Consider the following 72089-nt stretch of genomic DNA (forward strand, 5'->3'; position numbering starts at 1 on the left):
AAAGGAGGGAATTGATTACAATGAAGTGTTTTCTCCAGTTGTAAAACATTCCTCCATTAGAATTATGTTGGCTTTGGTAGCACAATTGGATTTGGAACTAGTTCAGATGGATGTAAAAACTGCGTTTTTACATGGAAACTTGGAGGAGGAAATCTACATGACTCAGCCAGAAGGATTCAAAGTTGCTGGAAAAGAAAATATGGTGTGCAAACTTGAAAAATCGTTGTACGGATTGAAACAATCTTCTAGACAATGGTACAAGCGATTTGACGAGTTTATGTTGCGGCAAGGGTACAAGAGAAGCAAATACGATCATTGTGTGTATTTGCACAAGCTTAAAGATGGTTCCTTTGTATATCTTCTCCTATATGTTGATGATATGTTGATAGCTTCCAAGAATTTGGAAGAAATTGATAAGTTGAAGATTCAACTGAAGAAGGAGTTCGAGATGAAGGATTTGGGTGAGGCAAAGAAAATTCTTGGCATGGAGATAATTAGAGATAGACGTTCAAAGAAACTCTGTTTATCTCAAAAGGAATATTTGAAGAGAGTACTTCAACGTTTTGGCATAGATGACAAGACTAAGCCAGTTAGTACTCCACTTGCTTCCCATTTTAAGCTAAGTACTACTATGTCGCCAATGGATGAAGTTGAACGAAAGTATATGTCAAAGGTACCATACGCAAATGTTGTTGGTAGCTTGATGTATGCAATGGTTTGCACAAGGCCTGACATTTCACAAGCTGTTGGAGTTATTAGCAGATATATGCACAATCCAGGGAAGGAGCATTGGCAAGCTGTGAAGTGGATTCTACGGTATATTCATAATACTGTAGATGTCGGGTTAGTTTTTGAGCAGGAAGACAATCAGTCTGTAGTTGGATATTGTGACTCAGATTTTGCGGGTGATATGGACAAACGAAGATCAACTACTGGTTATGTGTTTACTTTTGCAAAGGCACCAGTTAGTTGGAAGTCTACTTTGCAGTCAACAGTTGCTTTGTCTACAACAGAGGCAGAATACATGGCTATTACAGATGCTGTGAAAGAGGCAATTTGGCTTCAAGGATTGCTAAAGGAGCTTGGTGTTGAACAAAAAGGTATCACAATTTTTTGTGATAGTCAAAGTGCTATTCAATTAGCGAAGAACCAAGTTTATCATGCAAGGACGAAGCACATTGATGTTCGGTATCATTTCGTACGCGAAATCATAGAAGAAGGTGGAGTCACGGTGAAGAAAATTCATACTACAGAGAATCCTGCTGATATGCTGACAAAGGTGGTGACTGCGGTCAAGTTTCAACATTGTTTGGATTTGATCAACATTGTTGAACACTGAAGATTGAAGATGAAGACACAACCAAAATTTGTTATTGAGAGAGAATTGAAAATGTGGAATTTTGCCAAGGTGGAGATTTGTTGAAGTTTGGCAAAATGCCAAAGTCCCACATTGGTTGGGAGTTAAGTTTGGGGGGATTTTTCCCCTATAAAAGAAGGCCTAATGTTTAGGATTGAGACACACCTCTCATTTGCCTTCTCATCTGTTTAAGGCATTTGTATCTTCTCTCTTTAGTATTATTTCACTTGTATTTTTGGAGTGGAATAAAATATTGGTTGTGTCCGAGGAGTAGGCAAAATTAGCCGAACCTCGTAAATTCTGGTGTTCCCTTTATTATTGTTTTATTGTCTTATTTATTATTTGGTGGCTGTCATAATTTTTGGTATAGTAGTTGTGACTTATTCACACTATATACATTTGGCTTCCGCAACACAGATAACCACATGAAATCATCCTACCTAATGTCAAATTTAACCTTAAAATTGCATTTAGACCAATAAATCATTTAGCAACCAATTAATAATAAATGCAAGTGAAACAGAGATCGACTACACTGAAAATGATCGATTATCAAACAGAATTGAAGCTTACCTTTATGAAATCGCACCCAACTTATTTCTAATTCGGTATTGGGAGTGTGAGAGAAACAGAGACTTTACCTGGTAAACAGAAAGAGCTAGAAAATGGGGAGGAAAACTAACCAAGGGATGGATTTAGGATTTAAGTAATACGAGTGCAATATACAAGGCTGTATTTTTATAATTATGGGTTAAAAACTACTACTACTATTTAATTTAATGTATCCGCCTTTGGAGGATCTATATTTTCGGTAATCCGACAGATAAATTTATATAGTTGGGTATAAAAGCTGAATGACAGAATAATTAGAAGAGAGAAGTGGAAATCCCAAACTCCTACATTCTATTGTATAGGCTAAAATAACGATAAATGCAAATAAAAATGAAATTTTGAATCAAATCATTGTTGCCAATTCTTTTGTTCTTTTCGCCTTTTCTTTTGAGAGCTAATTATAGGGATAATCATTTAACAACCCAACAAAATTTTTCGTTGTGCCCTTGTAAAGAAGAAATATTCAAACATTTCTAGTATAATACTTTTTGAGCTAGTATATTTGACTTAACCCTATGTTGGTTTGAATTAAATTAACTGATTATCACAACAATTAAATCAATTTAATAATCAATATCAATGTTCGGCCAAGGTACAAAAAATTATATTTAACATTTAACAGTACATACATGTTACTAGTACTTCAAATCGATCAAATAATTTAACATTTATAAAAACATTACTATATATTAGAACTAGGTATTGATAGCCCGTGCCAATAGGGGCCCAATGGCCTAGAAACTAAAACTCTCTGTTTTCACATAAAATTGCAGATATAAAAATTGACGCATGGAAATGACCACCAAATCGGATAAAGAGGACAGCATATATTAATTGTTGGATATTATTTACATACGTAAATGAACAAAATGTCGACTCTTGAATGTTGCGCGATTCCGCGGTTGTAAAGTGATACATTCTCTACCTCCATGAGGGTACTATTCCTATATTGTAGGCATATTTATTTTTTTGTTCTTATAATAACGGTATCGAGTGAATATCTATCGCTCCCAGTCCATCAAGCATCAAGCAGCATATGGAAGTTTGAAACTATGCGGCCTTCTTGCTACCTTTCTTTTATTTTGTACTTCTCTTTTTCCAAGTTGGCATCTTCCTATAAAGTTACAGTCTGTTAAGCTCTTGGCTTCTAGACATGCAAAATGTCTCTCATATTGTGAAAATAAGAAAATATGAACAGATGGAATCTTACTAAATCTTCATCATGATGCATTCTCACACTCTGATAAGCATCAGATTATATTTAATAATCTCAATTCAATGGTGATCAAATGGATAACAGTTTAGAAAGCAATATAAATAGTGTTACAGACTTACAGTAACTATATATTTAGGAAATAGTATACTCAATTTCTTTTTTCTTATTTTGGTCCTTCTCATAGCAGATTTTTCTATGTGCATTTGGCATAAAATTATCTTGCAGAGGTATAAAAGTGCAAAGAGCTAAATTCAGATCTCACATTTGCACACAAATAAACATCTAGATTGAAGAGAGATTCTCATTTAAAGCTCTGTCATCATTGATAAGTTTTCGGTTGTGGTCCTCACGGCCATTAAAAGATGTTAAAAACTGAGGGTCAATGTTTTATCTTGGTTATTTTCTCTGTTTCCCCTATGTTTTCTTTCAAAAATTGATCTTTACTAAAGGGAAAAAGGAAGAAGAAAAGCGGAAACTGGGCCAGCTAAATGCTACAAACTGATGCAGAAACAACTGAAGCCTCAAATAAAGTTAGATAAACGGGTATATTTACTTTTATGCATGTGTGGTTTTACTTTAAAACTCTCATCGCTCCGCTACCATTTTATATGTCCTCCAACCAAATGTGGCGACTAAGATCGTTACTTGTTGTAACATCCTCTTGAATCACTAAAAGAAAATACTTATTTTTCGTCGTTAGAGAGAATAAACAGATGCACAGATTCAGGCACACTATAACTCTACAATTTTCCATCTATTCACTCTGATTCTCTCTTTGGCTGCTCTCTTCATTTTTTTCTTGCTTCAGTACTTCCAGTGAGTTTTTAAATTCTTGTGGTTTTTGTTTTCTCCACTTTCTATGCTCAGAATTCTTTCATAAATTTTGTTTTTCCTATATTTGAATTATTTTCAGCTCCTTGAACAGTGTATATTTAATTACAGAGAGTACCAAAAGCTACAACAACGACGACATATCCAGTGAGGGAGGGTAGTGTATACACAGATATTACCTCTACCTAGTGAATGTAAAAAGGCTATTTCCTACTGATACCTGCAATGCAAATATGATTTGTTTAACACTAGAAATTAAAGCACTTGCAAACATATATAAATTGAGACGTCATTGTGTAATAAGTACGTTAAAATCATCATGTAAATTTCACATGATTAGTGTAAACACAATGTGCAAATGTGTGTGCAAGTATTTACTAACATTATCAACAACCTATGAGACACAACAGAGATATTAAGTTTTAGATTCACTTTCAACTAAATCAAAATTTGGGTAGAATTTTTTAAACAAAAGCCAGTTAAGAGTTTGGAATGTTTCTGAGTTTTTAACTTAATCATAATATGTCCACTTCCTCTTCTAAATGACATCGCAAATACGAAATAGCAAAGTAGAGGCGTATCATTAAATAATCAGAATTTGAAAATACATACCAAAATTTGCTAAAATGCTCTGAAGCCACATGGATTCAAGCTGTTCACATTAGAAGTCGGCAGGATCATCTAAACTAAATTAGAATATTTGCAGTAACTTCTCTAGCGAGAGGATCAAAACACAGTTATCAAGTGATCAACTGAACTTATACACCTAATCTGAAAAAATCATGAAGTTTTTTTATGATTCAAAATGGACAGCCTCAAATGACTGAGTTTATACACTATAACAATTAACAATCTATCGAAGTCATGCTAAAATGGCTAAAATTCTTCTTTCAAGTGTCTATTTAAAGAAAAAATTAGGAACTAATCTTGTATCATTTTTTTTTTTTGGCAATCCGTTAGGCAAGCGCCTAGGGCTAGTTTTTTATTAACAAGAGAAAAGAAAAATACAACAATTAGGAAAAATACAAATAAGGGGGACAATAGCACCGGTATTGTTACCTATATGCCTTGGCTATATAATCACTCCTCTGCGCCTCACATTGCCTTATGATGGCAGCCTCATGTAGAGGATTCATGGGGTAGCTGCCGGCAAAGTCTCACGAGGGCATATAATCTCATAGCCTTGAGGGTATTTTCCAAAGGCATAGGACCAAGGCAACACTAACCGGGCTAAACCTTACCTTACTATTCCTATTGAGGCTTTAAGTAGCCTCACCTACTAGCATGCATGTAAAAAATAAGAGCTGGAAATTACCAAATATTCAATGATCATCACAGAGTTTATAACATACTCTGTGATGATATTACAAATGAGAATACTAATATAATGGTAGAATAAAATGATGAAGGAATTAAAATGTTGTCCCTTCTTGTCCGAACTTGTAATTTCTTCAATTTGTAACTCTTTTTCATCACAATCCCAATTCTTCAAGATGTATTCAAAATTCATGATTTCGTTTTTGAACGATTGAACTTTGTAGATGTAGTTGGGGCGGCCTTCTTTTGTTTGACAACTCTCATTGGGAGTCGCCTAACATTTAAAAAATCACTAACCTTGTCGTCCCAACTATTTTTCCTTGTATGAGATTTCCTATTTTTTCCGTTATGCATAGGTGACAAATCACCTTTTCTTGCTGCCTCTGCCCTGCATTGATTTAGAATATCATCTTCTTCACCTTCTTCATATGTATCTCTGCCCACAAGCACCTGATTTTGCAAGTCTTGAACATGTTCTTGAATTACCACACTGTTTCCATCCTGTCTATTAACCAACACTGCCTTGTTTTTGTGTTGTAATATGCTTTGCATTTTGTTCCTGCTATAATTCACTCGACCAGTGCTTAAAGCAGTAAGATTTAATGAGCTAGCAGGCTTTGAGCTTACCATTGCATCCAATAGCTTTCTTTCCGCTGGTGTAATAGTAGTAGTGGTTGTCATAATTTGTTGTTTCCCAGAAATTGTTGTTACTGTTGATGTGCAATCAGCAGTAGGTTTAATAACTGGATCATTTTGATTAAGCTGCTGCTCCATTGCATCGAAGATTGGATTATCTGTTACAATATGCTGCTGCCCAGATTTTATTGTAGCAGCTATTTGATCAGTTTCAGCTGGGACTAACTGCTTTGTATGTGTTGTTGCAGTTCGCTTCAAGCTTCCATTTGGAGAATTTCTGGGCAAAAATATTGGAGCGTTGATGTTCAATTTGCTCCTATGACTTGCTGCTGGTCCCTCATCATATTTTTCCATTGCTAGACAGTCAAGATCTTCACCTGCACTCTCTTGATCGACCTCCTGATCAGCTTCTTCAGATGAAAACCCTGCATGACCATCACCCCAACCCTCGTATTCGTCATCCTCTTCACGTTGTTGTAACCAAAATTTAGATTTGATCACTTTTGCTTGGATAAATTCATCATTGTTTCCAGTTGACAGAAAAATCTGCCCAGCTTCACCTTCAAAGTCGTCGTAGGTTTCAACTGATTGTGATGGAACATCAAATACAGAGGTATTTAATGTGACCAAAGAACCATTAGTTGCATGGTTCTTGGCATTGGTTGCTCGAGCATTAGCTGCAGCTTGCAAAGCACCAGTACCAACCTTGTCCTTGCCAAATTATGCAGATACCTCACCTCGATCAACAGCATCCTTTGGGCCTGATACTTGCGGAACATTAGACTGTTTCTGCTGTGTATTAACCTGTCCAGTAACTGAAGGGGACTTAGAAGCGGTCCTGAATTGACCAAAACCTTCAACACATTCTATTGCTGCTTTGTCCACTGGTTTAACAGGTGCAACAGCAGTTCCCTGAGCCAGAGTCCCCTGCTCAAATCCCTGCTCCCTTTCAGCTTGAGCATTTGGAAATTTAGCCTCTACATTGACAATCTGCTTTTCATGATCAGTAGCATCTTGCAATGCCCCTGTCACAGTTTCCATTTCGTTAGCTTGACCATTAACAACCTTTGATCCTGTTCGATTATCATCAGAAATTCCTTCAGCAGATTTCTGTTGGCCAGCATTAGCCTTATTTAATTCTCCATTAGCTGTTTCAGTCACATTACAGTTGCCAACTTCTTTTGCAACATCGTCCACCGACTGGCCAGATCTTTTGGCATTAAGGAAGTCCCTGGCATCTCTTTTTAATTTATCAACACTGGACATGTCATCGACCAAATTTTCGGCGTCGTCGATCTTATTCTTTAAAAGCAGTCGACACATTTCCTCTATGTGGCCTTGTCGTTTACAATAGATACAATAACCCGGGAGGTTATCATATATTACTTCTTGAAACACCTCGACAATCTTTCCAGATGCATTATCAACATACTGCAAACGTATACGCGTTGGCAGTTTGTCTAAGAGATCGAGAATAACCTTAACTCTAGCAGTGCTAGGTCGAGATTTCACCTGTGTTGCTTTGTCGATAGCGATTGGTTTACCCACTGCATTAGCTATTGACAACAGTGATTGTCGAGCAAATAATTCTGGAGACAAGTTTGGTAATGAAATCCAAACTGCAGCCTTTGATGTTTCTTCCTTAGGATTGTATCCAACTGTCCAAGGGAAGACCCTATACTGATGTTGTTCGCCACTGTGCGAAAAAGAATTTACTGCTCGGGCTAGTGCGTTGACAAAATCCTCTGGTTGATCCAATCTTAACAGTAGTTGACGTGGGGCAAGATGACCAATCAAGCAATGGCCTTTTATGCTTAGTATTTTTGGCAGTAAGCTTCTTAGAACCTGCAAATCTGGCGCTCTTGGAGATAACTTCAGCACAACTGCTTGATGCAATCCTTCTTCAACAGCAAAAGTTTGTCTTTCCTCCATTGTGAATTGAATTGTAGGTTCCCCATGAACAATTTGGACAGGTTTTAAGACCAGTTTTGTGGAGATTGAAGCAGAATTATTTGTAAGTAATTGAGAGGCGTAAGTTTGTTGAATCTTGTTGTTGGGTATATGCTCACTACGATTTGGATTGGGCTCTCCCATAGCTGGAAGCTGGGGAGAGACGATGGCAGCCATGGCTGCTCAAAACACAAATCCTGCGATCTACAGTAAACTTCACATTAATTCATGAAGATTTTCAAGGCTCCATTGGCGTGAAGAAGCAGATGAATTTAATAAAATTTCTGCGCGCTACAGTAATCGCGAAATGAAAATTAAGATATGGAAAAACTGGCTATTGATTTGAGGATGAAACCAACTGGGGATTGTTCGCAAAGAGAAGGGGGTTCTTTTGAGACCAATTTGGTGAATTTCCACTGCCGGAATATGGATTTATGGCCGGTGAACTGTTGCGTCGCTACTGTTCATCGCAGCTAGAGAGAGAAAGAAATTCAATGCTTTGTACAGAACGGTTTTTTTCATGTTCCTTGAGCCAATCTTGTATCATTCAAGAGGGCAACCACATCTTCATTATAAACTTGAATTTAATGCATTTAGCACATTCATATGAGGAATATGCGAACTGATTTCTCCAAGGCAATGAACATAATCATACTCACAATTAATTAAATCACTCTTTCTAAATCAGTAGCGGAAAATAATCATTAAACACATCACATAATCGAACTCTCAAGAAGCTGGAACTGTATAGAATACTTAGAGCCCAATTGACTATACTATCCACTTAATGATTTCTAACATGAATTAAACTACTTCAAGGGTAGAATTTGTATTAATGCAAGCCTTTGATTTTAGCGGTCCTTAAATATCGTATTATCAATCAAAATATGGTCCAAAGATAAAATCACTATTTGATAGGGTTTCTTCCTAAACCTATGAATTTTATAGGACCTTGACCCCAAGAACAAAAGACTTAGAGGCAGAGTTAAAACTTATAGCAGCAAGAAGAGAGAGTAAAATCTAAGTACAAAAGAGAAAAATTTTATCACAACGTTGAAGTTTTGTATCTGATGAAATAAAGACAGTGAATGCTTACACACTACAGCAAACAGTAATCCTCCTTTCATAATCCTATGAAAGGAACGAAGACCAGGAATGAGAAATTGATGACAAGGGTAGAGTTACTGCAGAAAAAGAATAACGGGAATCAAACTGAAGAAGATTACCTGAGCTAAAACCCAATAATTGAAGCCTTTATGTAGATGGTGCAAAAACTCGAATCTCGTTCCTGTTATTCAGACACAGATAAACAAAATCAGCAGTAGTTTACCGTGACAAAGCCATGAAAGAGCAGAACAGAGGAGATGAAATTGAAGAAAAGGAACACTGGAAGAGAACCGAAGAAGATAAAGAACTCCAAACTTTATTAAGCAATGTAAGGCTATACCCAAAATTTTCTTCTTCTTAAGTAGGCTTATCAGCCAGATCGGTGCTAGTATCGGGCTGAGATAGAGAAGCATTTAGGCTCTAAAAAAGAGAAGATCAACAATGGAAACTATTAAGCTTCTGGTAAAAGGGAAAAAAGAGAGATAAAGGGAGATACAAAAGATGAAATTTGAGGTTGAAAATGAATGGATTCTACAACCATTGAATAGCAAAACTAAAATGGATGGAGAGAACTCAAAAGGAAAAGAATTAAGGAAAAAGAACATATGTGCAAAATTAATTGCAGAAAGAACAAAAACAACAGATCTTGAGAGCAAGAAGAAGACGGTAGAAACATAAGGTATACTCTTTGAATTGAAAAAAGCAAGTTGTCAGACAGCTGTAATGAAATCAAATTCACACGTAGGGTTTGTGGAAACTTCTAGCGACACGTATATAAGGAGATACTTTTTTTTGATAAGGTGAAGATTTTATTAAAAACAGTATCAAGCTGATACCGTAAAAATACAAGGATACTGCTGGCTTAAAAACATTAAAATCCTAAGCGTTCTAGCATGTCCAGCATATCATGAAAATTCATAACATTTCCATCTTTCCAATAGTACAAATAATGTAAACAACTGTATTTTACATATTGCAGCTGCTCCTTCTTGCCTTCAAAACACCTATTATTTCTTTCTTTCCATATCGTCCAAGCTATGCTAAGAGGAATATCTCTCCAAAACTTCTTTAAGGATGCTTCTGGACATGCAGGTTCCCAACACTCTAATATATTCCTGAATTTCTTAGGACTTGCCCAAAGGATGCCAAAGTTAGCCGTGAACATGGACCACACCTGCCAAGTAAATTCACAATGCAAAAAAAGATGGCCCACGGATTCACAAGCTTTCTCACACAAGTAACACCTGCTGCACATTATCCAACCCCTTCTCATCAAATTTTCTTGAGTCAGACATGCTTCATGTGCTACTAGCCAACCAAAACATGCTACTTTTGTTGGGACTGTAGTCTTCCAAACCATCTTCCAAGGCCACTTTTGTGCTTGCACCGGCTGGGTAGCATTTAGTATTTTGTAGAGTGAACTAACAGTAAAAAAACCTTTTTACTAGCTTTCCAGAGTAGGCTGTCTTCTTTTTCTGGCGATAACACCACTGATTGTATCTTCTCAATAAATATATCAACCTCATGCATTTCTCTGTCGAAGAGATTCCTTCTAAACTGGAAGTCCCAACCTGTATCAGTAAATATATCAACTAAGAGGATTTTTGGATTATTGGCCAATCTGTACAGGTTGGGAAATTGAATTTTCAGCAGACCAGAACCATCCCAATTATCTTCCCAAAGTCTGATTTTTTCCCGTTGCCCACCCTCAAGCCAACATACATGTTAAATTTCTCCCATAGGTTACAAATCTGTCTCCAAACAGCTACCCCATACGGAGTTTTTACTTTTTTAGGTGCAAAGAAACCCTCTTTTCCATATATCACCTCCACCACTGCTTTCCAGGGAGCTTTTATCCCATCGTTTAACCTCCATAGCCATTTGCATAGCAAGTTTTGATTGTGAGCTCTAAGATTTCTAACTCCCAGACCCCCTTCTTTCTTATGTTTTGTCACAATGCTCCACTTTACTAAATGATATTTTCTCCTTTCTGTATCACCTTCCCACAAAAATTTCTTCCTAATTTTATCAATTTTCTTCTCCCCACTAGCTGGTATAGGAATTAGAGACATTAGATAGGTTGGTATTCCATTAAGAACACTGTTTACTATTGTCAATCTGCCCCCAAGTGATAAGTATTGCTGCTTCCAAGGAGCCAACTTTTTTTCACACTTGTCAATTACACCATTCCACACTGATTTGTCCTTGAATTTGCACCAAAAGGCAATCCCAAATAGGTAGTAGGAAACTTTTCAACCTTGCAACCCATGATATCAGTTAACGTATTAATATCACTGTCAACATTCAAAGAAAACATTGAACTCTTGGCCAGGTTTATTTTTAATCCCGTCACAGCTTCAAATGCCAGCAGAACCACCCTCAAGTGCAACACTTGATTTCTATCAGCCTCACACATCAACAAGGTATCATCAGCATAAAGACTATGAGAAATTTCTATACTATTTCTTGAATGACCCTTCATTTTAAAGCCTTTTATCCATCCACTTCTCACAGCAGTTTTAATCATCTGACTCAACACCTCCATTACTAGAAGAAACAAGTAGGAAGACAGAGGGTCTCCTTGCCTTAAACCTCTTCGAGAACTAAAATAACCTACTGGACTACCATTGATTAGTATTGAGAACTTTGTAGCGGAGACACAAAATTTTATCCATTGAATCCACTTACCCCCAAAATTCATCTTTTCCAGCAACTTCAGCAGACAAGGCCAATTGACATGATCATAGGCTTTTTCTAAGTCCAATTTGAACACCACACCAGGCAATTTTCTTTTCCAGTAGTAGTCTATACATTCATTTGCCAACAGTGATGCATCTGCAATTTGTCTACCTTTCAAAAAGGCATTCTGATTCTCAGAGACCAACTTGTTAATCACCAACTTCACTCTCTCAGTAAGGACTTTAGCTATCAACTTGTATATACTCCCAAGCAAACTAATAGGTCTGAATTCCTTGATGTTGGCAGCCCCTTTCTTCTTTGGCATCAAAGCAATGAAGGTTGAGTTAAAATTTCTGACAAATTCTCCTTCTCTGTGAAACACCTCAAATGTCTTCAGAACATCTTCTTTCACAATATGCCAGCATCTTTTGAAGAAACACATATTAAAGCCATCTGGACCAGGAGCCTTATCCCCTTCTACCATTTTAACTACTCTTGTTAACTCTATTTCATCAAAAGGTCTCTCCAACCACTCTTTCTCTTGGTCACTGATGCTAGCAAGTTCCGAACAATTCCATGAAGGTCTCCGGCTCTCTTTTTCTGAAAAAAGATCTTTATAGAACTCAAGTATGTGGTTTCTAATCAAATTTTTGTCATCTGTGAAGTCCCCATCTATTTCTAGCTTATCAATCCAATTATATCTCCTATTTGAATTTGCTATTTTGTGAAAAAATTTGGTGTTCTTATCCCCTTGCTTAATCCATAAAAATCTGGATTTTTGCCTCCACTGTATCTCTTCTACCTTAGCTATGTGATGCAACTCATTTATTCATGCATTTTTAGCAGGTTCTTCTACCTCTGTGTTACTATCATGATTATCATTTTGTTGCTCCATCTCCAATTGATGCAAGATCTGGTCTTTTCTTGTTCCCAGGTGCCCAAAAGTTTCTTTGTTCCACTTCTTTAAATCTTCTTTTAACTTTCTAAGCTTTTTTGCTAGAACCACATCTGGTCTTCCTTGAAAATCATACGAATTCCACCATTTCTCCACCGTGCTTATAAAATTAACATGTTCAAACCACATATTTTCGAACTTGAAATACCCTTTACTTCTCTCCCATTCCCCACACTCCAATAGTATTGGACAATGGTCTGATTCCACCCTAGGTAGCACGGTTTGTTTAATAGCTTTGAAGGAATTATCCTATTGACTTGAAATTAAAATCTATCTATTCTTGAGGCTGAATGTTTATTATTGCCTCTGAACCATGTGTACTGCCCACCATGTAAAGGAAGATCAATTAGCTCCATATCATCAATGAACCTTGAGAAATCTCTCATAGCCCTAGTATTTTTTGCCCTTCCAGTTCTTTCATCCTCAAACCTTGTGATATTAAAATCGCCTCCAACTACCCAAGGCCAATCTTCTAAACCTGCAACTGCCCCAAGTTCTTTCCATAGTTCTTTCCTCCTCTTTCTATCACAAGGCCCATATACCCCAGAGAAAGAAAATTTAAAATCAGAATTTTATCTTCCAAAAAAACACTTGCTGAATACTCCCCCACCAATTTCTCATTACAACTCCATCTCCTTTTATCCCACATAAGTAAGATTCCACCACTATTTCCTCTTGCTTTAAGCTCTAACCAGTCTGTCCATCTACCTCCCCCAGCCTGCCTCATCAAAGAACAATTGCACTGCTTTAGTTTTGTCTCGCTCAAACAAACAATATCAGTGTTCCACTTTTTTATCAGTGACTTCACTAGCATCCTTTTTTCTGCCTCGTTCAACCCTCTGACATTCCAGCATAAGATTTTAATCTTCATCTTCTATTTGTAATGGCCTTCCTTCCTCGATCTCTGCTTTCTGGCTCATCCCCATAATTAACCCCAAAATTCTTCAAACCCTCTATTTCCCGTTGATTCCTCTTATGTGGAGATGGGCTTTTGTTTTGTGGCTTAGGTCTTGCTAATCTACTCCTTTCAATTCTCATGAGAAGGTTCAGCAAGTCATTCTCCTGAACATCCGCCTTGACACCCAATTGACGACATAACTTTAGCATGTTCGATTTCACCCAGCGAGAAGCATCAATGAAGTTTAGTCTCTCCTGGATATTGCATGGGCCATTTTCGTACCATGGAAGCATTAATATCTGAGAAGGAGAATCAACTGCATGTATATTTTCCACTTCATTATATGGAATTTTACCCTCATCAAAAAAATTAATTACAGGACTAGAAGACTCTTGAACAATCATCTCCAAGTTTGGCTCTATTGGATGTACATTTGTTGTTGCACTCCCCTCTATGTTTTCTGTCATCTCTTCAAAAAATTCTTGACAACTGCTGCACTCTGCTGGTACAATTGCAAATTGTACATATATTCACTTTATAAGACATATATTCACTTTTCCTCAAGAGCGGGGATCAGGAAGACATATATTCACTTTATAAGAGCAACTGGGTCGGGTCTCCTGTTCTTTCTGATTAATAATCAGTCCTGTCTGAACACTTGGACTTAGTACACTCAATGGGCTTGTATTAATAGGGCCCACAGATAATTCAGATGCACCACCTATTTTAACTGGACCCTCCTTTTGTCCAACATCTCCTATTTTATGATCATTTCCAGGATTGGGCTTCTCAATGGGCCTGTAAATCTGAGCAACTTTTTTGGGCCTCTGTATTTTATCAATATATGAGCCTTTTCCTTAAAAATCCTTTTTCATATTATGACTTAGAACAACATGTTCGCTATCAGACTTCTTCATATTTATTCGAGGGTTTGCTCTACGAGGATCTCCATTTATTCTTTGGTCCCTTTGCAAATTTCCAACATCTCGCTTATTATGCCAGCTGTCACGTTTGCCACGCGTGCCTACTATTAATGAAAATTCTCCATTGGGAACCTGCGGCTTCTTCTGCTGCCATAATTGCGCTGCCTGTTCATATTCCCAGTCTCGCCGACGATCTCCAACAATTTTCCGATCAATTTTTTCAACCCAAGCACACTAAATCATCCACTACTAATTCTATATTTGCTGGTACTCTGACATCTGAATATCGAACACAGATTCTGGCCCATCTCATGTGCTTTCTTTCTCTGATATCTTCATCCATTTCAATGAATCCACCCAGCTTCTCCCCTATAGTTCAAAAGATATTATCTGACCATAGATGGGTTGGGAAGCCCAGAACTTTAATCCAGATGTAATTGGGGCACCAATTTTTTCGATGACACAGACTCACCGGCGACCACCATTCCAAATGTAGTTTGCAGTGATTAAGAGACCATCCACCCATTTTAATTTTTTCAGCTTCCTTTCTTGAAGGAAATTCAAATAAAAAGAGGACTCTATTTAACTCTTTAACTTTAACCCCTGCCGAAATCTTCCATGATTTTTCAGCCCACCTTAAGACCTCACTCTTACTGGGAATGGTCGAGTTTACACTCCCAAAATACCCAACCACGCATCTTTGCAGATACTCCACCCTAGACTTCGAGGAACTTTTGTCAATGACGATCACATTCTGTTCTTTTCTGACACATTCTACTACTTTAACTCCATCCTTGGGCCAGCTTTTGATTTCAGCAATCTCTGCATAGCTTTCATTCTTTTGCGGCACCTGATTGCAATTTTTGTTTTGGCTTACTTCTTTCTCCAAAAACTTTATCATCTTCTCAGCAACATCAGCCCATCCTGCATCAACGTCAATTTCTGGAATGATTATGGTTGACTTCTTCTTTCCTTTTTGTGAAACTATTCTGATATATATTCCATACACATTAAAATTTTGAAAGATAGAGTACAAATACAACTGATCCTCAATCTTCCACTTTCTAACAATATTTCCTTTCCCAATTGAAGCAAGTTTAAGGTATTTGCAAACCTCCAGAAGATTGATCCTATCAACAGTTAATCTGTTAACAAAATTCCTCCTTCTCTCAATAATCTCGTACCAATTGTCTCCATTTCCCCTAATTTCAAAAGATTTACCTCCCACAAAAAAGAAAGCATTCCTTGCCATGACGACTCAATCAGCTTTATAACAATCACCTTTCTCGTCGCCGTATAGCTAGGCTTAAGTTACTCAGTGATTGCAATAAGACTGAAAAAAGGGAAAGAAACTAATGGCAAGAGAAAAGTAGAAAAGAAAGAAAGAATGTATAAGGAGATACTTAAAAAGACTAAAACGCCCTAAAATAAAAGTTAATGACTTTAAACAACCATGTCAAAAAACTTGCTCTTCTATAATCTACTAGGTAGTGATAGCCCGTGCCAGCACGGGCCCAATATTGTAAAAGCCGAAATAGTTATTTCTATTTGTATTGCTTGAATGCATGATTCAATAAAATCGTAAAAAGAATAAGTACATGCGTTGAAGACAACATTACATATATGTTGCTTCATTTATCTACGTGCGTTTAGGAACAAAATATTTGCTCATATTGTATGGTTACCAAATGAATATTTTATTCACACCCATGGTAATACTGTCTACACATGCTATGTTGACAAACGGTCATGATGTTGGTAAGCACCTTTCTTGTATTGCCTGAAGAAACTCTGGTACCTAAATAGATAAGATGTGAGCAACTAAGCAAAGAGTAAGAGAATTGAAGTAGTTGATTGCAATTGACATGCCATTTTAGAAAATTATTTGTTATATACATCCATGTTTGTGCTTCATTACAGGTTCCAACAATGCAGTAGACTCGGCTTCACCATGCTTCAAAAAGATTAACTTCAGCTTGCCTTGGAAAGGCCTAAAATTCTGCTTGCTTAGGAAAGGCCTAAAATTCTGCTTGCTTAGGAAAGGCTAGCATTTGTACTTTTAGCCCTAATTGATTGCATTAAGAGAAACAAAAACTAACAGAACATTTTCCAACTTAAAAGAAGAAGAGAAAAGCATGGAGTACCAGAAAATTTCTTAGAGGGCAAGCATGACAGAACTAAAAGTGTTGCCTTTGAAAGGTAACCTCAGTCTTGATTACTAATATCACTTAGGCTATTGACAAATCTATACCAATTTATCCTAGTATTATAAGCAGAAAATAGTGCACATTTGGTGAGCTAGCAAATGGAGACGCCTTAAGAAGCTAAGCCCCAACAGATAGTCTAACGGCTAGAGGTACCAAAATGGCATCTTGAAAATTTATACTTATACCCTTTTGAATAATTTTGCATAAATGATAATAAGTTACTTACTATTGCTAACTTGGTGTTCATATTTTCGTTCATTTGTAAGTGCCTTAACTTTTAAAACTGACTAACACATATCAACACCTAGTGGTAAACATAAAAAAAAAAAAAAACTTCTTCTACTCTTAAGTCACTAATCATATACTCTAAGTAAAAGGCATGCTTCCTAAATTCCATCCCACAAAGTGCCTTGATGGAACTATAATTTTGACAACATAAACATTTGAAATGATGCACAATCCGTAGGAATGAATGTCCTATATGGAGATTTTAACATCTTCACCGCCTTCTACTATTATCTCAATTACTTTGGTTAGAATAGGATGGATATTTCAAGAAAGCATCTCTTCACAAACTAAATTCTTACGATATAATGTGTTAAGAAGAAATATGAGAGAATGAGGCCATGAAAAGTTGACAATGTTATATCAATCACATCTCTTTGTCTCTTTGTTTGTGTTCTGTGGACAATAATCTACCTTGGCATCACTAAGTCTATCGGATGTCACTGAATGGTGGAAAGAAAGAACACAAAGAAGCAAAATTTAGTTGCAGTGATACTTACTTGTCACTAGTGTCTAACAACTACATCAAACAATTTATCCTCGTCAGTTGTCCACTACTTGTAATATAAATAATAGGAGGAGGTTTGTATCAAACGTTAAACTACAAAGAATTTAATGGCGCGAAATAAGACCCAGTGCCCTCTAGTATACCTGGCTTTGGTAACTTTCTATTTTAGCAACAAGGGGATATGCGAATGAGAGGGTCATCTTACTGACTGAAGTACATGGCTCCACTCACCAAACCAATAGTTTTTTTCAGCTCTATCTGAAGCAAGTATTTCCGGCTACGAACTTAGACATTTAAGCCAAATAAGTAACATGAAAAAAGAAGGCATATCATCACTCATCAGACATCATAGGTACATAGTTCATACCTCAGACTTTTTGTATGACAGTTTAATTCTGTACTAATTAGTAGGCATCTGCTTGCTTAATTTGTGTACCATTTATTCTAGACCGAACTCACCTTTTTTTGAAGAGCTGTAGAAGAGATGGAGCAAGATCTCCAAGTTCTGGACCGGAGAATCTAACCAGATCGAAAGAGAATACTCTTCAAAAAATGAGTTTAAAACAACTGAAATTACTACCATTATCTGTACCTTAATCCTATCTGCTTTCAATCACACTCGTATATTTAACACACAATAATCGTTGAATTGCGAAATTAATAAGTATGAAGAGAACCCAAACTTTCATATTGTTAAACCAGCTAGTCAAGCATTATTTGAAATAATTCATACATAAAAGAACAATCTACAATAGCAATTTTTACCTTTTTTTGTTTGAGGGGCTATTTCTCTGTCTTTCTTCTCCACCTTAAGAGTTCTCTTTCATCAAAGGAACTTCTGTATGTATGGATATGGTGAAATAAGAGGGAAAAATGAAGTATTGAGAATGAAGAGGGAGAACAGCAGCTTCCATGAGTGAGAGAATCCGACCTTCTAGTATGTAATGGAGTAGCACATAGCCAGGAAATAAATCAATAGAGAAGCATCCAAGAGGAGTGCAACCGATGCAGTGACGTTTCAGCAGTTGAGGTTTGCATTTGATGGACACGTTGCATTAGGAAGGTGTAAAGTCCAAAATGCCCTTCGCTACAACTGTAATACCAATAAGCTAACAGCTCGAAACTCAAAAATGGTGACTCTAGTAAAGGATTTGAAATTTTCTCATCTTAACATGAAGATGCATCTGATGGTAAAAGTTTGAGCTTTTTTCAGTTTTTTCCTCTCAATTGTCCTGCACAAGTTGTTTATCATTTTATAGTACTATTTTTTGGTTTAAAGATCATATAGGTGGCCAGGAATAGGTGCTAGGACATACTGCTACAGGATATGATGAAATCAGGTAATATGCACTTAAAGAGGTGATTAACCATGGTTGATATTTTTTTTCTTTTCATATTTGCAGGAAAAAAAAAAGGAAAAGAATTTTTACCTGCTAGAAGTAGAGGAAACAAAGTTGAAATGAGCTTTAATTCCAAATGTTATATGCTTCCAATGGAAGCAAAAATCTGCAAAAACAAATTTAAGAGTAGGAGTTGTTATTTCCATAAAACAATTCAAGAATAATAAGTTGGTATGTGTTGGATAAATTGTAATAGTAGATATAGATTGAAAAGTATAATTAGGCATATTTTGAGTGTTGCAAGCAGGATGATGGTATTTGCTAATGGTATTTTTCTGTTGCAAAGATATAAAAGAAGAGCAGATGAATGAGATATCACGGATTTACGTCCCTCTCAAATACATTAAGGGAGGATCATCCTCCAATGAGTATGTTCAAGATTTTTGTAGTTGGCACGAATTGGATGCTTAGGATCTTTCATATGCAGCAAGATACCTATTTTACGTATTCAACTAAAGAGCAGTTGCACTTTGCACGGAAAGCGATATTACCAACCATGTTTTTCATACATGTTTTTTACTATTGACATAGCTATTGTCAAATTTTAAACTATAACTCTCAATAGTTACATTCCGACTTAAATAATAGATACATGTATTTGGAATCTTATAGTTGTTGCCAAATTTCAAAGCTGCAATTCATGAGAATTACTGGACAACTAAAGAAACCAAAAATCTGTAACCAAAACTTGAGTGAACGTGACAGCGCAACCAACAAATTAACCAAATAAGAGAGCAGCTCTAAATTCAAAGCTTTAAGTGAGAATCAAACTTGAGTAAAGAAAAAAAAGGACGGTGGTGAATAAATTTCTGATTTCACAACCAATATTCTACAGTTTTATACACATTCCTAAGTAAAATAAAATAAGAAATCCAACCTGCTAATCCAAGCCAGCGATAGCGGAGAAAGCATCTAAGCACTCAGCATAACATCAAGCTTCAGTATTCATCTTTCGACTCAAGTTAACAGAAATAATATTCTGAACACAATAAAAAGAATACATATGGGGATAATAAAAAGAGAATACTTCCGTTTTACTATCTGATAATTTACTAACACCACCATAGATAGAATTTTACCATAAATTGCAAGAAAATACACTTAACTCTCTAAATTGAATTACAGAGGAATTAAGCACAGTAACAGAAAGTTGATAAACCAACTGAGACGACGAACATGAAAATAGTGCACTTACCTTAGGAGATAGACTTCTTACACCTCTGCTGTTATGATCTGTATGAGCAACTTGCACTCGGTCCATTTCAAAAGTAAAACATGACTTAATTTTCACAAAAGAAAAAATTCTTTGCTTATTCAAAGATCCTTCAATTGAAGTCTTCAGAAAGAAAATTGATAATTTAGAAGCCATATGAAAAATATCACCAAACATATATTGGAACTATGATCAGGAATTAACTTCGATGATTCCTTAAATAGGAAGAAGGACAAACAAAATGAAGAACCCATGTACCTTCCAGGATCAATGCTATATTCCTAATAGAACTCATTTTGCTTCTTCACTTCCACCAGTGTGCTTTGGTGCAGCAAATTTTTTAAGCAATAGACAGTGAAGAAGAAACTCACTTGTGAATACATGAAAGTTCCTATGAAGATAATGGCAGCTCCAAGTGCATTGATGAGTCGAAGAGGTATTTGGAAGATTATGATGCAGGTAACAATGAAAGATATCCGCTTCATTGTATTTCTATGCTAAACAACAGGTGAGAAATCTCATCCAATGACATATAAAACAACTGGTTATATAAGTGATAGCATATGTCATATGTTGATACTCTATACGAAACCCAAAGACAAAAACTGTTATTAGGATAGTCATAAAATGTTTCGTGAAAAAACTTTTAATATAAACATCCAAGTAGGAAAACTGAATTTTAAGTAATTGAATTACTACGAACAATGAAACTAACCTGAATGAAATGTAGTCTGACTGGTTAGCAAAGACTATTTAGGATGTCAACTGTCCTATCACGAAGCTGCATGGTAAAAATACTCCTAGTTAATATAGAACATTATATAAGATGCTGCACTATATATACAAAGACAACTTTGAGGACATCAATCTTTGAATGGGTAGTAAAGATATACCATAAAAATACTAATTGTTCTGCAAAGGCATTCAGGAATTCTTTTGTTTCTTCTAGCAGTTGTACCCATTCATAGCAATGTAAAAGAAAGACAACGACTATCATATTAAACAGACACTGGAAAAGTAAATACACTAATTGCAACAGCGACAAAATGAGCTGAAGAACATCCTGAACAAATTTAAGCACATGCCGTAAGATTTCAACCATAAGAAGTTCTGTCGTTGGAATTTTTTTGTTGTTGAAGGTTAGTGGAAGAGGCAAACATGATAAAACGAACTGAAATCACATGAGTTTTTGGTTAATAAGCTAAGTAAAAAGGAAAAAGTCTACAAATAACTATAAATTGGAAAATATAACCACAAACCCTACGTGTGAAAGAATATAAGTTTGTATTAGAAAGGCAAAGAAGGTTAAGCATCGGAGCTGAGTAATGGATCTTTCTCTTGCCACTATTGACATAGCTGTTTTGAGCCCTAAGAGAAGAGCACTGATACATTGTCGTTGACAACCAGGTAATCAGGTTGTTACAACTGGCTCTTTTTTTCAAATCTCAGTACATGCACACTTTAGCCTTTGTTATCCAACTTTCACTTGCTTGCGGCAGAGTTTCAACCTGCCTTCCACCGAATATAAAAAACCTTAGAGCTTACACGCTCGTCTATCTGGTAGTTAAGTTGTCTCATGGCCCTTAAAAGTATATTGCATAGAGTGTGTAGCAGCATCTCATAATTGAGTAGGCATATTAAACAAAGGCAGCTTAATATAACTGCAATCTGAAGGTGGAGCATTTAGTAATAGCATATTAGAACATATTGCACAGTTATCCATATCGTGAACGTAGCAGTGTGAGAATTTTTTTAAACTCATATACTTACCTTGACAGAGTGAAAGCGCAGTTGGCAGAAGACGACGTTACCAATATTGCACAAAAATGACCAAATGAGTCCACCTAAACCTTGTTGTTCATCTGAATAGTGAAGAAATTCAACAAATATTTATATTAGACAGATAAATATGATTATAATCATAGCTAGCAAACCTTGGTCGTAAGATAATTTAAGAAATTAATTTACTTTCTTAGCAAATCTGAGATAAAGGCAATCTATTGGACATTACCTTGACTCCATCATAAGTTATCATAAGATGCGTTGAAGCTCTTTAGCTTTTAGCTTCCGTCTGAAAATGTAGCTTTGACAAACACACAAATATTATACAAATAACAAACTGAGGTAACTAAATCCCAAGGAAAAATGACCGCTTGTCTCACTTGTTAATTTGCACTTCTAATGTAGTGTAGCTGGTTGTTGCCCATGTATAGCCCGCGTACAATGATGTAGTTTATATAACATAAACTTTAAAGTGTTTAGTGATGTTCGATAATAAATACTTCATCTAAGAAATAAAATCTTGTTTATCAATATTTTAGTGGCAGTAAATTGTTAAACACGGCCACACACTTTTATAACTGAGCTAAAATTAAAATTATATAAATGATATATGTGTAATTCTTTTATTAAAGAGTAAGCGTTGACATCAATAGTATAAAGGAAAACATCATGCGGAAAACGTTGTAAACTTTTGAAAATGTACATGCACTCTAAGAATAAGATGTTGTTGCAAAACATTTGGAGGCCGCTCCAATATCCAAAAATTAATACTAATTGCCTTCACAAACATAGTCACACACTACTTACAACTATTTATGCAAAAAATGTGGAACAATTTGTTAAGGCAACAAACTATCTAAACCTTGTTAAAAGACCAGTCTCCTTGTTGAAATAGATTTTGGATCTTAGAATGCACAAAGCATTATCTCATTGCTGCTAATAGCAGCAAAGTACATGTCACCTAACTGAACAGCAAATCATGGATAGAACATAACATCATAGTCAACTATAGATGTTAGCAAAGAGGAAAGTTAGTAAGTTGGAAATCTAGAGGAGTATCTATACATAGTTAGCCTCTTCTTTCTATAACCACCCTATACCAATACTTTACTCAGTTCTCTAAGGCATCTGGTTTACAAGCTAATATGGGTAAAAATGCAGTATATTTTGGGGGAGTGAAACAAGATGTGAAATAACAAATTTTGAATTATCTTGGATTTGTATAAGGGGAGTTTCCTTTTAAATACTTAGGCATTCCTTTGTCCTTCAAGAAAATTGCATTGATCCAATGGCAACCCTTAATTGATAGAATCACAAGAAAGATATCTTCTTGGACTGCAAAAAAGCTTTCTTATGCCGGTCGTATACAGTTAGTCAAATCTGTTATCTTTGGGATTCAAGCATATTGGGCTCAGCTGTTTATTCTGCCTTCCAAAGTGTTAAAGATGATAGATGCTATGTGTAGAAGCTACATATGGTCTGGTACTAATACTATTACCAGAAAGAGCTATGTGGCATGGGACAGAATGTGTACTCCAAAGTCGACTAGAGGTATGAATATCATTAACTTGCTGATCTGGAACAAAGCTGCAATTGCTAAGGTATGCTGGGATTTAGCTCATAAAGAAGACAAGTTGTGGATTAGGTGGATCAATGCCTACTACATCAAACATCAACAGATTCAGACTATGCCTATCCCAAAACAAGCTTGTTGGATAGTTCGAAGAATAATTGTTGCCAGAGATGTCCTACAACAAACTCAGTGCTCAAGAGGTGACAAAGAGACTATCAAACATATATATCTGCAACTACTGGGAAACTTACCAAGAATGAGTTGGAAGAGCTTAGTATTTCGGAATTCTGCTAGACCAAAGGCTATCTTCAGCCTATGGTTAATGTTACATGGAAGATTGCCTACAGAGATAGAATAGTAAACTAGGGAGTGACCACTGATCAATGTTGTGTCTTATGTCAGGGACAACTAGAAACAAGAGATCATCTGTTTCTGCATTGTCCTTATACAACAGAGCTATGGAGTAGAATATGGAAATGGATTCAGGAGGATCAAGGAAGCTACAACAATTGGCAACATCATCTGCAATGGATCATGAAGAAAGCAAAAGGGAAATCCAAACAGGCCAGTATTTGTATATTGATATTCATAGAAACATCCTATGCAATATGGCTGGAAAGAAATAATCGTATCTTTGAAAAAAGATATCGTCAATGTGATAGTATAGTTCGAGAGATAGCCTATATTTGTGATGTTAGAGTGGAACCTAAAGCTTGAAGTCAATTACAGAATTACTTATTAGTATAGAGAGTAGCAGCTTGTATAGTCCTTTGAAGTAGATTAAGGATACTATGTTTTAGTTGAGATAATCAGCAGAGTTTGATGCTCATTATAGTTTGTAATGATCTCACTTTGGTGATTAATATAAAGGAAATTAATTACCAAAAAAAATCTATACATAGTTAGCCATATTTTTCAGGAAAAATAATCTTTCATATAGAAAGGGTTTCAATTGGGTAGAAACTGAAAAAATAATAAGATATAATATCTTAAATTTAATTTATGCATGCACATACTTTAAGTCCAATAAAAAAACCTTGAATTTATCACAGAAGTACTTACTATTTGGCATGCTAAACGTGTGACTTCTTGAGGCTCTGCACCCAGATCAAGAATTATAAATGGTTGCGACAAAGTAGAAAGCAGACCAAGCAATGAACTGTTATGATCTTTGTTATGGTTGTGGGCCAATTTTCCTGCAATATGTTTATACAAGTAGAGAATTTAGACCATAAAATTGTCAAGAAAACTAAACAATTAGAGTAGAATACTATTTGATTATCTGGTTATGGTTTCCAAGTACCAAAAATAGTATATTTTGTTTTATCTTTTTTAGTATTGAACTCTTCTTTTATGTCTATACTGAATGACGCCCAAACCTAAAGCTAGCAGAATTATTGCAACCAATAATGGCAAGAAGCTGCGAGAATAACAGTTCTTTTTTCAAATATGTCTTCAGGACGTACTGAAGTATTCAACAAAAGAAATTATACAGTTAAGGAAAATTGAAAAGGTAAAATGAAAATATAAAGATATCATTCTTTTCTAAAGAACTCAAACAATTTAGAAAATTTGATGAAATAACATGTTAAAACTAAGAAAGAGAAACTTACCTTGGAATCATCAAGTAGTTTTGTGGAATATTATCTGAAGTAAGCTGATATTGAACGAATTCATTTTAGATCTCCATTGCAGAAACTAAGCCAAGCTCTTTCATTCATTCTGGAGAAGATAAGAAGATATCATATTTCCAATAGCCAAAGAAGAAGAAGAATTTTATTTGGTATACAATTGGAATCTGTCCAGAAACAGGCAAACATGTAAACATATATAGATGCACACGCAAAATTATTAATCAAAGCAAGGTTTCAAGTATTAGATGTATATTCAAGAAAAAAATTACTTACCAGATAGTTAGTGCAATATTCAAGTAGTATTCCACCTTTAGGATCTTTAGTGAAGCAAGGATTCAAGATGCAGAGACATCTCAGTTAACATCTATGTGATATCAATCCAATTTATAGGTGCTGAGGATCAATCTTTTGCAGGATATCAGTCAGATGTATGTCAAATCTCAAATAAGTGACTGCTCATAGTTTTACTGTTAATTCACAAGAGAGATGCTTGAATGATTTCATAATATACTACATTGTGTGTTGTATGATCATCGTTGCTATTAGTTGTTGGCGGTCGGATCAATAATTTTACAGAACTTGAGCTTTTTCTCGCAATAAAGCAACATAAAGCTGACCGTGGGAAAAAACAAGCTCTCGTAAATAAATTCCAACAAAATGTAATGTCTGACCTTGAGCTTTGTTTATTGTCATAGCAAAACATAATCTAACAGGAAATTGTGTTTTTTGAAAGGAATAGGCAGGTTTTCATCTTGAGAAGACAACAAAGGTATTTTGGGAATAAATACATGTATGTTTTTCAAGTCACCACTTGCAATTTTAGCACTTATCACATGTCTTTCGAAATTACAGCATATAAGTCTTGTACCATTACATAAACCTTCACATGGATTTAAATTACGCAGTAAAATAATGGGACAATTCTTTTTCACAGTTAATTTATACGGAGGCAAGCCAGTTGGGTGTAAAGTATGCAAGAAATCTTCATATTGACTTTGATCGGTAGTTTCAATAGTTTCGTCAAACGCTACATATGTCCTAGATTCACCAAAAAATTGACTTATTAGCATATAATTTATTTCGTCAACGAAATTATTTTTTGTTGTCAAAATGACACGAGAAGTTGTAGAAGACACATCACAAACAGATGTATATAAATCTAGATAAATTATTCTAAAATAAAAGATTCAACGATTCTTTTTCGCTTATAAAAGGAACAATGAAATAATTAGGAATTTCAATCTTACCTTGGCAATTTGTTTTTTCTTTTTCGCTCCCTATTCGCATCAAATATTCGCAAAAAGCAGGATCTGTTCTCGGTCGTATATTTACTGATAATCGCAATTTTTCAAATTGGTTCCAGATTTCAGAATACAATAAACTTTCTTGTATGAAATCCTCTTTTTTTCCGCTCCGAACAACTGGAAGAGTTTGTCTGAAATCACCGCAAAAAACGACAACTTTTCCACCAAAGAGTGTCTTTGTATCCATTAGATCTTTCAGTAGTAAATCAAAAACTTCTATCAATTGTTTTTTGGCCATTAATACTTCATCCCACACAATTAGTTTGGCATCTCGTATAAATGATGCAAGCGAACTCTGCTTACTAATATTACAGAAGAATTGTTCATCAATATCAATAGGAAATTTAAAACGGGAGTGAGCAGTCCGTCCTCCGGAAAGAATTGAAGCTGCAACACCAGAGGTTGTTGTTGCTAAAGATACGAATCCTTTTGATCTTAAATAAGAGCATCTAGCCGAGTAGCAGTCAGTAGGCAGAGAAGAAGTCAAAGGCAAATATCTCTTTGCCCCCTCTTTAGTCAATGTTTTAGCCTTCGTCTCTTTTGCCCTTTTAATTAGTTTTTTTACATGTGTAGGGGCACTTTTTTAACCTAATCAATAGTTATTAGGATGAATCACATGTGGGAGAGATATGAAATCTCTGAGCAGATTTAAATCCCTTACAGCAGCCAATAATGCACGATACAAAAAAGTTTTGCCTGTTCCTCCGGGACCATCGATAAAAAAAGCTCCAGATTTATTCCTAAATATTCTATCAAGGATTACATCATATGTTTTTCGCTGTTCATTGTTCAATTTTGTTTCTAGTAATAAATCTTCTTCTCTAACAATTATATTTCTTTCAAAATGAGAATCTTGAGCCTCCCTAGCAGCAGATGAAGCTAAGATTCTTTCTGGTACAAGTGCAAATTCATTTATATCACGACCCATTGAATGCAAAATGGTGTTAATATGATCTAAAGCCATACGACGAATTTGTTTCTCATTCAAATGTGGCAAAATCTTGAAGTCTTCAGACATAAAATCTTCAAATCGGTTCCAAAGTTCTTTTGGGTTAGCAGAATTACAATATACCAAAAGTGTAGCAAATAAACGTCTTAGACTATAAGACATTTGATATCTTATAGCTTCTGACATACAGTCAACGAAGTTATTATCACATTGTAATAATCCTTGTTTTTCTGCGTCTTCTCTAAATGTACTACAACATATTTAATTTACAGTTAGCAAATGTTGGTATGATTTGGTCCTCTAATATTCATTAATAATAATCTAAGATAATATCTTTCCCCCTCTGTTGGATGACATGTCATAATACGTCCAATAACAGTGTCCTGTTGTCGACGTGTCCACATTTTATATTGTTTGGACCATACAAAATATTCTAGAAATTCTTTTCAGAGTAAATTTAGTTTCTTGGCATCTTTATTTTCTCTGTTCATCAAAAAGAATTCCGTCAACATTGTTTTTCTAATCATGGGATTATTTATAATTGCATTTACGGTCTGTGTGGTTTGAAAAGAGACAAATTATTGTCCTTCAAGATGTAGCTGAAGATGATAAACAGATGGAGTCATTTCACTAATGGAAAAACCAAATAAACACCAAGTTGCCTCTGATGGAGATACCCATCAAGCAGATTGATATTCTTTGATCTCATCTATTTCAATATTTGGATCATCAACATGTATGAAAAAGGCAATTTTATCATGTCCCTTGCAGATATATTTATAAAGGTATTTGACAACTTTAATATCAGAACAAACTTCAACATTAATATGACAGTTAAATTTGCTCAATAGATATGGATTGTAAGGAACTACCCACGAATTGTCAAGAAATTGTCCTCTAATATTTACACGTTTACCATTATTTCGCCTTTTGTAAATTGGGTATCCATTTTTTCCCTTTGATGTATGATCAGCAAAATCTTTTAGATATTTGAACTACAGTATTCTCGGTTCTTCATACAAGGACATTTAGGATTTAAACTACCACAAGGTCCGTGCATCATATGTTTATTAACAACTGAATACAAGCAATCATTCTTATCAGAATTGGGTATTTCAGCACAAACAACTCTATCATAAGCTTTCGGAGTTAACAATTTATATTCGTCTTTGAGTATGATAAGAAAATGAGCATGTGGAAGACCACGATTTTGAAATTCAATAGTGTACATAAAAGCAACAACTTTTCCAAATATATTACTCTTTAGAATATCTGTTTTCATCTCTTCTACCTTTGCTCTAAACACACGACTAACTAAATCGGGCCTATTTTGTACCTCATCTGTTACCAATAAATGTTCTTCTATTTCTGGCCAAGATGGATTACATGTCATTGTCAAAAATATATCAGGTTTCCCAAAATTTTCCACTAACGCAATAGCGTCCATATATCGTCGGCGCATATCCCCAGGACCTCCTATGAAACTTGCAGGAAGAAAACTTTGTCTGCCAATGTTGCATGGCTCTCTCTCTTCGTGTCTTAGAACATCAAGAATCCCCGCTAACACATCAATTCTAAATAAATCTTGATTAAATGAACAGAAATCTAACCTTTGATTCTCAAGCTTGATGAATTCGTCAACTGAGTATTGTTGGAATACTCTTCCAGCATGTAAAACCCCATTTTCTTCATCGTCCCTCATTTGGAGCTTGTAACAATAATACTCACGGCATGACACAATATTTCTTTTTCTTTTCTTTTTTTTCCAGAAGTTCTGCTTCCATGTCAAGTAGCATGTCTACTGAACTCATATTTTCTACACTTGGTAGCTGTTCATTTTCACAATAAGTTCCATGGCTAATAGTATTATTCGTTCGAATAATCTTTTTAATACCACAATGCCATCCGTTTTGTCCATAAGAAAATGGTAATGGATACTGCAATGGATCATAACAACCATAATAGTAATTTACCAATTGGCTTTTATTACCATGTGTATAAATTCGAATATGTGGTAGAGAAATATTGGAACTACTTTCATCTTCTATCCATATTGCTGCTACTTCAGATGATGTCGGTAAGTTATATGTTCTTTGATCTAAACCAGAGTCGGACTTAAGCGCAATGTAGAAGTTTGATAATTCTGGAATATCTATTAAAGATTTCAAAAGAATAGAGTATGGATTAACTTTTAATGTGTCCATCAAAGTCCTGATAACCGATTCGTTAAGCTTGTCAGAGAATGCCATCCGATTTGTTAGTTCATTATCAGTATCATAGAAATACAACTGCAGATTTTTTGCTGGTTGACTTGAAGGCAGGAGGTCATTTATGAAATGATACATTTTCCCTTGAACTCTAAACATATAAATACCACAATTTCTTCTTGCTAAATCTCTATCATAATTCACTCCAAGAGAAGAAATGCAAACATATTGTTATGCAATTTAACATAAGTGCGAAAATGTTTGGACTCCTGAGAGTTTCCTAAATAAAGATTTAGCAATTTAGCAGGTAGTCCATAGTGAATCAATTTCACTGATCCATTATCACAACAAAATCCCGGTGATCCATATTGAAATCTTTTGGCTCTACAAAATTTGCAATTCGGCACAGTTTTCAGTCTATAAGGGCTATTGGGCAAATCATTAGTGTTCCAGAGAGACATTTTTTCAGATGTATGACCTATATATTTTAGATTTACCAGAATGAAAAAAGGTCAGTCCTGAAAAAGAAATGACTGAAATGACATTAAAGCTGGATGGAAACGAACCTTTGCTTGTAGCGTTACGCATGGTAATATTATATTGTTCACTACACGTTTCTGATGTAGACCCTAAGAGAAAATGAATTATCATATAAATTTGGGTCTTGAAAGATTGTACAACTTTGAACACTATACTTTCGCACTTACCAACTTCAAAAATGGGAGAGCGATCATGTAAATCTTTCCCATTATCAGAAAGAGTGGAATCATTAATTGTGAACACATTTACTAAAACATAAGAGCAAGTTACGAGCATACAAAATATGTATATCACATAATTTATTCAAGGATAACAATATCTTAGCGCACAAACCTGTTCTCAAGGTAGAAGATGAGGCTCCTATTAGAGCAGCTCTCTGCCTTGCTAATTCTCTATTAAATTGGTAGCAAGCTGATACTTCAGTGGAATCACTGGTTGGATTCTGCTTTCTAGAATGAAAGTATGTCGTTCGGCGCTCCAGTAAATTTAGTTCTCTTTTATCGGGCAACCTCGCCCTATACATTTCGCGACGTCTTTATTTAATTTGGATGCATCTTTCTTCAGAGCATTGACGTTTCCCTTTTTGTTTCCAGCATGTTGAATCCACAGGTTTTTTTAAATTTGACATCTTTGGCCTGCATAAGTTTCACATATACCAAATCAAAACATAGAAGTAAAATATATGCACTACAAACCAATGAATATCAACACTCGTTATGGTGGTATTAAACAGAACAGACCAAAACAGATAAAAACTTTGGATAAAACAAAGTAATTTAGCAGGCATCAAAAGTTAAAACATGGATATCTTAAGTAGAAGCAGAGCTGAGCAAATTTATTTTTTGCCGCATCGCTTGAACCCGAGGCATTTGACTAAGACTGAAAAACCCACATTTACGACTCAAACTCATAATATTTAATTAAGACTTGAGAGTAAAAATTCATAATCCTCCTATCACGATTCTCCGTGTTAATTAATTGTAGTATCGTATAGCATAATTGGATAGCTTATTTGTATCTACTGGACCAACCAATTATAATTCAAATAAAATCCTATGTAACTTACATATAACATATGACTTTTTTCAAATCTTTTTTCCAGTAATATAAACTATACTTTTCTTTCTTTTGTCTCCTTCAATCATCAAAGCCAAAATAATTTTTCATTACGGGAAAAAATCAAATCTTTAAAAAATGGGGTCATTGATGGATGAAAGTAAATGGAAAGGATAGGAGATGAGTCAAAGGAAGTAATTTTATATGTTAATGGACGTCATCGAGTTTTGCCTAATAGGTTAGCTCATTTGACTCTTCCTAAATATCTTAATCAATCAAACTGCAAAAATTGATCTGATGAATCACACAGTACTAAAGAAATAATCTTTTGCTGCTACCTTTGCAACTGGAATTAATCCCAAAGCAATTTTAGCCATCAAAAGCTAAAACATGGATCCTTCAATCCATTTTTGATGGACATTAATACAAATGACATTCCATATGACAAATGGACTACTATAGTGGGATGTGCAGTGATGCAAGAATAAATGTGATTATAAAACATAAAATACTTGGTCCTATTTGGGATGATATAAAATAATTTTCCTTTGAAATTCTTTGTATTTGGTTGTCTAGAACTGAAAATTATGTTTCTGTAAATCGAAGCATTCCCCGCCTCCACTCTCCATTATATTATATTGCACCAACTTTATATCCGCCGAAACAGTAAAGCTAAGCAAATTCTAAAATTGAAGAGACAAAACAATGGAGCAAATCAATTATATCTCAAAGTCAAACTACGAACATTTTGAAACACATAGCAAGTATAAACCAAGAAAGGCTTGTAGATCAGTTGGTGTAAAAAAGTACCGTCATTCAATACCAACAAAGAAACTTTTCACAAGTAAACCTAGGAAATGTGAAAATTTCATTTAGTTTCCCTTTCTCAGAGACATATTGCAGCATTATGGCCCATCAACACAAAGAAGTTGGTCTATAATAGACGGCAAAAGCTCATTTACAAAATTTCAAAGGAATCCAAAAGGGATGGCTAAAAATCAGTGAAATAAAGGAAGAAAAAGGGAAAAACTTACCAGAAATAACAAATGAAGTAAAGGCTAGAAACTACTGATACCCAGAACCCTCATACAAAACTACTGATTTTAGCCTCTATTGTTGCTTCATATAGAAAGCTTGAAGCTAAACATAAAAGAAGTTGATGCAATTTTGGCATTTACAATGAAAACAAGAAAAGAGAAAGAAAGGAATGCTGCAGTGGGAATTGGAATATGAAGCGAAGCTAGCTGTCCCACAAGAATCAAGCTTAAATTTGGGAAAACAAAAGAGGTGTTTGAGTTAGTTTTGAATTTTTTTCTTTTCTTAGTTTGGACCAGATAATATTAACAAATCAGGAAAATTCTCAAGATATTATAATTAATAAACATGATATCTCAAGCGATGAAGTCTGAACTTCAAAAAGGAACTTTTACCTGATTTCGATTTGATCTTGTGATGGATGTATCTCTGATGCCTTCTCTTGTGTGTGCTTTGCTAAAGAATATGTTTATGTTGAAAGAGAAGAAAAGCATACATTTGGGAGTAGCAGAAAACGTACACGTATATATCTGGGAAGAGCACAAAAGGGCACTTATATAACTGATAAGAAATGACTGTAATGCCCTCAAGCTTGTTAAAAAAGATTCAAAGCAGACATATTGAAAGTCTTGCTCTTCTAAAGTAGAGAAATAATAAATAATATAGAAAAGGCTAGTGGTTTCGACCTGTGTGCTTCAGAGTCTTTTGGAAAAAGCTCAGGGGTATTTATGTCATTGCACATCAAATCTACAAATAAATTATGTACGTGTCTTAATGTTTCTGCACAACCACTACGTGTACTTTTTAGATGAGCCCACACCTGTTTTGACGGAGCATATTAGGTTTTCTCCAATTGAGTAAAATATGCTTAAGGTTGTAATAAACTTTCAAGTTCTGAACTTCTCCGATTCTCTTCCTCTTACTCAAATTTCTTCTACTTGCAGGTACAATTTTAATCAATTTTGCCCATGATTTTTGCTAAACATCTGATAGAAAAAACAATCCCTTCCTCTTCAACTTCAATTTTGTAGTTTCGTCTTTGTATTTGTTTCTCCTTTTTTTGCCTTTTTAATTAGTTTCACCCAACATGCAATTTTTTTGGTTGAGATTTCTAGTCCATTGATGATACTGATATGAGTTTTAAGTCTAAACTGAAAGAAGAAATTTTTGGGTATAGTGTTACAGTGCTTACTCAAGTTTCAGCGCGGCTCAGTGCATACTTCTTTTGTGCCCTCTTCAACTTCAAGTTTTGTACTTCTGTATTTGTTTCTCCTTCTACTGCTCTTTCAATTTGTTTTAACCCACATGCAAATTTCAGTCCGTTGATGATACTGTTATAGGTATTAAGCTTAACTAAAAGAAAGAAAATTTTTGGTATTTGTTCATGGGTTAATTGAAAGAAAGAAAATTTTAAGTATTTGTTCATGGGTTCTGTTAAATCAGTTGAGTTAAGTTCATTTTCATAAATGTTAGGATCAAAGTTAGTAAGTGGATCCTTCCCATTACACTTAATAGCAGCTTTATCATAAGCCATGTTAAAGAAGAAAGAAAAGAGTGTGAACTTTAGCTCCCAACAGTGACAAATAATTAAAGCCCTCACCCTCTAATAAGTTAGTAGTTAGTAGTTTAATTTTAATGAAAAATACAACTAATTAATAGTAGAGAAACAAGAATAAATTAGGCACTGCAATTACACACCTGGCAACTTCAACTCCAGTGTCAAGGAGGCCCAAATAAACGTCCCTGTTGGAAAATAATTCAATAGTGAAAAGTCAATACAGCATTCTCTTCTTCTAATCTTTGCCCCATCTTTGGGGTTCTATTCATGAATTTTAATTTTGGAACTCCATGGTTGGTGTGTGTTAAATTGAATGATAAAAAAGCATTTTTAAACTCGAAGCGTGCTGAATTTAGATTTTTTTGGTTTTCTTGGTTCTTCCTATACTTCTTGCTTTGGATGGTTGGTGTGTGTTAAATCGAACGATAAAAAGGCATTTTTAAACTCGACGCATGCTAAGTTTTGGAATTTTTTGGTTTTGCGTTGCCACTAAACTCCTTATGCCGGATTTGAGAAAGCCGGCAGCTAATAAACTTGAGTTTAAAAGAGGTGGTTGACATGGTTCTGGAATTTGATGATCTTCACGTGTTAACATTTGTACGACTTGAATCATTGAGGGTCTTAAAGCGACAGAAGTTTGAATGCATAATAGCCTCACTTTTAGGACCTTTGATGTCTCCTCTGCTGGAAAATTTACAAAGTTACCGTATATGATCACTGAATTTTACTTATTATAACAAAGTCGCAAAACTGTAATTTGTGAAAAGTTCTTAATTTAAAGTTTTTACTTTTGAAATTATTTGCGAGGCGGCTTATCTTAAATATCGAAGTATCATTAATGGTCATACTGGAGAATTTGACCACGTTATTCCGTGCTGATGTCTAATCCAGAAACTGAATTTCTTTATGTCTGTATCTGTAAGTATCCAATAACGGCTATTCCTATTATTTAGTGAAAACTTCCTTATTCAAACCTCACTTTTTACTATACTTTTTTAGAGTGTCATCAGAAGTGGGTCTTTCAGTGATTTTTTTTTTTCTTCCAGTTTTCCATTTCCTCTTTGCTTTTTGACCTTTGTTGTCCATGTCAATTTATTTTTTCTATTGTTGCAGTTCTTGCGATCCATTGTGTGGTTGTGGTGCACTTCTGTTACTCAGTAGAGTTCCAACCGAAAGATAAATTTCTGAGCTCTCATCATTTACGTATAGGTATTGTGAGTTTTTGCCCAGGTTCTTTGAAAATATAAACATGCATGCATATTAGCCATGTTGAACATATATTCAGTTATGTCAACATGTATTTGACATTTCACGTTCAGGAAATAGGCGGCGGCTGAAATGTCGAATAAAAATCATAAAAATAAAAACTTTGAAAAATTACATGCCTACAAGAAGGCTAGGCGATGCGAACTGTATAGAATGATGCAATCCAATAAAAAAGAGGCCCTCCTAGCACGAGCAAGAGCAAACAAAGCTCAAACAAGCAGGCGACAACTTGCTGCCTCCTCACTAATTAATAGCTCTGCTAACACATTATCCTTTATGAGCGTTAATACTTCAAGCGAGCAGTGTGCTCCTTCCATAGCGAAAAGCTGCCACATATTCATGCGGGAGTGAATTTTTTAAACAAATTCACTTGATGAAAATAAATAACTATGTCATAACTTTGTTTTAGAAATGATGAATTTAGTGTGTCATATCAAATTAAAACTTAATAAAAGATGAGAATCGTTTATGCTACATTTACATCACTTCATGTTAGCAGAGACTGGAAAAGGTTAGAAATGGAACTGATGAAACTAGAATAGGTTTGTCTTTTACTGTACAAATTATTCTGACATCCTGTATTGGTATTGGTGTTTTTGAATGCAGTTAACTTCATTTTTGAGTAAATTCATTCGCTATAGACTTCTTCCTAGAAATTTTAATTTGGAAAAAGGAGGAATTTTGTCTATCAGTGTTGTTTGATGTTTTGATCTAGAATAAATAGTACATTGAGTAGTTAAGCTAACAAATACTTGATCTTATCCAACGTGGTGGAGATACTCATGAGTAACTTCGTAGTTTAGTGTTGTGGATCATTGAATAAACACGTTCACACTCAAAATTATATGTTATCGTGCTTTTACCGATATGAACGGTTGACCTTCAGTTCCCACCTTTCTAGCATGTGAATCTGTTATTGACTTCAATAATCCAGCATGATAGAAACTGTAAATGATGTGACATATTAAGTTAAACATGATACAAGAAAAAGTGCATTATAAGAAGAGTGGATGGTAACAGAGTAACTTGTGCAATTTTTATTCAATGATTCCAAACTAAGAGTATAGAAGCCTTGTGTACAATTCCATATTCTCGGTAATCTATTAATAGAAACCACCAACACATGGATACCGACTAACTTGCTTAAAGTTTCTGTATTCTGTTGTAGTAGTTGAAGCACAACTGGTTACCCTACTGGTTCGTTATTTATTTTTTGCTTTTTTTTTTTTTTTTTTTTTTTTTTGTCTTAGTGTTTTAAGACATTTTAAAGTTGATTTTGGAATTGTCATATGCATTTGAGCATGATTTGGAAATGAAGTGAAATGAGCTGAATAGAATAGAATTGATACAAAGGACTCTTATAGTGGACTTCAAATACTTTGAAACTGAAGTCCATGTGACGTGTGATGTGTGAATTAGTCACGCAATAATCTTCTAAGAGCTCGCCAAGTATGGGCCTGTGTGTGAAGCACTCACATAAGAAGAAAGGCGAAGATATCTTTAGTAAATTTGTTCTAAGGGATTGTAGATTTGATTTATCTATTTTTAGTCTCTACTCTACTATGTATTTGTGATACTACCATAGTCTTTCTGATATAATTTCCTATCTTCACTGATTGGCTATTTATTACTAACTTAGCAACACATTATTTGCCTTGAACGTATGTTGGATTCTTTTGACTATGAAATATAACATATTTATTTTTTTGCAGGTATTTTTGGTCAAGAACTACTAAAAAGAAAACCAGAAAGAAGACCAAATATCGCATACACAACGCATTTCTTTTTCCTAATATGCAAATAGTTATGGCATACCTGTTGTAACTACTATGACACTTTAAGCATCCCTTCATATGATGCTTTCATGGATGCAAACATATATTTTGATCAAAATGTATGTAAATAGGCATCTACCAATTAGTATGCAATATTGACCACTTGCTTTCACACTTACAACATTAATTTACATTAGAACTACAACTAAAAATCATACAACATTAAATAATGTTGGGCCCATTTATTTTTCATTAGATTTGCAGTTAGAAATCATACAAAATTAAATAATGTTGCACGGGCCGAGCCAACCTTATTTGATAATCAAAACTATGCTCAACGGTTAGTCATAAACAATTAGGAAATAATATTTATATAGCGAACTGACCGGTCGTTTTGAGTACTAGCTTACCTTTCTGTGTGTCGGGACTTTTCCTAGCTCTATTTGATATTTCTTGATTTGCTTGCGTGGTTCGTGTCGTTTTCCGAAAAATTGTTACATAAATTTTTGACATCTCGCATTTGTGAGGTCTGGCTCGCATTTGTGATCAACTGATCGCATTTGCGATACTAGGCTGGTGGGATAAAATTTCGCTTTTGCGAAGAATAGTACGCATTTGCGGACTCTGTGTGTTCACTTTTGTGGCCTTTGAGTTGCGACTGGAGTTGGGGGCTGGCAGCTTCGCAAATGCGAAGCTTAGCTCACATTTGCTAGAATTTCGTCGTATTTGCAACTTCACTTGGCCTGATGTACTGATTGTATTTGCGGGCATCACATTTGCGAACAAGCGTTCGCAGTTACGATACCTGCAGCTGGGTAAAAAATAAAAAAATCGGGACTTAGCTAATTTTATACTATTTTCCAACCTTAAGCACTCTAGAGGCAATTTTTGAAGAACATTTTCTTCCCAAATTCATTGGTAATCATCTTTAACTAGTTTTCAATCAATTTCAATTGCTTTTCATGAGTTTTTAACATCAAATCTAAGAATTTTATGGTAGAAATTAGGGATTTTGGGTAGAATTTAGGGATTTTGTAAAATTAATATTAGGCATCAAATCGAGGTCAGATTTAGAATCAAATCACATAAACGAGCTCGGGGGCTGAATGAGTAATGGGTTTTAGTCTAAATCTTGGGTTTTGACCAAGCGAGCCCGGGGTTGACTTTTGTTGACTTTTTCAATTTAGTTAAAGATTGATCTTTTTTCATTCATGGGTAGTTTCTAAATCTTATTTTGAATTATTTGAATGATATTTTGCTAGATTCGATTGGTTGGAGACTTGTCTTAAAGGAAAATGTTGTGGTTGATTGTTGATTGTATTCCAGAATACGGTATGTGTCTTGCCTAACTTTGTTGGAGAAATTTTCCTACTAATTGATATTGTTTGCTACATGTAGGGGTGATGCATATACGAGGTGATGAGCGTATACGTATGTTCCAGGATTTTCATGCTCGAGAGTGCGAATTATATGCTTCTTTGTGCTTTGTTGAACTTAATGATCCCTTAACATATAGTTCATTTAATTCGATAATTAATAAGCTCAATTAATTGTGTCAGAAATCATGCTAGAGCATATATGACACCTCAAAAGAGATTTAATGTGTTGTTCTAAGATCCATTGCATACCTAACTTGATCTTGGTATCGCGAACCTATATTTATACCTGTTATTGTCATGTTACTTGAGCTTCGTTATTCGTACTAAGAGATGGTGATTAGGTCATTCGGGCTATGTTTGGCAGGATGAGTATTTTCATGCGGTTGATATGTGTCACAGCCTGAATTTTTCACCCTCAGGAGTCGTAATGGCGCATACTCGTGAAAGCTAGACAAGCCGAGTGATATAGATTTTTTTTTACCCTTTTTGCTTAACCTTTTAACAATTTCAAATTAACATGTGATAAACAGCGGAATAGTAATAATAATAAAAGAAATGCAGAAGACAAAATCTGATAATTTAACTGAATACTAGTACGAACATCCAAGATACAACTCTACCCAGAACTAGTGTCATAATATCACGGACCATCTACGAATACTACAAATAGTGGTATGAATATAAAGATACAAGTCTATCTATGAAGTAAATAAAAACAGAATGGAAAAGATAGAAGGGGACGTCAAGGCCTGCGAACGTCTGCAAGACTACCTCGGATCTCTACTGGACTGAAGGCAACAACCTCGCTATGGTCCAAAAGCTCCAGTACCGAGATCTGCACACAGTGCAGAGTGTAGTATCAGCACAACCGACCCCATGTGCTGGTAAATGTCGAGCCTAACCTCGGCGAAGTAGTGACGAGGCTAGGACAATACTACCAAATAAACCTGTGCAATTAAAGCATATACGACAAATAATAATAACAAAAACTAGCAGTTAAAGATGGGAAGGGGGAACATACTGCGGGGAATATCAAGTACCAACAGAATTTCAGTAGAAAAGCATAAAGAACATCTTAAATTTTGTATCAGTAAGAATAATGAAAACAGTAATGAATCAAGATCCACTTTTATTCTTTATTGTTGCAGCGTGCAACCCGATCCCAATCATGTAATTCTGTTGCGGCGTGCAACCCGATCCCAATCATGTAATTCTGTTGTGGTGTGCAACCCGATACAAATCATATAATAATGTTGTGTCGTGTAACCTGACCCCACCTATCCTCTGTTATTACTCCTTGTTGCGTCGTGCAACCCGATCCTATATAATATTTTTGCGGCGCGCAACCCGATCCCAATATACAAATCAACACCAATCACAAAAGAATCTTGGCAAGGGGCCAATAATATAATAATAATATCCGGGCAAGGGAAAAATAATATAACAACAATATCCCGCCAAGGGAAACAATATCACAAGCAATGACATCCTGACAAGGGAAACAATATTATAGCAATAACATCCCGGTAAGGGAATCAACTACAACCAATCCAATCTCAACAGTTAATTCACAAAATAAACCTCAACCTGAGCCAATACTTGACAATTGCCAATTACGAAGAATTCATCATAAATCTTGTACCACAGTTGCTAACCATCAAGTTAAGCATGATCAATACATAATAAAATCACAACAAATCCGAATATAAGACTCACGGGCATGCTTGACATCAATCTATAGATACTCGTCACATCACCTATACTTCGTACTCGACACTAACACATAGCAAATAAGACACAACACCTATTCCCTCAAGCTAAGGTTAAGCCAAACACTTACCTCAACTTCCACGGCCAAACTCAAGCCTCAAGCACCACTTTTCCTTTAGATTTTGCTTCCAATTTACTTGTATCTAACCCAAATTAATTTACCAATATCAATAAATGTTAAAGAATTCAACCCCAATGCTAAATTATAAGTTTTCTATCATTTTTTTTCCAAAAAGTCAAAAATTGACCTAGGGCCCGCTTGGTCAAAACTCGAGGTTTGGACCAAAACCCGATCACCCATTCACCCACGTGCCCGAATATGTAATTAATTTCAAAATCCGACCCCAATGAGGTCTAAATTTCAATTATTCAAAAAGTTCTAACTCTACCTAAATTCCCAATTTCTAACATAAAAATTCTTGATTTTTGATCTAAAAGTAATGAAAAACGTTGGATAATTGAAAGAGTAGAGTTTAAAATTAATTACCAACAATTTGAGGATGAATTTGTGTGAAGAAAATCGCCTCTAGGTCTTGGTAGTTCGAAAATATGAAGTAAATGGGTTCTGCCCGTTTTTAAATTTGTTTTAAAAAGACTGGGAAGGCCTTCATCGCGTTTGCATTGGATCTGCCGCGTTCACGATGGATCAGGCCCAATGGCCTTCGCGTTCGCATTGGATGGACCACGTTCGCGGAGCTTTAGCTCCTCAGGACTTCGCGTTCGCAGTCAAACAGACGCGTTCGCATAGAACAAATCGAGCTCCCCTCCCCCAGGCCCACTAACTCTATGTGTTCACGTGGGCCAGAACGCGTTCGTGAAGGTTAACCCACCAGAGCTTCGCGTTCGCGTCCTGAGCTCCGCGTTTGCGAAGAACAAAATGATCCATGTGGAAATTTACCTCACACGTTCGCGAGTGAAGCCACGTGAATGCGAAGAACAAATTCACTAGGTACCTGCAACAGCTATGACAACAAAAATTCTAAGTCTCAAACATCCCGAACCCCATCCGAAACTCACCCGAGCCCTCGGGGCTCCAAACCAAACATGTATACTAGCCTAAAAATATCATACAGACTTAATCATGAGATTAAATCGCCAAAATAATACCTAGAACTTCAAGTTTAGCATCAAAATCAAAGAAAAATCTCAAGAACTCTTAAGTTTCTAATTTCACAACCGAGGGTCCGATTCACATCATATGAATTCCGTTTCTTACCAAATTTTACAGGCTCAACTTAAATACCATATAAGACCTTTACCAGGCTGCTAAACCAAAATACGAGCCCGATACCATCAAATTCAAAAAAATTTTAATTTTCAAAAACTCTTATTATTTCAGTTAAACAATTTTCTTCAAAAATTCATTTCTCGGGCTTGGAACCTCAGAATTAAATTCCAGGCATACGCCCAAGTTCCATATTTTTCTACGGACTCTCCGAGACCGTCAAATCACGGGTCTGGGTTCGTTTACCCAAATTGTTGACCGAAGTCAACTTAAATTTAATTTTAAAGGCAAAAATAGTATTTTTATCAAATTTTCACATAAAAGCTTTCCGGATATACGCCTGGTCTGCGCATGCAAATCGAGGTGAGACAAAATGAGGTTTTTAAGGCCTTGGAACACAGAATGGACTTTTAAAACAAGTGATGACAAAATGTCATCACATTCTCCACCTCTAAAACAACCGTTCGTCCTCGAACAGACATAGAAAAGAAGTACCTAAGTCGGGAAAAAGATGGGGATATCGGCTCCGCATATCGGGCTCGGACTCCCAGGTTGCTGCCTTAATAGGCTGACCTCTCCACTACACACGAACTAAAAGGAAATTCTTCAATCTCAACTGACGAACCTGCCAATCTAGAATAGCTACCGGCTCCTCTTCATAGGTCAAGTCCTTGTCCAACTGGATAGTGCTGAAGTCTAACACGTGGGATGGATCACCGTGATACTTCCAAAGCATGGACACATGAAACACTAGGTGCACAGCTGATAAACTCGGCGGCAACGCGAGTCTTTAAGCCACCTGTCCCACTCGATCAAGAATATCAAAAGGACCAATGAGTCTAGGGCAACACCCGCTCTCCGACCATGAATGCCACATCACGAACCTTGCGGTCGGCGTAACTCTTTTGCCTGGACTAAGCTGTACGAAGCCTATCCTAAATGATCTTAACCTTATCCAAGGCATCCTATACTAGATCTGTACCCAACAACCGAGGCTCTCCTGGCTCGAACTATCCAACTGGCGACCGACACTGCCTACCATATAAAGCCTCATACATAGCCATCTGGATGCTCGACTGGTAACTATTGTTGTAGGAAAACTCTGCTAAGGGCAAGAACTGATCCCTCGAACCTCCAAAGTCAATAACACATGCTCATAGCATATCCTCTAAAGCCTGAATAGTACGCTCGGACTGTCCATCCATCTGAGGATGAAATGCTGTGCTCAACTCGACCCGTGTGCCCAACTCATGCTGAACTGCTCTCCAGAAATGTGAGGTAAAATGCGTACCTCGGTCAGAAATGATAGGGCACACCATGAAGACGAACAATCTCCCATATATAAATCTCTGCCAACCGCTTAGAAGAATAGGGAACTGCCACAGGAATGAAATGCACTGACTTGGTCAGCCTATCAACAATAACCCACATTGCATCGAACTTCCTCTGAGTCGGTGGGAGTCTAACAACAAAATCCATAGTGATACGCTCCCACTTCCCTCAGGAATCTCAATCTTCTGAAATAAACCACCAGGTCTTTGATACTCGTACTTTACCTGCTGACAATTAAGACACCGAGCTACATACGCAACAATATCCTTCTTCATCCTCCTCCACCAATAATGCTGCCGCAAATCCTGATACATCTTAGCGATGCCCGGATGAATAGAGTACCGGGAACTATTAGCCTCCTCTAGAATCAACTCACGAAGTTCATCCACATTAGGCACACAAATACGACTCTACATTCTCAAAACTCCATCATCTCCAACTGTAACCTGCTTGGCACCTCCATGCCGCACTGTGTCTCTAAGGACAAGCAAATGAGGATCATCATACTACCGATCTTGGATACGCTCAAATAATAAAGAATGAGCGACTGTGCAAGCTAACATACGACTGGGCTCAGAAACATCAACCTCACGAACTGATTGGCCAAAGCCTGAACATCCAAAGCAAGCGGTCTCTCACCGACTAGAATATACGCAAGGCTGCCCATACTGGCTGACTTCCCACTCAATGCATCGGCCACTACATTAGCCTTTCCCGGATGATACAAGATAGTGATATCATAGTCTTTCAATAGCTCCAACCACCTCTGCCTCAATTTTAGCTCCTTCTTCTTGAACAAGTATTGCAAACTCTTATGATCCGTAAACACCTCACACGACACGCCATATAAATAATTCCTCCAGATCTTCAGTATGTGAACAGTGGCTGCTAGCTCCAAATCATGAACTGGATAGTTCTTCTTGTAGATCTTCAACTGTCACGAAGCATATGCAATAAACTTGCCATTCTGCATAAACATCCCACCAAGTCAGTATGAGATTCATCACAATATATTGTATATGGCCCCGAACCTGTGGGCAATATCAACACTGGCACCGTAGTCAAAGCCGTCTTGAGCTTCTGAAAGCTTGCCTCATACTCGTACGACCACCTGAACTGGGCACCCTTCTGGGACAAACTGGTCATCAGGGCTGCAATAGATGAAAACCCCTCCACAAACTAACAGTAATAACCTGCCAAACCCAAGAAACTCCGGATCTTTGTGGTTGATATGGGTCTAGGACAGTCCTTGACTGCCGCAATCTTCTTAGGATCCACCTGAATACCCTCTACTGATACAACATGAACCAGGAATGCAACTGAGCTCAACAAAAACTCACACTTTGAAAACTTAGCATATAACTGACTATCCCTTAGAGTTTGGAGAACGACTCAAAGTTGCTGCTCATGCTCCTCCCTGCTGTGGGAATAGATAAAAATATCATCAATAAAGATAATCACGAAGGAATCAAAATAAGGCTTGAACACTCGATTTATCAAGTCCATGAAAGTTGTTGGGGAATTTTTCAACCCAAATGACATCACTAAGAACTCATAATGCCCGTACCGAGTGCGAAAGCTGTCTTAGGGATATTGGATGCCCTAATCCTCAACTGATGGTAGTCAGATCTCAAATCAATCTTCGAAAACACTTTGGCACCCTGAAGCTAATCAAACAAATCATCAATCCTCGACAATGGGTACTTATTCTTTATTGTGACCTTATTTAACTGCCAATAATCTATGCATATCCTCATCGATCTGTCCTTCTTTTTAACAAACAACACCGGCGCACCCCAAGGCGAGACACTAGGTCTAATGAAGCCCTTATCAAGAAAGTCTTGCAACTATTCTTTCAATTCGTTCAACACTGGCAGAGCCTTGCGATATAGCGGAATAGAAATTGGCTGTGTGCCCGGAGCCAAATCAATGCATATGTCAATATCCCTGTCGGGCGGCATGCCCAGCATGTTTGCAGGAAATACCTTTGGAAACTCACAAACAACGGGCACAAAATCCATAGAAGGAACCTCAACACTAGAATCACGAACATACGCCAAATAGGCCAAACATCCCTTATCCACCATATGTCGAGCCTTCATATATGAGATAACACTGCTGGTAGAATGACCAGAAGTCCCCTCTCCACTCTAAATGAGGTAAACCCGACAAGGCTAAGGTCACAGTCTTGGCATGACAGTCCAAGATAGCGTGGTAAGATGATAACCAATCCATCCCCAATAAGACATCAAAATCAACCATATCCAAAAGTAACAGATCTACTCGGGTCTCAAGACCCCCAATCACAACTATAAATGAACGATAGACACGATCTACCACAATAGAATCACCCACCGGTGTAGACACATATACAGGAGTACTCAAAGAATCACTAGGTAGGACCAAATACAGTGCAAAATAAGATGACACATAGGAGTACGTAGACCCTGAATCAAATAGAACCGAAGCAGCTCTACTACAAACCAGAATAGTACCTGTGATAACTGCATCGGAGACCTTAGCCTCTGGCCTGGTTGGAAGAGCATAACATCGGGGATGACCCCCACCACTATGAACTACATCCCTAGGACGGCCTCCTGCTGGCTGGCCTCGACCTCTAGCGGCCTGACCTCTACCTCTAATACCTCTACCTCCACCTCTAGCACCTCTACCACCACCTCAAGCTGGTTGCGTGGGTGGTGGAACACCCGGTGCCTGAACCATGGCACGAGAACCCTGCTGCTGCAACTGAACAACCACTAATCTCGGACAAGCCCTCTGAATATGACCATACTCACCGCACTCAAAACATCTACTTGAGTGCTGCGGTTAAGGAAACTGAGACTAACCCTGGCGGGTTGGCAGACCATGATGATAGCTCTGAATAGGAGGTGCTCTGATAAGAGCTGGCTGTCTTGAAGGAGGCATATAAGAAGCACACCCACCTTGAGCACCGTGAGAAGCCTGTAGTGCTGAATGAAATGACCTGGAAGGATGGCCCCTACCAAAAGAATCCCTGCCTCTGGATGAGGCACCACTGAACTTGACTGAATGATGGGGCCTCTTGTCAGACCCCTGACCACTCCCTTGTGATAGAACCATCTCAACTCTCGTGGTCGCATTGGTCGCATCCTGAAAAGAAATCTCACGCCCTGTCTCTTTAGCCATCTGCAATTGAATCATCTGAGTGAGTCCCTCAATGAACCTCCTCACCCTCTCTCTCTTTCTTAGTGAGAAGTATGATAAGAGCATGACAGGCCAAAGCAATGAATCTGGTCTCGTACTGAGTCACAATCATAGAACCCTGCTGGAGATGCTCAAACTGCCTCCGATAGTCCTCCCTCTAAGTGATAGGAAGAAACTTCTCCAAAAATAGCTGAGAGAAATGATCCAAAGTCAAAGTAGGCAACCCAACTGGCCTAGCCAAACAATAATCCTTCCACCAAGTCTTGGCGGAACCTGATAGACGAAAAGCAGCAAAGCCGACCCCATTGGTCTCCACTATCCCCATGTTTCGAAGAACCTCGTGACAGCTATCCAAATAGTCCTGGGGATCTTCTGAAGATGCACCGCTATAGGTAGTAGTGAAGATCTTGGTGAACCTATCCAACCTCTACAAGGCATCAGCAGACATAGCTGCTCCATCACCAATCTAAGCTACTACACCCGGGTGAACTGATCCATCTGGCTGAGCTGCTGGAGTCTGAAACTAGGAGCCATATACTCCGGAGTACGAGTAGAAGGAGTCTGTGCTCCTTCCCCAGCTCGAGAGACGGTTGGTGCTACAGGAAGTAAGCCTGCCTGGGCGACACTCTCCATAAGGCCCACTAGACGGACCAGAGCATCCCGGAATATTGGGGTAGCAATGAACCCCTATGGGACCTGAGTTGGCCCTGCTGGAACGATCTAGGCTGGAGCCTTATCATCAAACTCTACCTGAGGCTCCGCCGCTGGTGCTGCTGCTCTGGGCTGAGCTCTGCCCCTGCCTCGGCTCCTAGCACCACCTCGGCCTCATCCTCTGCCCCTCGTAGGAGTTGCTGTTGTAGGCTCGAGATGCTGATCAGCGGATGAAGAAGCACACATTCTCGCCATCTGCGAAAGAACAAAGTAGAAGTTCAATTAGAATTGAGAAACCAAACCGCACGATAGCGATGAATAGAAGTGAAACTGTTCCTAACTCTATAGCCTCTAGGGGATAAGCATAGACGTCTCCGTACCGATCCTTCAGACTCTACCAAGCTTGACCGTGAATTATGAGACCCAGGCAACCTAGAGCTCTATTACCAACTTGTCACGACCCGGATTTCCCACCCTCGGGAGTCGTGATGGCGCCTACTCATGAAAGCTAGGCAAGCCAAGTGATATAGATTTTTAACCCTTTTTCCTTAACCTTGTAACAATTTCAAATTAACATGTGATAAACAATGGAATAATAATAATAAAAGAAATACGAAGACAAAATCTGATAATTAACTGAATACTAGTACGAACATCCAAGATACAACTCTACCCAGAACTGGTGTCACAATGTCACAGACCATCTACGAATACTACAAACAGTGGTCTAAATATAAAGATACAAATCTGTCTCTGAAGTAAATAAAAACATGATGGAAAAGATAGAAGGGGACGCCAAGGCCTATGGACATCTGCAGGACTACCTCGGGTCTTCGCTGGACTGAAGGTAGCAATCTCGCTATGGTCCAAAAGCTCCAGTACCGAGATCTGCACACAGTGCAGAGTGTAGTATCAGTATAACCGACCCCATGTGCTGGTAAGTGTCGAGCCTAACCTCGGCAAAGTAGTGACGAGGCTAGGATAAGACTACCAAATAAACCTGAGCAATTAAAGCATATACGCCAAATAATAATAATGGAAACTAGCAGTTAAAGATGGGAAGGGGAACATGCTATGGGGAATATCAAGTACCAACAGAATTTCAGTAGAAAAGCATAAAGAACATCTTAAATTTTGTATCAGTAAGAATAAGGAAAACAATAACGAACCAATATCCACTTTTATTCTTTATTGTTACGGCGTGCAACCCGATCCCAATCATGTAATTCTGTTGCGGTGTGCAACCCGATCCAAATCATTTAATACTGTTGCGGCGTGCAACCCGATCCCAATTATATAATACTGTTGCGGCATGCAAACCTACCCCACTTGTCCTCCCTTATTACTCCTTGTTGCGGCGTGTAACCCGATCCCATATAATATTGTTGCGGCGCGCAACCCGATCCCAATATACAAATCAACACCAATCACAAAAGAATTCCGGCAAGGAAATAATGATATAACAACAATATCCCGGCAAGGGAACAATAATATAACAATAATATCCCCCAAGGGAAACAATATCACAAGCAATGACATCCCGACAAGGGAAACAATATCATAACAATAACATCTCGGCAAGGGAATCAACTATAACCAATCCATTCTTAACAGTTAATTCACAAAATAAACCTCAACCTGAGCCAATACTTGACAATTGCCAATTACGAAGAATTCATCATAAATCTTGTACCACAGTTGCTAACCATCAAGTTAAGCATGATCAATACATAATAAAATCACAACAAATCCGAATATAAGACTCACATTCATGCTTGACACCAACGCATAAATACTCATCACCTCACCTATACATCGTACTCGACACTAACACATAGCAATAAGACACAACACCTATTCCCTTAAGCTAAGGTTAGGCCAAACACTTACCTCAACTTCCACGGCCAAACTCAAGCCTCAAGTACCGCTTTCCCTTTAGATTTTGCCTCCAATTTACTTGTCTCTAACCCAAATTAATTTAACAACATCAATAAATGCTAAAGAATTCAACCCCAATGCTAAATTATAGGTTTTCTATCATTTTTCCCAACAAGTCAAAAATTAACCGGGGCCCGCTTGGTCAAAACTCAAGGTTCGGACCAAAACCCGATCACCCATTCACCCACGAGCCCGAATATGTAATTAGTTTCAAAATCCGTGAGGTCTAAATTCCAATTATTCAAAAATCCCTAACTCTACCCAGATTCCCGATTTCTACCATAAAAATTCTAGATTTTTGATTTAAAAGTGATGAAAAACGTTGGGTAATTGAAAGAGTAGAGTTTAGAATTGATTACCAACACTTTAGGGATGAATTTGTGTGAAGAAAATCACCTCTAGGTCTTGGTAGTTCGAAAATATTAAGAAAATGGGTTCTGCCCATTTTTAAATCTATTTTAAAAAGACTGGGCAGGCCTTCATCGCGTTCGCGATGGGCCTGCCGTGTTCACGATGGATCAGGCCCAATGGCCTTCACGTTCGCATTGGATGGATCGCATTCACAGAGCTTTAGCTCCTTAGGCCTTCGCGTTCGCGATCAAACAGACACATTCGCATAGAACAAATCGAGCTCCCTCCCCAGGCCCACTAACTCTATGCATTCGCATGAGCGAAAACGCGTCCGCGAAGGGTAACCCACCAGAGCTTTGCGTCCGTGTCCTGATCTCTGCGTTCGCGAAGAACAAAATGATCCCTATGGAAATTTACCTTACGCGTTCGCAAGTGAAGCCACGCGAACGCGAAGAACAAATTCACTGGGCACCTGCAACAGCTAAGACAACAAAAATTATATATCTCAAACATCTCGAACCCTATCCAAAACTCACCCGAGCCCTCGGGGCTCCAAACCAAACATGCATACTAGCCTAAAAACATTATATATACTCGTGAGATCAAATCGTCAAAATAATACCCAGAACTTCAAGTTTAGCATCAAAATCAAAGAAAAATCTCAAGAACTCTTAAGTTTCAAATTTCACAACCGGCGGTCCGATTCACATCATATGAATTCCGTTTCTTACAAAATTTTACAGGCTCAACTTAAATACCATATAAGACCTGTACCGGGCTCCGAAACCAAAATACAGGCCCGATACCATCAAATTCAAACATCTTTAAATTTTCAGAAACTCTTATAATTTCAGTTAAACAATTTTCTTCAAAAATTCATTTTTCGGGCTTGGGACCTCAGAATTAAATTCCGGGCATACACCTAAGTCCCATATTTTTTTACGGATCCTCTGGGACCATCAAATTGGTCCGTGTCTGTTTACCCAAAATTTTGACCGAAATCAACTTAAATTCAATTTTAAAGGAAAAATTAGCATTTTTATCAAATTTTCACATAAAAGCTTCCGGATATACGCCCGATATATGCACGCAAATTGAGGTGAGACAAAAGAAGGATTTTAAGGCCTCGAAATACAGAATGAACTTTTAAAATAAGTGATGACCTTTTGGGTCATCACAATATGATGTTGGCACGATGAATATTTTCATTCAGTTTGAAATGAGATTGATTTGTTGGTTATTACCTTGTGAAAAAGGAATGAAGTTGGATTTTTGTTATGATTACTCATTCGTTAAATACTTACATGCCCTCTACTTTGGTTTTAATTAGTGTTTGTTGTTTTGTATATACCCTCTATTTGAGTTCCTTTAGTAGTTACCTCTGTGTTTTTCCTTTGACCTGTTACTGTTATAGCTATGTAGTTACCTTATCTATTGCTGTTACACATGCGGTTTTACTTAATTTACTTCTATTACATGTCCTCTTTGAATTCATGTCTTTACTTGATATCAGCCCATACATGTCATATGCCTCTAATTGCCACGCGACTTAATTGTTAAATGCCTTAACCTGCTATATGTCTTCACTCATTACATACTTTCATGTACTATATGTCTTTACTTACTATATGCTTTTACTTACTATATGCCTTCACTGATTAAATGCCTTTACTTGCTACATGCTTCTACTTGCTGTGAGCATGTGATTTTTGCCCTATATGAATTACTCCTATAAAATCCAAGAAAATAGATTTTCCAATTATTTGCCATTTTATATATAATTTTGTAGGATTTTATTAATTGTTTACATTTTTTTGCACGTTTAATTTTTATTAAAATCATGAAAAAATACCAAAAATGCCATGCATTGCATTTAGGTTTTGCTTTTATATTTTTAGGACTAATTAGTTAATTATTTATTTTATTAAAAATGAAAATCATAAAAAATGACCCATTTTACATTTTTTTATCTTTTAATTTTTAGATTATTGATTTTTCTCTTTTGATTTAGGATCAAGTAATTTTTATAATTTTATAATTAGGTAATTGGTTAGTTTTACAATTTATATTAATATAGGAATTTAATTTAAGATTTTGGGCCAAGTCAGGTAATTTGAAAAGGGGTTTAAATTCTGAATTTGGGCCATTTCTTTAAGCCAAAACCAGCCCAAATTTTAACCCAGACCCAAGCCCAAACCAGGTCACTCGGTCCAAGTTCCTTCATAATACCAAACGACCCTGTTTTGACCCTAAAGGGTCCAGCCGTTGATCATCACAAATCAAACGACTGGGAATTGATCTCGTTTTTCATATATAATTGTCCGAAACCTGGTTCTCACCCCAAACCCTGAAACCCGTCTCATTTTCTTATCTAAAAACCCATAGACCACAAACCCTAGCCGCCCTAATTTACTCAACCATCTCCGTCGACCGAAAATTGCCTCACGGCGGCGTACCATCTCCAAACACCACCAAATCAACACCCCATAATCCCCGTCCTCTCCTCATTCTGGATCCCCAAATGGTTCCCTTCGACTCCCTACCAAAAGCTTCGAATCTTAGATCGAAATTCGGAACCTTAAAACCCTAAGTCACCCAAATGCCACCAAATTCACACCCTACAATTCTCACACCCCTCTGAACCCTAAACTACCATTAATCCCCTTCGAATCAGCCCCAATTTCCTCGAATCTTGAATTTGAAGCCCCAGGAACCCTAACTTTCTTTTACTTCCAATTTCCGGTAGTTTTTGGGTCCTTTGAACCCAAGATTTCCATGAATCCATTTCTCTTAATAAGAGCAGTCAATTAATGGTCGTCTAAAGTTTATTTTTATCCCGAAAATTTGGGTCAGAATTCGAAAACGGTCCAGTTTTTATGGTTGAAGGAAATGAGCAATAGGTAATCTCTTGTACCTTTTTCTTTAGTTTTCTTTTGGCTTTGGTTGTTTCCCTTCATGATAATTGTCTTTGATTTAGCCGTATGATTTAGGTTATCTCTTCTTTTCTTCAAACTGTTTAGTCTCATTAATTGCATGTTTAGATTTCATCATTAGGAATTTAATTTGCTAGTTTTAGCATTTTTAGTTTCTGATAACCCTTTTGTTTTGTTTCTTTTTCTTTCATATTTGTTCTTCTTGCAAGTTTTTTTTCCAGTATCCATTAGTTTAATTAGAATAGGGTTAATGGTTAATTAATTACCTATTTTAGCTAATTCCTGATTGATTTAGCTTTAGCCTGATTCAGCCTCGTCTTAGTTAAAATAGGTTAATTTTGATTTCTGATGTTTCTTTGCACAAAGCATGTTGAATCTCGTTAGTTGTTTGAATGTGAGTTACATGCATTGATTGTTTACATGTTTTGACTGCTTAGGGTTAAATTGAGTTTAAGTTTGTCAATTAGGTTTGATTCTCTAAATAGAAACTCAAAGTTTAGATTAATTTCAGAAAAAATAAAATGCAATACCCTAGGTTTGAAAATTAAGGCAACCTAATCAATTGTTTATTTTTAGAAGGTCCTAAAAATGGTTGTAATTGATTTGAAATCAGAACATAGGACAAAGCTGAAATAGTCAATAACTAAAAGGGTAAAACTGGACTTTTACATAGGCTAATATCAGAAGGTTCTAGGTCTTTGAACAGCTACCCCATTTTTAGCAAAGAGTGCTGTAAATTGAATGGGAAAAGGGCAGATAAATGTAAAAGATACTGTACTATTCTGATTTTCAGAATTTTATGTTAGAATATACCTTTTTGATGCCTTTTTGTGCACTCTATAAAAGGAAAATATTCCCTTACACATACACACATTCAACATCATTCTCTGCACAAAAAGTTTCTGAAAAACACATCAGATTTCAGAAATCCTAGGAAAAATATTCTCTCAAGTTCAGCTACTGTTTTCTTTTTTAAAAGAGAATTGATTTCTTTGGCTTCTGATTTTCAACCAAAAACATTCAAAAACCTCTTATTTCTAGTCTTCATAAGCTGAGAAACATGGTTTAGATTTGGGGTTTTCCTGGTTTTTCTTTGAGGGTATACTGGTCTAGCTGCCGTTGGTTTGTTGTGGAAGTCTGCTCCCTGCTTTTGGTTGCTGATTTGGAATCCTTTTGCTGCTCTCTTGTGCTAAGCATTTAGCCACCTTAGTCATTTATTAGTTGCTGATTTTTGTTGCTGCTGTTTAGGTATTTAACCTCAACTCTTTCTCTATGTAATGCCATGAATGACTTGTTTAAATGGTATAAAATCAGATATGTAAATTGTATTTGTAGAAGTGAATGCTCTTTCATGCTAGTAGTTAGCTAACATTGATATGAATGTGATTAGCTTTGACTATGTGAGTTTAAAAGTTTGAGCATGAATAACCTAGCTAATACTTGAATGCCTTGTAGTTTCAATTTGCAAAAATAGCTTTGTTTATGTCTTTAGCCAAATCTTCTAGTTATTAATGTTTGATTATGAAATTTTAGTCATTTTTCTCTTCTTTACTTTATCTGAGTAGATAGCCTTTCTCTTACTTAAAGCCATTTGTCTTCTTTCTTTGTCTGTTTGGCTATGAGTTACTGCCTGCAGATTTGGCCACTAGTTGGCCAAATCAGCAGGTTCAAAAGCTGGAAAGTGGAATCATGCTGTTTTTAACAAGAGGAGACCAAGCTCTAATGGACAAATCATGTCCAAAAGAGGCAGGAATTCTTCATGATGTCAGTCATGCAGATTTGTAATAGTTTAGCTCTTAAATGTGGTTAGTTTATGTAATAAGTTCTAATTTAAGGCATTGATTTTGAAAAGTTGTTTAGTTTACTTGAAGACTGTAATGAATCGGGTTTTAATGTCATGTACTATAACACATTAGGAGTTTAATTATGTGTTTGATATATTTTACAAAATAGTAGTGGTGTAAAGGAGATGGGCTTTGAGCCTACTCAGTAGAACCAAAAGTTTGCTCATTCGATTAAAAAGGCTGAATTTGCAGCCCAAGTGAAAGACTAACCTCAAATGATTTGGGCCTAGTCTATAGGTCCAAACTTTGAGTCAGTCTAGGAGACTTTTTATCATGGATCATTTTTATGTTCAGTTGATTAATTTTCAGTACAGAATCGTGTTTAATCTTTATATTTTATTTCTGTTTAAACATGTAATTTGAAAGCTCATTTGTCATAAATGTGTATGTATAGTTAAGGGTAGAGGTAGATAGGCCCAGACATTAGACAATTACAACTGGGCCTGTCTATGGCCCAATGTGGGCAAAAACTCGATTAAAATTCCAACAGGGGCAAGAGCCTTTGAGTTCTTTTTCTGCTGGGCCAAACTTTGAGCCCAAATACAACTTTTCAAAGCTGAATTTTTCCTGATTTAATCGAGTGATGAGCGCCGAAGCCCAAACTCCTTTTCAAAAGAAATAATTTAAAAGCCTTGCCCTCTCACACTTTAAGTTAAGATATTCTTAGTTTGAACTTCAAATTAAGATTTAAATACAAGTATCCTTAGTTTTGCTTAAGTGAAACATAACCTTTGTTAAAATAAAATTGAGGTGTTCCATACACAAACAAAACTCATAACTTATGTCCCTCACATTAAGTATTAATTTAGTATAGTAAAAACATCCTCTTAAACACTCATAGTCTGCTTTAGGCTCGACTTAGACTATTATAGTGATTATGTATACGTTCGCTAACATAACTACGAATTTCGTTTTAAAAATAAATCGAGGATGCGTTCGCGCACTTCAACCAAACTTTCTTAATAAATAAACAAAGCGTCATTAATTGTGGACACGTTCGTGTGACATGATTTTTGACGCGCCAAAGTTGAAAATTTCCTTGATTTGAGATTTAAAAATAAACCGGTGACTTGGGACACCATAAATTATCCCAAGTGGCGACTCTAAAAAATTAAATAAATTAATCCCATATCGAATAATGTCACTTTAATTGGAAAAACTCCCTATATACCTCATCGGGTGTAAAAAGGAGGTGTGACAGTTCTGGCGACTCCGCTGGGGATCAGAACCCAGAACTTCCGGTTCAGGGTTCAAGAATTCGAGCTTGTTAATGTGATTTTATTTGGCTTATTTTATTGTTGATATTATTGTATTTTTGTGCCTAATGTGCTAATAGCCGTTTATCGCTTTGATATTACTTGAACTGTATTAAATTGTCTCCTCACGCCTCCCTTCTGAGTCATCTAAAAAATGGTGCACACGTTCGTGTGGCCCACTTTTCGGTTAGAAGTTATACCAAATAGAACGAGGCTGGGCAAGCAACAAGGCCGGGCAGACTTTCGTGCTCCCGGTATGTTGCCCCCTCTTCGACTCGAGTCTGTTCGCTCGGGTAAGCCAGGTCTAGAACACAACCCCAGGTTTAAACTTATAATAACATAACCTCATGCCAGATCCCTAGTAGGAACTTTTATTTGCATCACATGCATTTGACCTTGGGGACTCTACACAGGGGTTGGGTCTGTCTAGGATATGTGTACCCAAAATAAAAAACCATCCTAATGCATCCTACGTGCTATATGAATATTTATTTGTTTTGGCTTGCATGTTGACCGTCCAGGAAAAGAAAATCAAGAGGAAAACCAAGAGTGAGTTAGGATAGAGAATTCACCCGGTTTTGAAAATCCCGGTATTTGAAAATACCTCGAAACACTACCAAAAGTTATTGAAAAAAAAAGGAAAAGAAAAAAAAGGAAAATGTATTTCAAAAAGAGTGAGTCAAATATCAAGTTTTTTCCAATTATGTCAACATTGGCCGAACTACGCATGTCTGATTCTCACAGGATGTGGGATACGTAGGCAACCCACATAAGGTTCGGCCTCATTTTTTGCAAAAAATCAAATATAGTGTAGTTTAGGGCTTTGGTCAAAAGACTAAGCCGACCCAGCTTCGGTTAAGTTTTAAGTCGTTCTTGCCGGGATAGCCTCAGATTATCTTTTAATTGTCGAAAGGCTATTTTCGTGAAGAACATGCAAGTCTGTCAGTAAGGTGTCTTTTTCCATAAAATACCTTCCCCCGACCTCAAAATTAATTTGGAATTATGAAGGGGCCACATTTACAAAAACGATCATTTTTGCTAAAATAGCATAAGGGGGCCATTGTCCGTTGATTTTCTTTTAGAAATTGAAAACTTGTTTTACAAAAAGAGTCCACCATAGTCAACCCTAACCTTGACCCTCCACAGGTACAAATGAATACTGTCCAGAACCCGTCACAATTGGTCATAGAACAGGAATATCTACAGCTTCGCATGTGGTGGAATGATTTAGATAATGATGGTCAGGATTGGGTAAAAAGCAGTTGGGTGCCTTTATAGACATCATGCAAATCGAACCCCAGGAGGATCTAATCAAAGCTTTAGTAACCTTTTGGGATCCTGTCCACAACGTGTTCTGTTTTTCGGATTTCGAGCTCACCCCTACTCTGGAGGAAATGGCCGAATATATTGACTTTGGCCAGGACTTAAGGAAATAACAACTTATATTTCCGAGGGCTCCCTCTGTGCATAAGTTCTTTGATCTTCTAAATATAAGTAAGTAAATGAAGAAGGCTCATCTAAACAAAGGATGTTGTTCTTTCTACTTCTTGTACTTTAGGTTCGGGCACTCAGCTGGGTTTGAAATGCATGAAAAGGGATTAAATAACAAACAAGATAAGAGCACTTGGCAGATTCATCGTCGACTCACTTTCATCGTGGTGTTTTTGGGGATCATGGTCTTTCCAAATGCAGAAGGGACAATAGATACTCGCATGGCCAGAATTGCACAAATCCTCACTACCAAGAAAGATCACACACTTGTTCCGTTAGTGCTAGCAGACATTTATCGAGCATTAATCTTGTGTAAATCCGGGCTCAATTCTTTGAGGGTTGCAACATTCTTCTTCAAATGTGGTTGATCGAACATCTCCGTCGTCACCCCAAGTTCATGAGTTATGGTTCGGACGGGTACAACTTCATCAAGAATTATAAGGAAAGGGTGGAAGCCTACAAATCTCCAAAAGCGTTTGAGGCCTGGGTCTCCCACTTAAGAACTCTGAAAGGAAGTCATTGAATGGACCATAGGATGGCTTCCGGTAACGGAAGTCATATACATGACGGCTTTAAAAGGCTACTTGATGATAATGGGTCTAAGGAGTATCCAACCATATACACCGCAATGAGTTCTAAGGCAACTTGGAAGATATCAAGTGGTACCCGTAGATGTGGATTTGAGTTCCCAAGTCATTAAGCTACACCCAGAAGCAACACTACCTGAGGCCTTAGTCCAACGGGATTGGAATGGTTGCCGATATCTCAAAAGTGACACCCAGGTACCAGATCTTGCGAGAGGAGAGGTGGATCCAAATTATGCTGCATGGTTTGAGAGAAGGTTTTGTGCGAATAATGAGCCAGAGCTCGAGCTCGATACTGAAAGGCCTGCCAAAGCACCTTATGTTCAAGCTTTTGATGATAAAGTCCGGGAAAGGTTGGCTTGGGGAGAGAAGGAGAAAATATCAAGCCACCATTCACGCTTTGCAAGAAGAATTGAGAAATGTCGTATTCAATAATGATCTACAAGCACAAGAGGCTGAAGGTGAAAGAAGAAGGTTGGCCCAAGAAAATGAAGCTCTCCAAGCCCAAGTTCGAAAGATGAGAATAGCAGCTGAGAACCCGGGCAGAAGCAGAAAAGATGAAAAGCTCATCTACAGCCTTATGCAAAAAGTACGTAACTATGAGGATGATTTGCAAAGACTAAGGCTGAGCTAGTAAAAGCCCAAACAAAGTTGGCCAGAAATGCAGAAGAACGAGCAACTTTCATTCGATAGTTGAAGGAAAGATATGACAGAGGGGTCATGGGCTGAAAAAAGGAGCTTAATAGCCTTGAGGGTAAAATGACTAAACAAGCCAAGAGCTTCAAAGCCGAGAGAGAACATTGCTACACTTTGATGGCACAACTAGAGGAAGACCTACAGCATTTGCAAGAGCAGAATCATACGGCCACCTAGGTTTTGGAGGCCAGATATCAGCAGATTGGGCAGTTGTTACAAGAGAAGGGCATCATCAGGGAAAGGGTTAGAAGAATCACCAACTACATTGTGATGAAGTGCAACGAGTGTGAGGACATGACCAGGTCCATGTTCTTCGCCACAGTAATGATCTTTGATCGCTAGATAATGGATGACCTCTATCGCCTTCAGGAAGACATGGCACGTAGGCCAGCAGCAAGACAAACTGGTGTCCCTCGGGCAGGATTGGAGGCGCTTATGTATTCCTGAGTGTTTTCTTTTCTCTTTTCGAGTCCGTACTTTCATTCCTAAAGTCTGTTTCGAGTCTGTTTTAGTCTTTCAATTCTTAGGTATGATGGAGTCGTTTGTAATAGAGAAGATTAGGGGGTTTTATTTTTAATGAAAATTTGAGGAAAAAACCAAAAAAATGTTTATTTATTTTTTGCATTTATCCTTTGAACTATGTGATGATATGATTCACGCGGCGTCGTGATAAGTAAGAAATCCCCATCGGACCCGGTCATAGTTTTAAATAACTCAAATAAAAGAGAAAATGATGAAAAGAGAAAACCAAAAGGAAAACGAAAAGAAGAAAAGAGAGAAAACAAGAAAAAAGAACGAAAACAAGAGAGAAAACAGTGAGAAAGTGCAAAAGAGAACAAGAGAAAAATTGGGAAGATAAACAAAAGCCGGGATGAGACACGCAATCGTTGAAAAACATATAGAAACACATTTAACTGTATAGGTGCATCACACCCTCAATGTGAGATTCCACATGTGTTAATTTCCTCGAACTAACCGATTTGTTGTGTCTACTGTTGAGTTCAGGTTCTGTTTTAAGGTGGTTGGTTTTGTGGTAACCTGGCTTCGCACCCTTACTTTACAAGATCCAAGGGAAGTGTCTAAATGTCATTAGAAAGTCATCTACCAACAATTTCAATCATAGAGAATAGCCCGATATCGGTTATCCTAACCTCAGAGTCAGCGACTACTGAAGATAATAGGGCACTGCACCTCCGCATGTTGGGAATGTGGGACGCTTGGTCCAACGGTAGAGAGCCACCAAGTGCAATACCTGGTTTTCCCGAGATACTTCCTAGAGCAAGTGGAACTTCTAACATCCCAATAAGTTACCTGAACACCCCACTTGGATACCCTACCATGTCAGCCCACATCGCTGGAACGCCTTCTGAGGTTCGCCCCCAGGCATTAATTTCGGGAGTGGCTTCTAACATATTTACTGCACCACTAACTTTGGCTATGACACATCCAACCTTGCCCAGGCCAAGTTTTGATCCATCATCCTTTACTTTCCAAGTACCATTTTTTCCACTAGACACTACCCATTTCACCACTAATTCTTACCCTTAACAACCCCAAATATGAGTTTACTGCAGGACAAGAGAGAGCTACAAAGAATCCCGAGCAAGAGGAAATCACTCGGAAAATGAGAAGCATGGAACAGAGCCTCAAGAATATACAAGGTTTAAGTGGTCAGAAGAGCGTATTCTATGCTGACTTATGTATGTTCCCGCATGTTCATTTTGCCCATCGGTTTCAAGACTCCCAAGTTCGAAAAGTATGACGGACATGGGGACCCCATAGCCCACGTCAAGAGGTATTGCAATCAACTAAAAGGGGCAGGCGGAAAAGAAGAACTCCTAATGGCTTATTTCAGAGAGTGTCTAGTCGGCATTGCATCCGAGTGGTATATGGATCAAGACATGTCTCGCTGGCACATATGGGATGATTTGGCTCGAGATTTTGTCAAGAAATTCCAATACAACATAGACATAGCTCCAGACAGAAATTCTCTGTCTAATCTCAAAAAGAAGTCTTCGGAGAGTTTCCGAGAATATGATGTTAAGTGGTGCGAACAAGCTGCCAGGGTGAAACCCCCTATGGATGAGACTGAGATGGTTAGTGTCTTTCCCAAGAGGCTGACTACTTCCAGAACATGATGTCTACCATGGGAAAGCCGTTTGCTGAGGCTATCAAGATTGGGGAGATGGTCGAGAATGGTATGAAAACGGGTTGCATATTGAGCCAATCTGCTATAAGAGCTACGTCCCAAGCAATCCAGAGCGGGTCAGGGGGTGTAGCAAACCGAAAAAAGAAAGAATAAGTATTCATGGTGGCTTCAAGTATGAGAAACCCCCATCAACCTCGAGGTTACTTCCCTTCAAACACCCCGTAACATTATTATCCTCACCAAGACGTGGCTTATGCCATGGCTCCTTAGCCTTATGCGGTGATGAATGCCCAGCCATACGCTCGGCCACAACAACAGTTGAACCAAAACCGAGCTCCACCTCCTAGAAATAACCCTCCTCACCAAGCTTCATATAATCCCCGTACCCCATAAAATAATTTTCCATACAATGCCCGTGCCCGTGAGCCGCCTAGAAGAACCAACTTTACGCCCATTGGTGAATCATACTCTAGCCTTTTCCCTAAGCTGGTCCAAATGGGTCTGTTGCAACCCGTACCCCTAAATAGGCAAAACCTAGAGTCACCCTCATACCGACCCGGTATCAGATATGCTTATCATTCTGGGGCAGAAGGGCACGACACTGAGGACTATTGGACTCTCAAAAGGGCGATCGAAAACCTAATAGAGCAAAAGAGGGTAGTGTTGAAGGATGAAGATATCCCTAATGTGACTAATAACCCATTGCCGGCTCACAACAACAGGCTAGTTATTGGGATGATTTGTGAAAATAAAGAGTTTGCCCCAGCTCTGAAAGCCATCATTGCTATTGCCGATGTTGAAAAGAAGCAAAGGGTGGTTGCAAAGCAAGAAAAGGGGGAGAAGAAGACCAACTCCACTCCTCGAAATGTAGAAAAGACTATGGAAGCCAATATAGGGGAAGTACCTCCTAAAGATGTCATTCTTTATGTTCCCCGGGTCCCCTGGAAAGAACAGTTTGTGTTGAGTCCCCCAAAAAGGTTCGAGCTAAACAAGATGTACATACCAAAGGGAACTTATATGGCGCGGGGGCCGATAATTTCACCAAGGCTGAATGAGCCCGTGGTTATCAGCCGCGCACCATAGAAGCCCATGAAGGATCCCACTGCCGTCCCCTGGAACTACAACAAAGCGGTAGTGACGTACAAGAGAAAAGAAATCATGGGGGAAGTGAATGAAACAAACCCGGCTGGGAAGTACCTCAATCTGGAAGAAGTGAACAATGCCAAACAGAAGCATTTTCTGCTTAAAAAGCCAGTTAGTGCTGAAGAAGCAGAAGAATTCTTCTGAAAAATGAAAACTGTGGACTACGAGATAATTGACCAACTCCGGAAGTCTCCCTATCAGGTCTCGCTCTTGTCTCTAATGATAAGCTCGAATGAGCATCAGAAAGTGTTGATAAAGACCCTTAATGAAGCATATGTTCCGATTGAAACCACTGTTGAGTAACTGGAAAGGATGGTGGAATGATTCTTCGAAGTCAATCGGATTTCATTTAGCAGAAATGACTTGCCCCCAGAAGGGGCCGCCCACAATAAATCTCTTGGGTAGTTCAGAAGAGGTCCAGGAAACCATGATAAGCATTCACACTAACAAAAGAACTAGGGATGGATTTCGTTTTAAAAATAAATCGAGGGATGCGTTCACGTAACTTCAACCAAACTTTCTTAATAAATAAACAAAGCATCATTAATTGTGGACACGTTCGCATGACATGATTTTTGACGCACCAAAGGAAATGAGTATATGTATGCGTAACTCAATTCTTTAATTACGAATAAATCAAGTGATTAAAAGAAGTAAAAGGTAAATGCACATAGGTTCTAAAATAAGTAATTAGACAACTTAAGCCAAGTATAAATTGCTAAGCGACCGTGCTAGAACCACGGAACCCGAGAATGCCTAACACCTTCTCCCGGGTTAACAGAATTCCTTATCTAGAATTTCTGGTTCGCAGACTTTTAAATAAAGTTGAAAATTTCCTCGATTTGGGATTTAAAAATAAACCAGTGACTTGGGCCACCATAAATTATCTCAAGTGGCAACTCTGAAAAATTAAATAAAATAATCCCATATCGAATAATGTCACTTTAATTGGAAAACTCCTTATATACCCCATCGGGTGTAAAAAGAAGGTGTGACACTTGCTAAATGATTTCATATGTTGAATGCCTTCATTTGATCTATGTTCTTACTTGATAAACATATTTACCCCTTTCAAGTCCAACTCTTCCTTGCTTAACTGGATTGAGTGAGTTTTAGATTGGTTGTATGTTATGTTTTGTGGAAGCCTTGTCATTATATAGGGTAGACTAGCTTTTGATATTGGACCGCCCATTCTACTATGTTTGAGTTGTATTACCTAGTTTAATAACGCATATTTGTTTTCTTAGTGTCACATTGTGAACTTTTCGTGCTTTTGGGTGTTGTTGCAGTTTCATATGATATTATTGATATTGGGAGTAGGTTGCACACCACAACAACGTTTATTGATATTGGGATCGGGTTGCATGCTGAAAAAGTATTTGATATATATGGGATCGGGTTGCACGCCGCAACAGAGTTTATTGATATTGGATTGGGGTCGCACACCACAACAGTGTTCATTATAAATGTGGATCGGGTTGTGTGCCTCAACAGAGCAGATATATTATGGTTATTCTTTTCTTTAATTCCTGCTATCGTATTGTGTTGTGAGATTGAGGAGTAATGATATTCTAGATCCCCTGTCAGTTGTATCCTTGTTTCAATTATTACGTGATTAATGATCCAACCGGTAGTTTTGAGAGTATTAGCCCTGATCCCCTATTTACTGCTTTCCCTGTATCATTTTATGCTTATGTGACTTGCCGAGAGTTTTTTTGCTTTCAGAGTGATTTGAGATACTTAGTCCCTAGAATGAAAGCTTAAGTTCTAAGAATTTGACCGTAGTTGGAACTGTGTGAAGATGACTCCCAAATGGAGTTTCATCGGTTATGTTAGCTTCGTTGGTGATTTTGGACTTAGGAGCATGTCCGGATTGTGAATTGGAGGTTTGTAGTTGAATTAGCCTTGAATGGTGAAAGTTGAATTTTTGAGAAGTTTGACTAGAAGTGGACTTTTTAATATCGAGGTCAAATTTTAATTTCGGAAGTTAGAGTAGGTCTGTAATGTCCATTATGACCTCTGTGCAAATTTTGAGGTCAATCGAACGTGTTTTAATAGGTTTCGATATCAGTTGTAGAAGTTTGAAGTTTCAAAGTTCATTAAGTTTTAATTGGAGTGCAATTCATGTTTTTAGCGTTGCTTGATGTGATTCAAAGGCTCGACTAAGTTCGTATGTTGTGATTCCGGATGGTTAACGGTGTCTGGTTTCCCTCTACCCATTCGCAAAGGTTCTCCCGCATTCGCGTAAGGGAAGTTGGAGTGCTGCTGGAGTTAAGCCTTTGCCTTTGCGATGTATGTCCCACGTTCGCAAAGCACTGTGACCTCAGGCCTATGCATTCGCGATTGGGTCCTCGCATTCACGTAGAGGAAGGGACAGATGGGTCACTAGGAAATTGGCCTATGCGAACGCGTTCGCGAATGAGCAGTCAGTGGAAGCTCCGCGTTCGCAAAGGAGAAATTTTTGGTAAGTAGTTATTTGTTCAACGCGAACACGCGAGTGAGGCTGCGTTCACGAAGAAGGATTTACCTGGGCAGCAAATTATATTTCAAAAACGAGAGTTTTGTCATTTTTATAAAAACTTGAGATAGAGAGCTCGGATTTGGATAAAATTTTGAGGAATTTTTAGAGGCATCGATTAGGTAATGATTCTTCACTTGTTTTTGGTTATATCCCATTAACCTATCATTAATTTCATCTTCTAATTTAAGATTGGGTTGAGAAAATTTGGGGAAAAAGTGGAAAAAGTTCTTCAACCAAATTTTTGGGTTTTGATTGAGATTTTGACATCGAATTTGAGTAATTTTTGTACGACTAAACTCGTGGTTGAATGGGTGTTCGTACTTTGTGACTTTTACTCGATTTTGAGACGTGGGTCTGGGTCGACTTTTTTGGGTGATTTTCAAATTTCTTGTTAAAGTCTTGATTTCATTAATTAAATTAGCTTCTTATAATTATATTTATGGTATGTAATTGCTTTTGGCTAGATTGGGCCATTCAGAGTCGGAAAATTGAGGAATGACCATTCTTATTGATTGATTGAGCTTGGTTCGAGGTAAGTGGCTTACCTAATCTTGTGTGGGAGAAATCCCTTTAGGATTTGGTACTGTTGTGATATTTCTGGTGATATGTGAGTGTCGTGTACGCGAGGTGATGAGTGCGTACACATCCTAATTGTTGTAAAATCTAGTTTTTACTAAATAGTAACCTATTTTACCTTAAATGAGTTATTCCAGCATATGTAGTTATCATGTTTAGCCTAATATCACTTGTCTACATGTCTAAATGCTTATTTGAACTCTGTGCAACATGCTAGTTGGATTCCTGCTTTTTCCTTGACTTGTACTTAGGCTTAAAGTGTAGGATTTCTTGCCGTAATTGTTATTCCCATCGATTTCAAGCTGTATGTTTACTTTTGGGACTACAAGGCGGTACCTCGGGAGATCCCGTGTCACATATTTACTTTTGGGACTACGAGATGGTATCTCGGGAGATCTCCCACTGCATATTTACTTTTGGGACTACGAGATGGAACATTGGGAGATCCCTTATCGCATATTTACTTTTGGGACTACGAGATGGAACATTGGGAGATCCCTTATCGCATATTTACTTTTGAGACTACAAGATGGTATCTCGGGAGATCCCCCGCTGCATATTTACTTTTGGGATAACGAGACGGTATCTCGGGAGATCCCCCGCTGCATATTTACTTTTGGGACTGCGAGGCGGTACCTCGAGAGTTCCCTTGTTGAGCATTTACTTTTGGGACTACGAGACGGTATCTCATGAGTGCCCATGTTGTTTATCCTTATGTGCTCTATTGTTATCTTCCCGTATTTCTTGTTGTTAAATTCTCAGTCTTTCCTTATATTTCTACATCTTCTACCCATTTTATTATATATCAGTAGAGCCCTGACCTGACCTCATCACTACTCTACCAAGGTTAGGCTTGGTACTTACTGGGTACCGTTGTGATGTACTCATGCTACTCTTCTGCACATGTTTTGTGTGCATACCCAGGTACCTCCTACCAGCCCTGTTATTAGCCGAGTGTTCTTGTTGCTGCTACGGAGACTTCAAGGTATATCTACTAGCAGTCTGTAGACCTTAGAGTCCCCCTCTATCCTTTTTATGTTTTTCCTCCTTTATTTCTTCTAGTCACTGATGTATAGAAATAGTTAGAAATATTCTTAGAGCTTGTGACTCGTGACTACCAGGTTTTGGGAATACCGTGTAGACTCGAGTGCATATTAGTAATATAGTTATCTGTTCCAGCTTAGTTGTTAAATTCTATTTTTATTTCTGTTATTCCGCAAATTATTAGGATTACTTAGCCGTAGAGACTAGGTACCATCACGACATCTTATAAAAGGAGATTTGGGTCGTGCAAAGTTAGTATACGAACTCTAGGTTCAAAAGTGTTATGAGTTATAAGCAGATTAATTAGAGTATCGTAGATCGGTGCGGTGACGTCTGTTCTTATCTTCAGGAGGCTATGGAATTGTTAGGAAAAATTCACTTCTTTGCTTTCTTGTCGTGCGAAATTTTTGACTTCAGAATTCTAAACTTCTGTCTTCTATTTTCTCACAGATGGTGAGGACACATACAGCTGGATCAGATGACCAGGCACCCACACCCCCTACTAGAGTCATGAGAGGCCGGGGCCAGGGTAGATGCCGAGTATGTCCATGTGGTGCAGCCATAGCACCCACACGAGCTACTACAGAGGAGCCACCAGTAGCTCCAGCCGTAGCGCAGGCGCTTGAGATGCATATTACTGCACCAGCTTTTCAGGAGACCCTTGCACAGTTCCTGAGCATGTTTGGTACTCTAGCTCAATCCGGGTTGATTTCACTTGCTCCTACCTCATCTCAAGATGGGGGAGGAGAACATACTCACACCGCCCGCACCTAGAGTAGCGGATTCAGGTCGATCAGGTTCAAAAAATCATACTAGTGCAGCCGGTTGCCCCAGTTCTGCCCGAGGGTAGAGCAACAATTTCTAAGGAGGAGCAACTGATGCTCGAGAGGTACAAGAATTACCACCCTCCTACTTTTAGTGGCCTATCATCAGAGGATGCCCTGGGTATTATTAAGGAGTGCCAAGATATCCTCCGTACTATGGGTGTAGCGGAGTCGAGTGGAGTTTCTTTCACTACGTTCCAGCTTAGAGGAATGACCTATCTGTGGTGGCATGCTTATGAGTTAGGTAGTCCGCCTGAGGCAGCTTCACTCACTTGGACTCAGTTCTCGAATATGTTCTTGAGGGAGTATGTTCCCTAGAGTCTCAGAGATGTATGACGTGCAGATTTTGAGCAATTGTGCCAATATGCTATGGTTGTGTCAGAGTATGCGGTTCACTTCAGTGATTTGGCTAGACATACACCAACCTTGGTTGCTACAGTTCGAGAGTGGGTCCGTCGGTTTATCGAGGGGCTCAACCCCAGCATCAGGCTTAACATCACTCGGGAGTTGGAGATGGATATTGCATACCATCAGGTTGTGGGGATTGCTAGGAGATTGGAAGGTATGCTTGCTCAGGAGAGAGAGGAGAGGGAGGCCAAGAGATCTCGAGAATCTGGCACTTATAGTGGTACTCGTGTTGTAGCTGCAGTTTGTCATGGTAGAGGCTATGTGAGTCGCCTTGTTCATTCAGCACTTCTAGCCACTAGTGGTTTTCCGGCCACTCCTAGGTCCCAGGAGCCTTATTATGCACCGCTAGTATCTAATGCACCTCCTGCATGTGGTACTTCTAGCGGTCAGTCCAGTAGACCTAGCCCGAGCTAGCTAGAGCAGCCACGCCGTCCAAGAGCTTGTTTTGAGTATGACGACACTCACCATATAGTGAGGGATTGCCCCAGACTTAGAAGGGGTGCACCTCCATAGACTTCTCAAGCACCACGTGATCCATCGGTCCCCAGGCTATGATTACAGCACCAACTACCACTCCACCTGCTCAGCCAGCTCGAGGTAGAGGCCAGGCAGGTAAAGGTCACCCTATAGGGGGAGGCTCGACCAGATATTATGCTCTTCCTACTCGTATAGAGGCAGTTGCATCCGACTCCGTTATTGCATGTATTGTTCCGGTCTATCATAGAGACGCGTCAGTCTTATTTGATCCAGGCTCCACTTATTCCTATGTGTCATCTTACTTCGCTCCGTATTTGGGCGTATCCCATGATTCTTTGAGTTCTCCTATTTATATGTCTACACCTATAGGAGATTCTATTGTTGTTGACCATGTGTAATGGTCGTGTTTGGTTGTTCTTAGTGGTTTTGAGACCAAAGCCAATTTATTATTGCTCAGTATGGTAGATTTTAATATTATTTTGGGCATGGACTGGTTGTCGCCCCATTATGCTATTCTTGATTGTCATGCCAAGATCGTGATGCTGGCTATGCCAGGATTTTTATGGTTAGAGTGGAGAGGTACCTTAGATTATACTCCCAGTAGAGTTATTTCATTTCTTAAAGCTCGACGGATGGTTGAGAAAGGGTGTGACAAGTATCTAGCTTATGTGATAGATGTCAGTATTGATACCCCTACGGTTGAGTCCGTTCCAGTAGTAAGGGATTATCCTAATGTATTTCCAGCGATTTTTAGGGCATACAACCCGATAGAGATATTGAATTTGGTATTGATTTGTTGTCTGGTGCTCATGCCATCTATATTCATCCATATCATATGGCTCCTCCTAAGTTGAAGGAGTTGAAGGAACAATTATTGGAATTGCTTGATAAGGGCTTCATTCGGCCCAGTGTGTCACCTTGGGGTGCCCTAGTCTTGTTTGAAAAAGGATGGTTCTATGTGTATGTGCATTGATTATCGCCAGTTGAACAAAGTTACAGTGAAGAACATATACCCATTGCATCGTATTGATGACCTATTTAATTAGTTACAGGGTGCTAGAGTGTTTTCCAAGATTGACTTGCGTTCAGGCTATCATCGGTTGAAGATTTGAGAGCCAAGTATCCTGAAGACTACTTTCAAGACTCGGTATGGTCACTACGAGTTCCTTGTGATGTCATTTGGGCTGACCAACGCCCCAGCAACATTCATGTATCTGATGCACAGTGTATTCCGGCCTCATTTTGACTCATTTGTCATTGTGTTTATTGACGATATTTTGGTGTACTCACGGAGTCGAGAGGATCATGAGCAGCACATGAGAACTGTGCTTTAGATCATGAGAGAAAAGAATTTATATGCAAAATTCTCAAAGTGTGAGTTCTGGATAGATTCAGTGGCATTTTTGGGACACGTAGTGTCGAATGAGTGGATCAAAATGGATCCGAAGAAGGTTGAAGTAGTGCAGAGTTATCCTAGACCGTCCTCAGCTACAAAGATCTAGAGTTTTCTTGGTTGGGAGGGCTATTACCGTCGATTTGTAGAGGATTCCTCATCTATTGCAGCACCTATGACCATGCTAACCCAGAAGGGTGCTCCGTTTAGGTGGACAGAGGAGTGCGAGGAGATCTTTTAAAAGCTCAAGACAGCTTTGACTACGGCCTAAGTATAGGTATTGCCTACAGGTTTGGGGTATTATACTGTATATTGTGATGCGTTGCGGATTGGTCTCGGTGCAGTGTTGATGCAGAACGATAGGGTGATTGCCTACGCGTCCACAGTTGAAGGTGCATGAAAAGAACTATCATGTCCACGACCTTGAGTTAGCAGCTATTGTTCATTCCTTGAAGATTTGGCGGCACTATTATATGGTGTCCCTTCTGAGATCTACACTGATCACCGGAGTTTGCAACATCTGTTCAAATAGATTGATCTTAACTTGCATCAGCGGAGGTGGTTAGAGATGCTTAAGGATTATGATATCTCTATTCTATACCATCATGGGAAGGCCAATGTAGTGGCCGATGCCTTGAGTCCTATGGCACAGAGTTTGGGAAGCTTAGCATATCTACCAGCAGTAGAGAGGCCATTGGCATTGGATGTTCAGGCCTTGGCTAACCAATTTTGTTAGATTGGATATTTCTGAGACAACTCGAGTTTTGGCTTGTATGGTCTCTCAGTCTTCTCTTTATGATCATATCAGGGAGCATCAGTATGATGACCTTAAGGACACGATTCAGCACGGTGATGCTAAGGAGGTCGCTATTGGAGATGATGGTGCATTGAGGACGTAAGGCAGGCTTTGTGTGCCCAATATAGATTGTGTGCGTGAGTTGATTCTCTAGGAGGCTCACAGTTTGCGGTACTCCATTCATCTAGGTTCTGGGAAGATGTATCAGGACTTGAGGCAACATTATTGGTGGAGGAGAATGAACAAGGACATAGTGGAATATGTAGTCCGGTGTCTAAATTGCCAATAGGTGAAGTATGAGCATCAGCGGCCAGGTGGATTGCTTCAGAAGCTAGAGATTCTAGAGCGCAAATGGGAGTAGATCACTATGGATTCCATTGTTGGGCATCCATGGACTCAGCGAGAGTTTGATGCAATTTGGGTGATTGTGGATAGGCTGACAGAGTCAGATTTTTCATACTTGTGATGACTACTTATTCTTCCGAGCAGCTGGCTCGAGTTTATATCCGTGAGATTGTCAGCTTCATGGTGTGCCAGTATCTATCATATCTGATTGGGGTACATAGTTTACATCGGGGTTTTGGAGGGCCGTACAGTAGGAGTTAGGTACTCTGGTTGAGTTGAGCACAACATTTCACCCTCAGATGGACGGATAGTCTGAGCGCACTATTGAGATATTGGAGGATATACTCCGTGCTTGTGTGATAAAGTTTGGGGGGTTTTTGGGATTAGTTATTGCCACTGGCGGAGTTTGCCTACAACAACAATTATCAGTCGAGCATTCAGATGGCACTGTATAAGGCTCTGTATGGTAGGCGGTGTCGGTCTCCAATGGGTTGGTTCGAGGCATGCGAGGCTAGGCTATTGGGTACAGAGTTGGTTCAAGATGCTTTGGAGAAGTTTAAGGTGATTAAGGTTCGACTTCGCACAGTCTAGTCCACATGGAAGAGTTATGCGGATCGGAAGGTTCGCGATGTTGCATTCATGGTTGGAGAGTGGATCTTGCTCCGGGTTTTGGCCAATAATGGTGTTATGAGGTTCGGGAAGAAGGGCAATCTGAGCCCAAAAATTATTGGCCCATTCAAGGTATTGTGGGGAGTTGGGGAGGTTGCTTATGAGCTTGACTTGCCTCCTAGTCTAGCAGGAGTTCATCCAGTATTCTATGTTTCTATGCTCCGGAAGTATCACGACGATTCATCTCATGTGTTAGATTTTAGCTCAGTCTAGTTGGACAAGGATTTATCTTATGTTGAGGATCCGATGGCTATTTTGGACAGGCACGCTTGAAAGCTGAGGTCAAAGAACATTACTTCAATGAAGGTTCAATGGAGGGGTGAGCTGGTTAAGGAGGCGACTTGGGAGACCGAGCATGATATGTGCATATGTTATCCTCATATTTTCACCACTTCAGGTATGTCTCTATACTCGTTCGAGGACGAACGATTATTTTAAGATGGGGAGGCTGTAACAACCCAGCCGATTGTTTTGAGAGTATTATCCCTGATCCCATATTTACTGCTTTTTCCGTATCATTTTATGCTTATGTGACTTGACGAGAGGTTTTGTTTTTGGTTTCGGAGTGATTTGGGACACTTAGTCCCTAGAATGAAAGCTTAAGTTCTAAAAATTTGACAGTTGTTCGAACCGTGTGAAGACAACTCTCGAATGGAGTTTCGTCAGTTCTGTTAGATTTTTAGGTGATTTTGGACCTAGGAGCTTGTCCGGATTTTGAATTGGAGGTCTATAGCTGAATTAGGCTTGAAATGGCGAAAGTTGAATTTTTGGGAAGTTTGACCAGATGTGGATTTTTTGATATCGGGGTCGTATTCCAATTCCGAAAATTGAAGTAGGTCTGTAATGTCAATTGCGACTTGTTTGCAAAATATGAGGTCAATCGGACGTGTTTTGATAGGTTTCGGCATCGGTTGTAGAAGTTTGAAGTGTGAAAGTTTATTATGTTTGAATTGGAGTGCTATTCAATTTTTTAGTGTTGTTTGATGTGATTCGAAGGCTCGAATAAGTTTGTGTGATGCTTTAGGACTTTTTGGTATGTTTGGTTGAGGTACCGCGGGTCTCGGGTGGATTCAGGATGGTTAACAGACTAGAATTGGACTTAGTGTTATAACTAAAGCATTAGCAATTGCTGGTGTCTGGTTTCCTTCTACGCGTTCGCGGAGGTTCTCCCACGTTCGCGTAGGGGAAGTTGGAGTGCTGCTAGAGTTAAGACTTTGCGTTCACAATGTATGTCCGCATTCGCGAAGCACTGTGACCATAGGCCTACGCGTTCACGATTGGGTCCTCACATTTGCATAGAGGAAGGGGCAGATGGGTCACCAGGAAATTGGCCTACGCGAACGAGTAGAGGTGAATGCGTTCACGAAGGAGCAAGAAGTGGAAGCTCCGCGGTCGCGAGAGGGCACTCACGTTCATGAAGGAGAAATTTTTGGTCTGTAGTTATTTGTTCAACGCGAACGCATGAGTGAGGCAGCGTTCGCAAAGAAGGATTTACCTGGGCAGTAGATTATATTTCAAAAACGAGGATTTTGCCATTTTTATCCAAACTTGAGATAGAGAGCTCGGATTTGGAAGATATTTTAAGGGATTTTCAGAGGCATCGATTGGTTATGATTCTAGAGCTTAAAGCTCCATTGGAGCCCACCCGCCTCCCAAAAATCGTGTTCCCTCATTATTTTAGCGAGCTAATACCCGATCCAAGGCATTGTCGTATAATGGATCTCTTTTAATTCTCATTTCGGTTGTCAAATCTTCAATTTTTTTCAATTCAAAAAAATTCTAAAACGAGGTATTCCGACTCACTTTTGTAGTGAAACTCATGTATATAATTTACTAATTAGTTATTTTTACTGTGTTGTATGATTTTTGTGATCGTTTTTGATATAGTTATTTTTATTTTTATTTTTTATCCAGATTAGTTTATTTATGTGCAAAAAATTATGAAAATTATATATTGTTCTTTTGTTGAATAATTAGTGTTATATGTGACTTTAGTGTTGTATATATAATAATATGTGACTTTATTGTTATTTAGTGCCCTTTAGTATTATGTTGTGTCTATTGTTATGTAGTGTCCTTTAGCTTAGTAAAACTAATAATAAATTTTTGTTTATGTTGTTTATGTCCATTTAGAATAGTGTGATTTTAGATCTCTTTAATATTCTTTAGTCTAGAATAAAAACTAAGTGCCCTCATTAACTAACACGGTTAGAGTACTCAATTATGGATCAAATTTTAATCAACTGTTAAGTGTTTATTAAATGTATTACTAGATAACAATAAAATATTAGATATGAATCTTAAAATAATTAGTTGACAGTAGAAAATAGACGTC

At 37.9% G+C, this 72089-nt stretch overlaps 1 protein-coding gene and 1 long non-coding RNA gene across 50 annotated transcripts; one reads left to right on the plus strand and one right to left on the minus strand.

Annotated features, from left to right (window-relative positions):
* Positions 1-2776: 2776 nt before the first annotated feature.
* LOC104225549 (uncharacterized) lies at positions 2777-34456 on the minus strand. Of its 49 annotated transcripts, none has more exons than XR_011406796.1 (15): positions 33873-34441; positions 32570-32704; positions 30417-30718; positions 30251-30331; positions 30110-30172; positions 28947-29273; positions 25063-25171; positions 22106-24645; positions 21865-21956; positions 18912-20875; positions 18413-18574; positions 18247-18319; positions 9146-9207; positions 4196-4236; positions 2777-3083 (listed from the first exon to the last, which is right to left on the minus strand). XR_011406796.1 is itself a non-coding variant. In XM_009777372.2 (6 exons), the coding sequence occupies exons 3-6, from the start codon at positions 30604-30606 to the stop codon at positions 29744-29746; spliced, it is 612 nt and encodes a 203-aa protein (XP_009775674.1). In that variant the 5' UTR covers positions 30607-30718; positions 32570-32704; positions 33873-34456; the 3' UTR covers positions 29280-29743. The 49 variants fall into 49 exon arrangements, 2 of the variants coding, with proteins under 2 accessions (XP_009775674.1, XP_009775673.1); XR_011406834.1 differs by lacking the exons at positions 28947-29273; positions 30110-30172; positions 30251-30331 and adding exons at positions 4629-4697; positions 9367-9446; positions 16248-16279 and having other exon boundaries at positions 33873-34424; XR_011406828.1 differs by lacking the exons at positions 28947-29273; positions 30110-30172; positions 30251-30331 and adding exons at positions 4629-4668; positions 9367-9446; positions 16248-16279 and having other exon boundaries at positions 33873-34423.
* On the plus strand, positions 32865-36947 carry LOC104225547 (uncharacterized). The gene is made up of 3 exons (XR_710625.2): positions 32865-33118; positions 34846-34941; positions 36711-36947. It is a non-coding gene; the product is annotated as an uncharacterized lncRNA (long non-coding RNA).
* Positions 36948-72089: the final 35142 nt, after the last annotated feature.

This window comes from Nicotiana sylvestris, chromosome 4, assembly GCF_000393655.2.
Source record: "Nicotiana sylvestris chromosome 4, ASM39365v2, whole genome shotgun sequence".
NCBI lineage: Eukaryota > Viridiplantae > Streptophyta > Magnoliopsida > Solanales > Solanaceae > Nicotiana > Nicotiana sylvestris.

Coding starts and splice junctions, on each gene's coding strand:
- LOC104225549 (XM_009777372.2), bottom strand. CDS start 30,606: ATGTATAGGGCGAGGTTGCCCGATAAAAGAGAACTAAATTTACTGGAG. Junction 30,173..30,250: donor CTCTCCCATTTTTGAAGTTG/GTAAGTGCGAAA, acceptor ATTTTCTCTTAG/GGTCTACATCAGAAACGTGT. Junction 30,022..30,109: donor GCGTAACGCTACAAGCAAAG/GTTCGTTTCCAT, acceptor TAAAATATATAG/GTCATACATCTGAAAAAATG.